The sequence below is a fragment of the Prosopis cineraria genome, unplaced genomic scaffold (genome assembly GCF_029017545.1).
Source record: "Prosopis cineraria cultivar Desert tree isolate PC_DT_omini unplaced genomic scaffold, ASM2901754v1 PC5, whole genome shotgun sequence".
Lineage (NCBI taxonomy): Eukaryota > Viridiplantae > Streptophyta > Magnoliopsida > Fabales > Fabaceae > Prosopis > Prosopis cineraria.
The window spans coordinates 5,745,148-5,798,682 of NW_026555336.1; the positions used below are offsets into that span (position 1 = coordinate 5,745,148).

Consider the following 53,535-nt stretch of genomic DNA (forward strand, 5'->3'; position numbering starts at 1 on the left):
AAATTAATCTTTTTCTCAATATTAATGTTCTTCTTTCATGATCTCCAATTGGTTTTTGGGACAATATTTTGTTTCAGTACTTCCTTTTTTTTTCCTTTTTCTTTAATTTTTTTTTTCAAGTCCACATGTCCTCAATGCCTTTGAATCCTTCATGACGATACCCTTTCACTTTGATATGATATTAATGTTATTTACTAATTGCACTAAGTTGTATTTCCTATATACATTTTATTGTATTCATCAATTTTAATGAATAGCAAAATTAAAAAGTCAAATATTTTTTACAAATCTAAAGATAAAATAAATTTCTAAAATATAATATAGATACAAGGGAAGAAATGTAGGGAGTTTTAACACAATTCTCATAGTAAAATAAAGAAGCGAGAAAGGCGGCTGTTAATGAGACAGAGACATGTTTTACAAGTCAACTCAATTCCTGTGGTTTAAAAAAGTTAACATAGGATTGGGTCATTTGTCAATGGTTTTGGTAGCGGCCGGCTGTGGAATGATGCTTCCACCAAGGTGTTACCGCCACGTCATCATTCATCCGATCATCGTATCTGTAGAATCATTTGCAAGTCAAATTATTAGTACGGGCGGGTTTTTAGCTTTTATTGACCTACAATATGCTTTTTTTACTTTTCTTGTACGGTTGTATGTTTTTTATCCTTTTTATAAATTATTTTTATTAATCTGATCTATAAAAAATATAAAAATAAAATTATATAAAATTTTAAATATATCTTCATATAATAAATTTAAAAAAAATGATATTATGTTATTTTTTATTTTATTAAAAATAATTTTAAAAATATTTTTTTAATATTATTTAAAATATTATATCGTGACTTATGAATAAAATTAAATAAATATTTTAAAATATAATTTATAAATACAATTAAAGAGAGTATTATTTAATCCTCACCATCACAATATAAATTTTTCGTTGTAAACTTTACTTGATTTAAAATATGTGACATTTAATAGGTGCTATATTCTTTTTAATAATGCTCTTATTCCATTGAGTAACTAATGATATTATTTTGAATAAATTAAATATTATATTTATTATATTCAAAGGTTTAAATTTGAAGATGCAAAATTTTTTAAATTATAAAATTTTAATAATTTTTTAAAAAATGTAAATTAGTTGATGATGAATTAAATAATATAAAGAGACTATTTATTTTAGTCCTATTTAAAAGGTATCTTTATTATTTTTATGTCCATCTTTACTTTTTTTTTTAGTCTAGAAAAGTCATTAAATGTTAAAATGTTTTATTGGAAGAATGTCAACAAAGGACCATTGATGAAATTTAATTTAATAAAAATACCAATACATTTTTAGTCATGTTGTAAATATATAAATTAAAGTTGTAAATGACAAATATAGAATTGTGAATATAAGAAGAATAATTATTGTTGAATAATAGATATGTGATTATGATGTTTGAAAAATAAACATATTAATGAATGGCTATTTCATTGTTTCATGTTGGCATAAAAAATAGCTTCTTTTGCTTCTATTTTTGAAAATGAACTATTTTGTTATTTCTACATAAAAGGACATTTTGCAAAAAATATTAAAAGTACAATACAATATGATGGGAGAGTGTGAGGATAAAAATGATAAAAAAATAGATGACACTAGAAGATTCAACCTTTCATATATTTTTGTCAAAAAGTTTGTAGGGTATTTTGATGCAAGTTGTAGATCATGTAACCGACAATAAAACCTTAAATGGTTGTCACTTTTAATGTTTTTTTTATTTAAATTAATGAAAGTTGTTATTTTTTGAATTAGAGTGTTAATTCATTTTTGCTAATTTAGTCAATTTATAGAGGGTATTGATAAATTACAATAACTTGTTGCATTTTTGTGAATCTATGGACAAAAGTTATTAATATAAGAACAAAAATTATGAATGAAAAATTATAAATAACACCTGATACATATAAGGTCCTGTATATGCAAAGTTACAATGACTATTGAATTATCACGAATTTAAAAACAAAAATTGTTAGTATACGAACAAAAATTGTGAATGAAAAATTATAAATTGTTAACACTTGGTGCTTATCAGAACATGTAGATGAAGAGTTACGAATGATTATTGAATTATTGTGAATTTAAAAATAAAAGTTATTAACATAGGAATAAAAGTTGTGAATGAAAAATAACAAATTTTTAACACTTGATGCATATCAGAACCTACAAATCAAGACTTGTTAATAGTTATTAAATTATTGTGAATGTAGAAATAAAAATTATTAATATATGAACAAAAGTTATAAATAAAAATTTGTAATTTTTTTAATTTGAATAAAGGGTAAAAGTATCATTTCTTATAATTCATTAATGACAAAAATATCCTTTGGGACTTTAAGGGGATGATGCCATTTTGTACAATCAATTTGTCATTTACTTAATTTAAATAGATATTTTTTATCATTTTTTCTATTTATAAACTACAACTTATACATATTTAAACCTATAAACATTGATAAATGAAAAAAATGAGCAAATATGCTAGAAATATGTATAAAATATGTATGCATGCATGCATGTTTTAGAATTATAAATTATAAATTATGAAATAATTATATATATTTTAGATTAAAATGATGAAATATTGAAGGATATTACCTTTTTTATTTTATATTATTTTCATTGAAATTAAAAAATTATTTTTATTATTATCTCTAATTATTTTTTTATTTTAGGTATATATAATAGATTATTTAAAATATATTAATTTATTTATGATTGATTGCACTACTATTTAGACTGCAATCAACATTTAATCATAAAAGTGTGAACTAATATCTTGATTCGTTCAATTAACATTGATTCAAGCATTACTATGTTCAATTAGAACAGTTTTTCTAAAAAAAAAAATTTGCATTCATTTAGAACTCAAGATCTCGGCATAACCCTTGATGAATGAAATAAAATAATAAAATAAATATAAAAATTATTATTATTATTATTATTTGGCCGAACAAATATAAAAATAATTACATTAAATGCAGAGTCATGCATTTCCAGGATTTCTAAAACGGCGTATAATTATTAAATGCAGAAAATTCACATGCAGACAATAAATAATTTAAGGAGGGACGTGACAATACATGATTTAAGGGGCGACCTAATGAGAGTGAGTGAGTGACGACCTGTTCACTTTTTCCTTATTTTTTTTCCTTCTTTGCCCCCATATGAATGGAACAGTTATGCTCATTAATTAAATGCTGAAAATTCATCTGCAGACAATAAAATTGTATATCTGGCCAGAAATTGAAGTCAAGTTGCTATTCTAGTATTTATTTTTTTTTAAATGATTATAGAAACAGAGTGAGCTTCACTTGGAATTACAATCTATTATCTAAGTAAATGATATTCCCTATGAATCACACTATATGACATTTTTTAAAATCTTAATTATTTCAAAATATATGATACTAAGTGACTTTTATAATTGTTTTTCTAACTATAACACCACTCCATTTATTAGTCTTTTTTAAAAAAAATGATATGTTAAAATTATAATTATCATTATCAAAGCATTTGTGTAAGGTATGAGGATAAAATTAAAAAAATGTAAAATTTTTTAAGAAATTAAAGTTTTAACTAACTTTTTTAAAAATCCTAAATTAGTTACTATTATCCTATATTTTGATTCGGAGAGAATATAACTTACAGTAAATTTTATATTACATATTTATATAAAAAATATTGAAGGTAAAAAATATATTAAAAAAAGTATGAAATAGGAAAAATCTAATGATAGCCTAGAAAAGAAAGATTAGATGAAAAAACTGATGAAGAAATTTTTTTTGTCCGTCTTTACATATACCAATAGTAATAGTTTTTGTTTTTTAGGGTATCTTCATAGCTTATAGCTATAAGACTAATCTTTTAAGAAATTTAAATTTTATTTAAAGGACTGTTATTTCTTAAATGATGTTCTTCATATATACATTTAGGAATTGAATCATGAAAAAATGTTTAAGGGGAAAATAATTATTATTATTAGGCAATAATATTAAAATAGTTCATACAACCTTTTTTTTTTTTAATGACTGTCTTTTCTCATGGTCCATCTAATCCAAATTTGAATTAATAAAATCAGCTAGTTTGCCTTCAATATAAAGTGCCGAGTTTTGTTCGCGCTTCGCACCTCTTAATTACTGTCTTATTCTTTTTCTATAGAACTATACGATATTCAATGATATTTTATTAGATTTTTAACATTAACGAAGGTTTAATTTAAAGACAATTATTTTAATATAATGTTTTGTTTTACAAATTAAATTCAAACTTCGACTTTGCTTCAAGAGAATTAATGAAATCTTTCCCACAATGGACCGGAGTCACAATAGATTAGCATCTTTATTCATTTTATATGATTAAGCAACACACATCTCACATTCACACGTGCAAAATAACATAATCATGTTGGATTCTCCGAGTCTCAAGGTTCGGTCTAATTGAACAATGTTCAACCAGCTATGCATAATGCGGCCCTAATTTAATTTTAAATGTGTGTTTAACTCTTTTATATAGTTCAAATATATGATTAATACCATAGCCACACGCTTCCATGTGTAAAAGCCTTTTGAAATATCACTCACACACACACATTTATATATGCACACACGTTTGACGGGGAAAATAGTTCCAGCGTTGGAAAAATTTCACTCCAAGATATACATTTTGTCCCCAAAAAAGTATGACAAATTTCTTTTTCAATTGTTGCGTTCATTATATCAAGTATGACAATAATAATATAATAATAAGCCAATAGACAGGGACGCTTCTCCATTAAAAAAAGTAATTTATTTTTAATCAAGCCTTACTCTCAATAAAATAATTAATTGTCTTCATATTAACGTTATATTTTCATATTTATTATTATTCAATAGAGTATTTTACTTTAAAATAAATATAAAGTAATTTATTTATTATGATCATTTAAACAAATACATTAATTATATATTAAAATATTAAAAATATCTTACATTTTTTAATATTAAACTTCTCAAAAAAAATTTATATTTTTTAATAAAAAGAATATATTAATGGTTGTTTTTATCCGAAGTGCCTTTTTGACCGAGAACTCAAGTTTGAGTGATTAAGTGAAGTTTAATCTTCATCATCAATTTTCAACGAACCCATTGGAATATAGATTGAGAGAAAGAGAAGGGTTTTAGCCTAAATCCCTAAGAGGTGCGAAATTAATTAAGTGAAGTTAAATTAAATATATTAAATATGATAAAGAATGGAATTAGTTGAAGATTGGGTAAGAATAATTGAGAAGCCCCACCTTGATTCCCCTACGCGTTTTCTGTCGACCTTAGGTTGACTAATAAATCCCTCCCACCAACATTCCCACGTGAATATTACACGCAAAACGATACCCCACGCAAATGCAACTCTTTCTATAATTTAGGGGTAATAACAATTTGATAACTATGCTACATGTTGAGAAATGTCTCGAATTCTAAATTTTTTTTTGCAATATTTTTTTAATTTTTAAAAACAGTGCAACTTAGCCACTGTATTAATAAAAATAAATTTTAACTGTTAATTAATCAAAAAATGACAGACAAAGACCTCAAGAATTACAAAAAATGACTGAAATTTTTTTTATCCTTTTCTATAACTTATTGGATCATTTTTTATAATTTTTGAGTGCTTTTGTATAATTTTTTTATTTTTTTATCATTTTCTAACAATTAATGGTAACTTTTGTTAATAATGGGGGCCATGTTGTACAGGGACAGATCTAGAAATAGCTTTATGTGGGGGGCCAAAACACAAAATTATATAATAGTAGGGGGCAAAATTTAGTTTTAACATGTTTTACTAGTAACAATAAACTCATTTCTTAAAAAAGAAGTGCATGTTTGGATTACACTCTAACCTCAGTTAGAATAGGTGTAACTGAGGTTAGGATGCAAAATGAAAAAAAAAATGTTTGGATTAACAAAACTTTTCAACCTCAGTTAGCTTAGAAACGTGCGTTATCTAAAAAGCCAACTGATCTGGCTTTTCCTTGCTCAGCGTTCATGTTTGCTCGTTGGAAGCAATAAATGCATTTTAAATTTTATTGCTTTCTCTCTCTTCTCTTTCTTGCTTCCCGTGCATGCTGCTTTACCTGTGACCTCCATCTGCTTCACCCGTGACCTCCATCTGCTTCAAAACTGCTCCAAAACACACTTCCAGATCTGCTTCCTTCGGCCAGTCATCTGCTTCTTCAGCCTTTCCACCATGCCCCTACTCCGGTCTCCAGCTCTCTCATTTTTCTGTCAATCTCCAGCATACCACCGTGCCCCTGCTCTGATCTCCATCTCGCTTCTGTGAGTCATTTTTCTGTCCATCTCCAGCTTTTCACCGTGCCCCTGCTCCGGTCTCCAGCTCTCTCATTTTTCTGTCAATCTCCAGCATACCATCGTGCCCCTACTTCGATCTCCACCTCGCTTCTGTGAGTCATTTTTCTGTCCATCTTCGGCTTTCCACCGTGCCCTTGCTCTGGTCTCCAGCTCTCTCATTTTTCTGTCAATCTCCAGCATGCCACCGTGCCCCTGCTCCGGTCTCCAGCTCTCTCATTTTTCTGTCAATCTTCAGCATACCACCGTGCCCCTGCTTCGATCTCCATCTCTCTTCTGTTAGTCATTTTTCTATCGCTCTCTAGCTTTCCACCGTGCCCCTGCTCCAAAGTGCTTCTTCTTGCTGGTGCCTCTCGATCTCCACCGTATCCACCAGATCTGCACTTCCTATTGGTGGATCTACTCCCCATCACTTGTCCTTGCCAAGTAAGGTCATTCTTTTCCCCTCCTTCGTTGCCTTATTTCCTGTTGTGCTCTGCTATTCCTTTTTTGAAGACTTTTCTTCCTTCACCCGTCGTGCGCTACTGCTCCAGAAAGTGATATGTGCTTGTTATTCTCTCATGTCCATCCCCTATTTGTTTATTTTAGAGCAGAGGAAGATATAATGCGTGTAACATGAGTATAGATGCCCATAAGATGCGTTTTTGGAACTTGGTTATTTATAATGCTATTAGACCAATCATCTTTTTTGCATTTTTGGAACTCACTTGTTATTTGTTCCTCGAATAGTTTGTGAAGCCATAGATTGCTTTGCTTGTAATGTCTCATCTGAAATTATTGTTGAAGTGTTTCCAAGGCTTTCATACTCTGACTTGAAGGATATTTATGTTGTTTGTGGTTTTCATATTGACAATATTCTAAGCTTTTTGGTATGTTATAATTGGCTTATCCTGTTACTGGAAAGAATAGGTGGTGGGTGTCTACTGATTCTAAATTGCATGCATGAACATTAGTGGCATACAATTGCCTCTAAATGAGTAAACGTGTCTGCTATCTGTAATGTTGATTACTTGATTTATTAGACCTATATTTATTAACCTGAATAGTGAATGGAGTGGATGGCAGGTAACCATTGCCAAGGGGCTATGCGTGTTAAAAGTTCCATTTAATCATGCATTTGATGGTCTTAATTTTTTTTTTCTTTTTGGGAGTAAGGTTACGATAGAGTAAAGTATTTTTTTTCTCAATTAATCTCAATCAATCTTCTACAGCTCAAGAGAGAGGATTTATAAATTAAAAAATTAAAGTTGCGAGTGACATGCATATTATGCATTGTACTATTATTATCGTGGCAATTTTACAATATTAACCACCTAATGTAAATGCTGAAGGTCATATGATTCATAGGTCAAATGCTAAAGCATACATCAGCTTTCTCTTGTTGCACTTTAGCTTGCTCTAATTCCTACTTGTGCTTCAATTCTTTTTGTGCGAGTTGCATTATTTTAAATTTTTGTTCTTCATTATATAAACTCCATGAATTTGTAAAATGCCAAGCTAAAAATAGGAGATATATATTGATTTTGCATATATGTAGAGATATATATTGATTTTGCATGTTTGTGATGGCTGGCTAGTCTATACAATAATGAACAACGATAAAGGAAAAGCTGTGTGGAATTCAACTTTAACAGAAATTTTCATTAAAGAATGCTTGGAACAAGTGTACAAGAAATAAAGGAAAGGAACTGCTTTCAACAAAAATGGGTGGCAAGCAAAAATTGAGGGGTTTTAGGCAAAAACAGGAAAAAGGTATGAGCGAAAGCAATTGAAAAATAAGCTAGATAACATGAGGAAAGAATGGAAAGTATGGCATAAGTTGTTTTCAAGTGAAACCAACTTAGGGTGGGACAGTGACAAGAATACTGTTGATGCTCCAGATGAGTGGTGGGAGCGAAAAATCTTGGTATGGATTAGTTGTTAAGTGTTTTTAAGATTAGAATTTAATTTGAGAATTTTAATTGTTGGTTATTTGAATTGTTGCAGGAAAATCCTCTTTATAGAAAATTTAGATATAAAGGTCTAAGATTTGCAAGAGAATTAACCTTGATATTCAAGGATGTCCTGGCAACTGGGGAAACACTTTTTGTACCATCTGCTACCTAGACCCAAATAGAGGATGATGATGATAAGGATGTGTACTGCCCTACTATTGACCTTCGAGAAGGCTCCAGTGATAGTGAAGAGAAGCTAAATTTATCTAACACCGTAGCACCTACGGGGGTCACCGATGAGTTGTTAGGCTTAAATGTGACCACAAATACCGGTGGAACTAGTGGTGATGGAAGTCAAGGCAAGAGAAAGAGGGTGGTAGGCGTTGGTGGGAGAAAAAAGCAAAAAGTCCCTGCGTCAATGAAAATAGCAGATGCGATGAGTGAAATGGCCAAGGATAATAGAGCTAGAACAGAGACAGTGAACAAGATTTTAGCAAATGATATAGGAGTTTCTGAGGTTGTGGCTCACCTAAATGGACTCCCAGAAGTTTTTGGTGATAAAGATTTGCATTAGAGATGTGTCAATCTTGTCTTGTACAAGCCTATGGGAGATGCTTACTGGCAACTTAAAGATCACCCTGATCACTTGGTCAATTAGTTAAAGCACCAAGTTTACCATCTACCAGATTGGATTTCAAAAAATACATCTGGATGAATTTTTATCTAGGCTTATGATGACTTGACTTGTGTTTGACTTGTAGTTGCTTTATTTTGACTTGTGTTTGACTTGTAGTTGCTTTATTTTGACTTGTAATTTGCAAATGATGACTTGGTTTGTAGTGAATATTTAAATCTTATCTAATGCTTATCTTATGCTTTATCTTTTACGTTATTGAATGATATTTATATACTATGTACTTTATATTATATACAAATAATATTTACATACTATTTTACCTCAGGTTTAAAAATCATGGAAGATTCGAATGAATATATGTTAGGTTGGAATGAAGGTTGGGATGTAGATGTGGCTCATCAACTACTTCCCTTATTACAGCAAGATATAATGGAGCAAGAAGAAATATGTCAATTAGTTAGTGAATATGTGATGCCATATGTGTGTAAAGAGCCACAAAGAACTAGCATGCAAACAGGACAAATGTGGGTCAATGAGATTTTGCAAGGTCATCTTGATCGTTGTTATGAAATGTTTCGAATGGAAAAACATTTGTTTAGGCAACTGTGTGCGACACTAGTTGATCTTGGTTTAAAAAAGTCTAAAAAAATGGGAGTTGAAGAAATGGTTGGAATGTTTTTAAATACAGTTGGACATGGAGTTGGTAATAGGATGATACAGGAACGATTTCAGCATTCAGGGGAAACTGTTCATAGAAATTTTCATAAAGTATTAGCTGCCTGCCTTAACCTTTCCAAGGCAAACATAAAGCCACTCGATCCTTTATTTCAACGATGTCATTCAAAAATTCAAAATGATCCACGATATTGGCCATTCTTTAAGGATGCTATAGGAGCAATCATGGTATTGAAAACCGGATCGGACCGGCCGGGTCAACCCGGAAACCGGTGAACCGGTCCCCTATCCGGTCTGGGTTTGCTCTTAACCCGGTGAGGGAGTAAACCGGTGTAACCCGGTCAACCCGGGTTCAACCCGGTATAACCCGGATAACCTGGTGGGTTGACTGGGTTAACCGGGTTAATATTTTTTCAGACTTTTACCCCAAAACGATGTCGTTTTTTATTTTTTTTCATTTTTAATTTTTCAGAGCTCTGAGTTCGGAAAAAAGATAATAAAAAAAAGTGAAATTGAAGTTAAAAAATGAAAAATTAGAGATAGAGCATGCTAAGTCCAAAAATATAGTATTTTATTATTGTTAGACTTTTGAGTGATTGGATTTAGTTGAATATTTTTATAATTAATGTCTTTTTATTTAAATTGTATTATTTTAATCATGATCGGTTTGCCACCGGTTCAACCCCCGGTTCAACCCCGATTGAACCACTAACCCGTGACCCAGTGCCATGACCGGTTTAACGACCGGTCCAGTTTTACGTACCTTGGGAGCAATTGATGGCACTCATGTGCTATGCGTGGTTAGTGTTGCTGATCAAATCAAATTTATTGGAAGAAAGGGATATACAACACAGAATGTTATGGCTGCATGTGATTGGGACATGTGTTTTACTTTTGTCATCGTGGGATGGGAAAGCACGGCTCATGATGCTCGAGTATTTGATAATGCCATATCAACTCCTTCAATGCATTTTCCGCATCCACCTCCAGGTATATTTTATTAAAGTCACTATAATTATTATTGCATTAATTTAATGTTGGTCAAATTTACATCACTTCCTTTCATTTAATAGGTAAATATTATTTGGTTGATTCTGGTTATCCAATACTAAATGGGTATCTTGGTCCATATCGTTGCGAACGTTATCACTTTCCAGACTTTAGGCGAGTTGCAGGATTTGCAAACAATAATGAGGTCTTCAATTATTATCATTCAAGTCTAAGATGCACTATAGAAAGAACTTTTAGAATGTGGAAGAATAGGTTTGCAATTATACGAAAAATGCCTAAATTTAAATATAAAACACAAGTTCAAATTGTTTGTGCAACAATGGCAATACATAATTTTATTAGGAGAAATTCAATTACTAACGAGCAGTTCATACAAGCTGAAGATGAAAGTGTAGAAGTCCAGGAGGAAGATATCGATATTGGTGAAGCATCCTCATCAAATCTACTTGGATCATCAAGACAAATGCAGCGTGTTTGTGATACAATTAGAGATCAACTTGTAAATCATATCAATTAAATATTAATTTATTTTAGGTTTTCATAGTTGAATATTTAAGATATTTTCCTTATTAGCTGTAATTTTAAGTTTAATATTTTTTATTTATTAGTTAGTCAAAAAAATATAAACATGCTTATTTAATATTTAATATTTAAGATAAAAAATTTATGCTTCTTTTTGTCATTAAATATCTCAACTGGCTTTTAAATTGAACCATCCAAACGAATTTCAGTTTATCTGACTGACTTTTTAAAAAAATGGTATCCAAACATAAATCGCATTACATCAACTGACTTTTTTTCTAACCTCAGTTTGCTAACCTCAGTTGAATCCTAACCTCAGTTGTAAATTTTTTAATCCAAACACACTCGAAGTTGTGCTGTTGGCCCTGCAAATCTGTCACTGGTGTTGCACCATTTCCAAAAGCTGAAGGAACATTATACCAAAAAAAAATTAGAGTTTTAAATATTCTTAAACTTATATTTTATGAGCCAAATTTTATGTATATATGTGTCAAAAAAAAACCTTGCGTTATCTAGGATTGATGAAGAACTAGTGTATAAATACTAACATGAGAATTTGGGCAAGTGAGATGAACCAAAATAAAATGAGTTAATGTGCATATATGGGCACGTGAGTAAAATGTGATGTTGGGCTCTTTCAATGAAAATATTTTTGCAAGATTAAAAAATATTTATTTAAAATAACTGGTCAAATTCAATACTGAAACCTTTAAAATTTTGCAATGAACAATGGTGATTAATGATTCATGTAGTAACCTTTAAAAATTTGTAGTGATTAATGATGGCTTGTTCAATGCTCTAACTTACTCCCTTCATTTCTATTTATAGGAGGAAAAAACTGTATCATACAGTATAAAAAAATCGATTAACTATATTAATTATATTTGTAAATAAAAGAATTAAACTACAATACTCTCCCATTAATTGTGTTAATCAATTATTCATTAATTATCTTTTATGATTATGAATGATAAAATTATGAGAGGTAATTTAAAAAGTTTACAATAAATGTTTATTGAAAAATGTGATTTTTCTTACATAAAACAAAAGCTAAAAATAATAATTTCTCCTATAAACGAAAACAGAGGGAGTGTTTTTAAAATCTGCAATGTTTATTGATGTGTTTCTTAATGTAGCTTTAATGCTCCAGCTTTTTAAAAATTTGCAGTGTTTAATGGTGCATCCACATTCAATGTTCTAATACTTAGAAACTCTAAAAATTTTGCAATTGTGTTAAATGGCGCTCAATATTCATACGCCAATATGCATATATTATCTATCTAAGGCATGCTTGTTGAGTATTTACAACACACTTTTCTTGAGTTTCTGAGCATTCATCTCCTGTCTCTCGAGTTTTTCTTTTGTGTATTTTTGTTGTTCTATCACCATGTTTTCTTCAAGTAGAATTCATTTAATTACGGGTAGTTACCACATCCAACCTTTGAGGGAGAAGAGCACAACTTGAATCAAATTATCTTATTTGATTTTTGAACTAAACTACAAACTAGGTTTGTACTCTCTCTCTCTCCCTCCCTCTCTCACCAGTGAAATGAAAGGAGGCCAAATTTAGAGTTGGTAATATTGCACAACCTGCAGCAGGTTGGTGGGTTAGCAAGCCAACCTGCAAGTAAAATTTTTTTTTATTTTAAAAATTATAAGTGTACCTCTTTTTATTATTTTTTTATAGTAAAAAAATCATATACTTTTCCTAAAAATTAATTATTCAAATAACAATAAATTTTTTGTTAATTAAGACATGCTTATATTAACACTTGAATATAAATTAATTTAATTTTGTGATCCTTTTGTTCTCTAATCTTTTATATAATTGATCAGTATTTTACATATATGAATTAACAGAAATGTTTTTGACTATCCCCTTTTCTCTTCATTTTGTTTTGGTATTTTTTCTACAAAATTGATGCCCCAATTTAAAATACCAATTCTTTTTTTAAAGAAAAAATGATAATTTAAACTTTGACTATTAGATTACTACTCATAATACATTTAGTCTGTACCATCTAAATATTCTAATATCTTTATATCTATTTTTTTTCCTTTTATGTTCAAATTAAGAGGATAATATAATATATTGTTAGCACTTTATAAATATATTTAATTTTGTAAATAAAAAGTGAAACTAAACTTTTTTCATAAATATGTTTAATTTTTATTTGTTAGCTTGGGCATCATTATTTTGCAAATAAGATAATTTAAATAAGCTATTATATAAATGCAGCAGAGTATAATAAAATATTTTATTAATTGTATTGATCACATTCAAATTATATTATATCACTACTTAAATACATGAGTAGTGTGTTTTATTGTTTTCTGTCATAATTTAAACTTGAATTAAATAAATATAAAATTATCAAATATTTAAATAACAATTTCATGCATATTTGCTTTGAATGTTTTATTTTAAACTTAATCTTATTTATTTATTTATTTATCTATTTTTTTAAAAATATAAGCGAGCTAACCCACCAACCTATAAATTAGCCCACTGTAAGTTCAAGTAATGCAATGCGGGTCAAAACCACCCCACATATAATTAAATTTATTTTTTTAATTCAACCCACAATTTTTTTGTGGGTTGGTGGGTTGCGCCACGGGCCCAACCTATAATATTGGCTCTAGCCAAATTTAAATAAAAGTTTTTACATGCCATCGATAATTTATTAATTCTTTTATTTTTTTAATATTCAGAATAAAATTGTATTAAATACTTGCATTGTGTAAAAAATATCAGAAGAATCATTTGAAATTATTTAATATTTGAAGAAATTACAAATCATTTAAAGTTAAGTCAAATATTTTTTATACATATGATAAAAATTCTAGAAAACTATAAACTTAACCTACTAAAACTAACATTAACCAATACTATTTACAAAGTAAATAATAAAAATATATTTATTTAAATACTTACTCAATTTTTGTAATAATAATTTATTCAAGAAAAATGGTTTTTAGACAATATACTAAGAAAAACTAACATATAAAATATAAATATTAAGTTTCACTCTTTTTAATATTAATCTTGCATAAATAATAAAAATATTTTTATAAACCAATCTAGTATAACAATACTCCCCCTGGTCTTGTATATTAGACACCATTTAAAGGCATTATTTAATCCACTTTATATGTATGATGAGATTATTATTTTTAAGTTAAAATCTCCAAACTACTCTTTAAGAGTAAAAGAGAGACATGAAAAAAATAATATTATATAATTTATTTATTTATTTATTTTTAATTGACTATTATGTTTAAAATTTTACTTACTTTTATTTTTATACTTTTATTATACGGGTATTGATGAAGTTGATAAAAATAATTTATAAATAAGACCGAAGGGAATATAATATAATAATATACTTTATTTTGAATTAATAAATATTAAAAAATTTTAATTATATACTCCTCCAATTCTCTTTAAAATTCATTTCTACCAACCTCATCAATACCAATGCAAACAAGAGGAATAAACATGTATAGAATTTCAAATATGTCTTTATATAATAAATTCAAAAAATATGTCAAATTGCTTTTTTTCTCTTATGAAGAATAATTTTAAAAATATTTTTTAAATATTATTTAAAAAGTCACACTATAAATTATAAATGGAATCAAATAAGTATTTTAAAATGTGATTTATAAATAGAATTAAGATGGATATGTGTGTCTGCACGTATTGTGTGGGAAAGTATATTTTTTTTGCTGGTTAACCGTGGGTGAGGATGTAACCAAAACCAGACACTTATATTTCTATGAGGAGAGTAGGATCCCCTCTCAACGTGGGTCTGCCCATATCTCTCAATCTCTGTCCATACTGGTTCGAAATTAAAAAAATAATAATAAAATAGTAATCAGAAATTATTAAGTTCGTCGCTATGCCCTGCCAGTTAATGCATCCTCTGGATTCCGGGGACCAACAGTTGTGCGTGTGTTAAAAGTGTGTATGTATCAAAGCCTCATATTGATTAAATAAAGAACTCTCATAGTGTATAAATATTAAGGAATGAAGTGGGCTAGTAAAATGAGTTTGAAAAAAAATGGGCTCGAGCACATGAGACAGGTCAACTCAAGATAATCATAGTTGAAATCAGCCAATTCACCCCCTGCGCATAAGTTTAAGAGGCAATAGATTCTTTTTATAGAATTATTTTTACAAAATAAATGAATAATTAATTATTTTTGCTTACTGAAAAATCTCAAGTTTTGGTTGTCTGGAGTTTAAATTCAAACCATGAACCTTTTTTTGCCATTAACCAGATTAATTTTTTAAACGTATTTGTCTCCCCAACATTTTCAGATAAAGGCTTAATTGTGATTTACATCTGCATAACCCCCCAAACTGGTGTTTAAACCTGATTTATGAGAGTACAACCAAAGCTTTAATCCAGTGATTATGAGCTAACGTTCATGTCTCCATCTTCGGGCTATATATAGCCATAAGTACAAACAGAGCAAGTCACTAATCTCTTGAGTTTTCGGAGCAATTTTCTCCTGCCTCTCTGTGTTGTTTGTCTGACTGTGTTTTAGTTTCTACTATTCTGTTTTCTTGCTTCGCAAGAAGTATTTGTTTAATTCTAAAAAATTGCCAGTCCATCGTCTCAATATGTCAGAATAATTCTTAAGGATAGTGTTCTTTTGAACACAACTCAAGCAATTCATAATTAATCGTTCACATTTATTGCGGTACCGCCAACACCAACGTTCGTCAAAAAATATCCAAAGGATTCCAATTTCTTTTTTTTTTTGCCAACTCAAAAAGTTTCCTATAATGTCAGTGTGAGATCAAATTGTGTGTGTATATATTAAAATAACAATTATATCTAATTTTCAAGCTCCATTATCTGTTATTTATAAATAAAAAAAATATATGGAGCATGCAAACTTCTCGCTCGGGTCCTAATTATAAGATCTAGTTAGTTGAAATATTTGTTCTGCTCTAAATATAGGACTCCAATATTTGTAATATCTCCCTCATTTGATGTTTTTTTGGGTGAAATTATTCTCTCTCTCTCTTTCTCATAGATGTTTTCCTGTGATAGCAATCTTGTTTGAGTTACAGTCTCCCACTAAATATGAGCGCCTTTTAATAAAAATTTAAACTTTAGTTTTTAAAATTATGATCAAGTATCCTCTTTAACTACACAATTTTTCTCACTCTCCTTTTGTCTCACACACTAAATACTATCATTAAAAGAGAGTTATTTTTAGGGAAAGTGACATGCCTTTTACACTATGCTCCCTCCCATCCTCATCATGTGGGACAAAGTTTTAAAATTATATTTGGTCTTAAATATAGGGTAGAAATGTGGTAATTAATTTTTTTTCTCAATATTAATATTCTTTACTAATTGCACTAAGTTGTAATTCCTATATACATTTTATTGCATTCATTAATTTTGGTGAATGGAAAAATTAGAAAGTCAAATATTTTTTTCACAAGTCTAAAGATAATGTTAACTACCATTGTTTAAGAACCATGGAGTGACTAACTTTACCTTATAACTAGAATCGGAAATGATAAATAAACAACTTAACAAATTGTCTTAACACTCACAAATTAATTAACTAGGCCATAGAGATAAGTACATACGATGGCCAAGTCTTGTAACTTGTCAAATTAAAGTTAATTACTTGTTTTAATTTAATTATTTATACATGTTAAATAATCAACATAATTTATATATTAGTTTAATTTGAGGGCTGATTTATATTTCAAAATCTAGATGACTAATGTGTTAGCTTAAAAAAACCTGAAAAACTATAACTATATTGATAAAAATTAATAATAATTGAGTCAAAACTTAAAGTTTCAAAAATTTTACTCCCTCAGTTAAAAAATATATAATATTTTTTGAGGAGTTAGATGTTAAAAATTGTAAGGTATTTTTAATTTTTTGAGGTGCAATTATTACCTTTTTCTAAAAGTGTCCCTATTGATGATGACTTTATATTTATTGTAGAGTATTTAATAGGGATAAATATAAAAAGATAAAATTAATTAAAATGTATGTAACTATTTTATTAAGGTTGAAATTTAATTAAAAATATCTTACATTTTTAAACGAAGAGAATATTAGTTTTTCTTGAAGCTTCGGGTAGAAAAAGAGGGGCATGTGCGTGGCAGCTGTGAGATCAATCGTTCTCTAATTGAAAGTAGCAATAATATCAACAAAATCAAGTCCAAACACATGCTCCCTCTTATTTTTGTTATATTATAATATTTTTATTGGATTAAATTATATTTGACCCTTGTATTTTCCATCAGAGTGTGGGTGCCCTAATCCAATAAATGTGGCATTTTTTTAAAAATAATTTTTTATATGAGTAAAAATTTTCCTCCATTATCATCTAAAAAATGATTTAGACAAAAAAAAATATTTCACTTATTAGTACAGAATGATCAACAATTTTTGAAGGAAAACATATGGGAAAAATACAATTTTAACCCCTAAAATATGAAAATAATAATGAGATCTCACAAAATATCACGATTCTTCTCTGTTAATGGATCACTAGTGTAAAAGAATTTTTGCTTCTCTGAAAAATAATGTATGAAAAAATACTTCACTTATTATCATATGGTGTCCAATGCTCCTCGAAAGAAAGTATAGGAGTAAAAACACACTTTAACCTTATTTTTATTTTAAAAAAGCACATGAATTATACAATAAAATATAAAAAATGTTGTATTTTTTTAACAGGTGAGGTAATAAATATCTTATCAAGTGTTTTATATTAAGGACAATTAATCTTTTCTAGAAAGTGTCATAAGACTAGAGGGAGTAATGTATGAAACTGTTAACAATGTGGTGTGTTTGTGTATTCAAGAGTTATAAACAAAATACTCCCTCCGTTCTTATATACTCTCTCTGTTTAAAAATATAAAGTATTTTTTAAAGAGTTGGATGTCAAAAAATGTAAGATATTTTTAGTTTTTGGAGGTGTAATCAGTGCTTTTTTTCAAAAGTATCCGTATTGATGAATGGCTTTATATTTGTTATAGAGTGTTTTATAGGAGTAAATATAAAAAGATAAAATTAATTTAAAAGTAGGTAATTACTTTATTAGAGGTAAAATTTAGTTAAAGATGCCTTACATTTCTGAACGGAGGGAGTATAAGATGTTTTTAATTGAATTCTATACCAATAAAAGTTTGTTATTTAATTAAAATCATATTAATTTCTTAATTTTATACTTAATAATATTAATTAATATTATGATGATGATGGATAGAATACATAATTACTATTTTTTTCAAGACAAGAACACAATAATCTGATTATCCAAAAACATTATAATTTTTTTTTTTGTAGAAAAGTTACTCATTTCTCACTGTAAAATAAAGAAGTAAGAAAGGTCAAAGGAGTTGTTAATGAGACAGGGAGACTTGTACAAGTCAACGCAGTTTTTGTGGTTTAAAAAAGTTAACATAGGATCGGGTCATCCCTCAATGGTTTTGGTGGCGGCCAGCTGTCGAATGATGCTTCACCAAGGTGTTACCGCCACGTCATCATTCATCCGTTCATCGTACGTGTAGAATCATTAGCAAATGGCAAGTCAAATTATTAGTACGGACGGGTTTTTAGCTTTTAAAGACCTGCATGCTTTTTACTTTCCTGTATCGTTCACTCCCTCCCCATCACAAAATAAATTGTTATATTTTCTATAAAATTTGCTTGTGTTATATATTTTTTGACTAATATTTTTATCTTATTATATTCAAAGGCTCAAATATTTAAGCAAAAAAAAGAGAGAGCTAAAATGTAAAGATACAAACTTTTTTAAAAAATTAAAATTTAAATTAATTTTTTTAAAAATATAAATTAATTAACAATGAATTAAATAGTATAAAGATAATATTTATTTTAATTTTTTAAAAAAGTATCTCTATTATTTTTATGTTTATATTGTTACTTTTTTATCTTTATTAGATATCAAAAAATTATTAAATGTTAAAGTATTTTATTAAAAGAATCTCAATAGAAGATCATAGATGGAATTTAATTTCATAAAAAGACCAATACATTATGAATTTAAGAATTTAAAATTTATTTGCAGGATTTCTAAATTAAACTGAAATACTTTTGGAAGGGAAATGATTTAATTATTCTTGATTTCAAAACAAAAATAGCTTCTGGAAAAAAATCATCCCTTACTCGACCAAACCCGACTTCACGCATTGCCGATGAACTTTCCAAGTCACTTTGTCATCCCATACTCGACCAAACCCAACTTCACGCCATGTCGATGAACTTCGCAGGTCATCTCCGTCATCAATCGAAGTCAGTTTCCCTTGTCTTATCAAACGAACCCTCCCCCACTCCTCTATGTGGTCAATCGAAGGCGCCTCTCCATTTTTGGCGGATCATCCAAAAAATATATAAAAAATGTGTTGAAAATTCAACAATTAATTACAGTTAAAAATTTAACCAGCCACAAGTTTTCTAAAATAAGTTTTTCAAAGTTACCTTCTCACTTTTTCTAGTACTTATTATAAGCGTATACTAGTATAGTATAGTGATTAGTTGTCCGAAATCTACATTTAGAATGATCAGTTCGGACAACTAATCACTATACTATACTAGTATACACTTATATGTAATTACTTACTAACTTGAGTTTAAATAATTAATAAGTCTTATTATGAATTTAACAAGTAATTATATGTATTTAACATGTCATGTTAAGATGCAACAAGACCCATTAGGGATATAACAAATAATGTCATGAATCTTACATGCAAGGTTGAATGCCATATGAAACATATCTTGAACTAGTATATGAAATTCAAAACATTACTTATTAAATTCCTAAATTTTAAACATGAATTTAACGAGTAATGATATGAATTTAGCATGTCAGTTACTCATCACATGGGTATGTTTACAAGTTATAAACTAGGGTTAAGAAATATACATGCAAAGTAATGATTTTAACAGGTAATATATCCTATTAAAAAAGTAATTATATGCAACTTAAAAGTAACATTACACCTCATTAATTATTAATTGCCTGTAATTACTTGTTAAAATCGTTACTTTGTATGTAAATTCTTTGACCCCAGTTGAGGAGGCGTAATGTGACTTGTTAGTTGCCTATAATTACATGTTAAAATCATTACTTTGCATATAAATTTCCTGACCTCAGTTGATGAGGCTAATGTTTCTTGTTAGTTGCTTACAATTATTAAAATTGTTACTTTGCATGTAAATTCCTTGACCTCGACCCCACTTGATGAGGCACAATGTTACTTGTTAGTTGCCAAAAATTTCTTGTTAAATTAAAATGTTACTTTGCATGTAAATTCCCTAGCCTACGACTATGATGATAACTTGTAAACATACCCATGTGACGAGTAACTTGTTAACTCAATTGTTGTACTTGTTAATGTAATATAATTACTTGTTAAAATCGTTGCTTTATATGATAAAGGGAAAAGATAGTTACTTGTTCAACATTAACCTGTAATAAATCCCTTCTGAAATTTACATTCATCTCTGATCACATGTTACGTTCCAACTCAAAATGAAAGAGTCTTCGATGGTGGAGGCTGGAGGAGGTGTTTCTCTCTGATGGTTGACGATGTGGAGGGGAGTGGGTAGGCCTTCGAATTCATGTCTCATATGAAAGGGTAAGCAAATATCATGTTATCACGGAGGTCTCGTGGAGCTTTTGCAAAGGCGCAACGCTGTCGTTCAAGTGATTATCATGAGGGTCAAGGAGGCACGAGTAGCGTAACAAAGACAGAGAATCAAGAGGGCCTCGCCGGAGATTCAAGAGAAGGAAGCGAGATGCCGACAACTCGACGATTAGGGGAGAGACCACTTAATGCTTGAGTCTGGAGATGGTCTTTTCTTTCACCTTCGTACAGGTCGTGGATGGTGAAATTGACAAAGATAGACTTTGAGCAGGTCGTGGGAAATCTTAAGAAATGGCTCCTCTCCACCATAACACGCAATCAATCGCTATTTTCTTAATATTTAAACTAAAGGTATTTAGGTCATTTAATCATCAAAATTAATATCATTTCAATCCTTGTGGACTCAAATAAGAGTTCGGATTTCATAGGACATTCTTTGTGATTATGTCACATCTATAGTCCTGTATTGAAATTATCTCTACTTTTTTTTTTAAAGTATTTTTTCATCTCAAATTATAAAATAGTTTTACATAAAATATCATATATCAAAAAAATTTATTAAATATACTTAACAATTTTATTTTTTAAAATAAAAATATAAACTTCCAAAAACACCATTTTTTAATATATTAAAAAGAGAGAGAAAAAAATTAAATAGAGATAAAGGGTGACATTGGAACAAGCCTATATTTAATAAAGCCTTAATATCTTCGATGTGTTTTATATCTTGGGATGCTGAATTTCTTCTACAAGTACTTTATAATTTTGAATAGAAGGAGTATTTATATTTAATAGAGGCAAAATTGAAACTTTATTAATTTTAAAATAGAGTTAATGAAATTTATGATTTTTCTTAATTTCAATGAAATATAATATAAGTAACTTATAAATAAGATTAGAGGGAATAATTATTATTAATATAAAATTCTAAACTTATACAAGTCATTACTAACCATTTCACTCAAATCAATAAGGCGTATTACCTACAGTCTTATTTATAAGTTCCTTTCAACATATTTAATTAGAACTAAAAAAATTAAACTCTATTAACTCTATCTTAAAATTTATTGAGTTTCCATCTCTACCTCCAATTAGGACAAACAAAATTATTTTTAATAATTTTTTTAACATTTAATAAAGACAAAAAGGTAAAAATGAATATAAAAAATGATGAAGTGCCATATAAATATAATCAAAATTATTTTTTTCTGTCAGCCTTAAAAATAAATCGAGGAGCAATTAAATTATTGATTTTGTCCCAAGAAGAAGGATATTTTCCAATTTAATCTTGTTTAACAACATATGTGAGTCACTAACTTACTACTCTCTTCAGTTAAAAATATAAAATATTTTTAATCAAATCTTATCTTCCAATAAAGTAATTACCTATTTTTAAACTAATCCTATCTTTTCATATTTATTCCTATTAAACACCTTACAATAAATATAAAGTCATTATCAAAAGAAATACTTTTAAAAAAAGGCAATAATTACACCGTAAAAGATTAAAAATATCTTATATTTTTAAATATTTAATTTCTTAAAAAATATTTTAACGGAAGGAGTATTATTTATTTATGCCTCTTCAAAAGAAAAGTCTAGTCTCATGAATAGCATCGCATTCCATGCTCATCAAGCCAAATTTATTAAAATTTTAAAATTTATTACATTTTTATATTAGTAAATATAATAATAAAAATATTTAAAAGTTAATTTAAATAACTAATAAAGATCAATTTAAACTGATATGAAAGGTCAGGATTGCCCTGGGCTGATAAGCACAGGATACAACCGCCTCATGAATGAAGTCAAGGGTCACGCTGGAATAGTCGAAGAGTCCTTTTTTTTTTTTTTTTTTGGGAAGGAGAGGGGCTATGAAAATTGAAATGTGTCACTATTCAAAACTAGACAAAGTCTGATCGCCATTAATTCATAAATTGTGTGCTCCTAAATTCTCATTTTTGGCACGTGTCATGACCATCATTATTGTCTTCGTCTTCTCCATTTATATTTTTCTCTGTTCGTGTTCTGGGCCAACATTATATTCCGCAGTTGATACGTCAACTCATTTCCCTATTCAAACATGTTAATCAAGAAGATTCGAGACACCAAATTAAAATCAATTTTACATGTATTTGTCAGCAAACAACTTACTAAGCATATTAAAAACTAAAAACATTGAGTTTCAATTAATAATAATAAAAATTTTCAAACTCTTATATTACAGTTTATTTAAATATAAAATATGCACAAATCTTAATAGAATAAGTATTTGATTATTATTAAAAAGTAAGTCAATTATCAGTTTAAGCTGAAAATAAAATTAATTGATAAACTTAAAATTATGGGTGCAAAATACAAGTTTTTTGAGTGTTGACTATTATTTTCTTTTGAGCTTTGTTACTCTATTTATAATGATAGAGTGATAGCAGCCTTTTCCTTAAAGCTTAGAATGTTCTTCCAAAGAATCAGGGATCTCGCAGAACTCACGGCATGGTTTTTACCCACTGTCTTCCTTTTGATAACTAGCTCATCTCATTACGATATTTGGACATGATAATGCTATTCTCATAAGATTTGGAATGTCTTTATATACCAACGATCCAGAGGTTGCAACTGGCGAGATTTCAATATGCTAAGCCTATCGTGGCTTTCCATTGAGCTTGAGATTGATTTCTTTATTCAAATTGTTAATTAGGTTTGACTTTTCGGTCACTTAGCCCATATGACTTTGTGGCTTACCTATCCTTTTATTGAAGGTACAATCGAGCACTTTCAAGGGCGAAAGCACGATAGGTAGGGTGATAGTGGGCCAAATTTAAATAAAAATTATTTTTATGTATTGGTAATTTATTCTTTAAATTTCTTAATTTTTAGAATAAAAAATAATTAATTTTTTTACAAAATTAAAAAATATAAGATAAGAATCATTTAAAATTATATCATATTTTTAAAAAATTAAAAATAATTAAAATTAAGTCATACATTCCCTCCGATCTTTGTTATATGATATTTTTAACTGTTTTATGCATATTAAGAAAAGTTATTTTTTTTTAATATCATAAAAAGTGAGATGCACTTTTATTTTTACCCTTGACTTTAAATAATAACACAACTATATTAAACACCTTTATGCTAATTAAGAAAGGATAAAATTAAAAAAAGTAATTTAATTATTGCAAAGTATCCTATATTTTAGACTAAAAATTATGTTTAAAAGGTATTTTATAAATAGGGCTGGAGCCTGGAGGAAGTATTTAATTTATGCATGTAATACAAACAATAAAAAGATTACATGCTTGATATATTGAAACCAATACTAATCAATAATATATGCACATTAAATAATAAAATGAATTCATACAAGTAATTACTTAATTTTTATAATAATAATTTATTCAAGAATTTTTTTTTTGAAAAATCTAGTAAAAAACTAACATACACCTTATCAATATTAAATTTCACTCCTTTACCAAAAAAAATAAATTTCGCTCTTTTTAATTAGGAAAGATAACAATAAAATCCCTCCAAATTATAAAAATACTCCTTGAAATGTCATAATTCTAATAAAGTCCTTAGGGACTTTTGTGTTAATAAATTTTAAAGCAAAAAACTATTTTTTCTTACTAAAAATAATAAGTCTCAATCACAACTTTTGTTCAAGGAATCACAACTTTTATTTTATAAATTTCAAGAGTTGAATAAGAAATTATAATTTATCAAGTATAATTTTTATTATTGAGAAACAAGTCTCAATCACTATTTTTGCTTAAAGAATAACAATTTTTGTTCATGTAATTGTAAAAATTAAATAAAAAATCATAATTTGTCAGGTATAATTTTTATTATTGAAAAAAAATTTTGAAAATACCAAATTCCATTCATAACTTTTGTTTAAGGAATTACAATTTTATTCAAAAATTACAAAAATTAAATAAAAAATTATAACTTATCAATAAAGGTAAATTATTTTTTTAATTTAAAATTTATTGATAAAAAGATCCCTAAAAATTTCAATGAAATTATGATATTTTAAGGAACTGGATTGTCATTTATATAATTTGGAGAGATCTTATTATTATTTTTTTAATAAAAAATAATATTAATCTTGCATAGATAATGAAAATATTTTTATAAATCAATATAACATACATTTTATATCTATTTATTTGATAACTAAATAAGAAATTAGAATTATACATGTATGGAAATGGCTGAGTCCGTTTGCAACTTTGCTTGCAAATGCAATTGTGAGAATGAGAGGGAGTATTTTTTTGTTTTTTGGGCCCATTCAATTGCAGAAACACTAACCCCAGTACCCCACAATCTCAACACATACATGAAACGGTAATAGCCGCCTCAATATGCAGGTGGGTCTACTCTTAAATATATCTTTTTTAGTAAAAATTTAAATTTTAGTTGATCATATTATGACAAAGTAGCTCCTTTTACTATACTTAATTCTCGTTGGTGAAACTTCCTAATTTTTGTATAAACCAGTTAGTTGTTTGCCTTACACTTGCCTCCATTGCTTTCTCTAATAAGGAAAAAAACACGCCAATCAATATTCATAATATAACAGCACATTTTTTGTCCCAAAAAAGAAGAAGATAAACACACATTTTATTTAATCTGTTCAAATATAACTTAACTAAAAAAAATTAATTTGGACACATCTTCAAAGGAGACTTATGTGGCTCATGTCAGTGTGAGTAATAAAAATGCATAAAAATAGTTAGAGTAAAAAGCATCATGGAGCCCATTTATGAGGAGGAGGACAGTAAGGATTTAATATATAATGATGATGACGATTTTTATCTTATCTAAATGGAAATAGATAATCCTTCTATTTAAAATTATAAGATACTTTTAAATCAAATTTCACATATTACTAAATTTTATTAAATACATTTAATAACTTTATTATTTTTAAAATAAAAATATAAACTTATAAAAACACTTATTTGGACCTTAAATGAAGCGTCGAGTCCCAAATAACAAAGATAAAGAAAAATGAAACGACGGGTCCAATACTCAAATAAATTCAAGGCTTGGTCTATTTTGAAATAAGGTTTCTTGCCAAGCATGTACTAAGAGGCATAGCCCTTTAAGACTCAGAGCAACTGAACATGGAAGACTATTAAGTGGACATGAGATTGTTATCTAATGTGCCACAAATCTCATAGGGCGATGCCTAGTGATCACATACATTTTATGTTATGATTCTTGATTCTTTAGGCACAACTGTCTTAGGCATGTGATTTTAAAAAGGGCTCGACTGAGCAACCGAAGGATATAATCTACATAAGAAGAGACTTATAGCTTACTTGTTATTTTAATTTACTTTGACTTCAGCAATTAGGTTTAGATTTTTTTTTTTAAGTTTCACATTTGTAATCACCACAACTTTGTACTCTATTTTTAGTAATCAAAACACCACAATATCATTATCTTTGTATCTTTATATTCAAATAAATTGAGGAAAAGGAGTTCAACTACCTTTTATCTATCTTTGAGATGTCACATCCCTAGCTCGTTTGGTACTTTTGTTGTTTAAATGCAATGATTAACTTGTGACGAATAATACCTTTCATTTAATATATTGAAAAGAAAGAGAGATAAAAATTAAATAGAAAGAAATGGCAATATTAAAATAAATTTATTTAATGAAACTAAATAGTTTTAAAATATCTTATATATTGAGATACCAAATCTTTACTAAAAGTATCTTATAATTTAAGATGGAGGAAATATAATTTTATTACCTTGTTAGTGGCTTATTTATTTTCCGTTACATTAAAAGCCTTTGCCACAAGATTTGAGAAATCTCTTGCAAGATGACACTATAGGCATTGGCCAGATTCACATTTATAATAATAGATTTTAGTTGAATGGGTTTCGTGTTAATTTATATTATTTCTATAATTTTTCACATAAACACTAGAAACATGAGCACATAAATAAAAATTAATCAAATTGATAAGGATTTAATTCAATGGCTTGCAAGATTGTGAATTTAAATTTCATTGTCAGCGTAAAAATTTTATTGATGAATAATTTGTAATTATTTATGTAATCATTTTGTTCCTTAAATCCAACTCTCGTGTATGAAAAAAGAAACGCAACTGCACAAAATTTTCTTTAGTTGTCAACGGAAATATATTCTGCATAATTTTTACATTAGCTAATGTGTGGTTTTCCCGAAAACTATAATGATCGTCTTTTGGAAAGATCACAGTGCGAAACTATTAATCTAACTTTCTGGCGAGTAAAAAAGGAAAAATAAAAATTCCGTTGCCGGGACTCGAACCCGGGTCTCTCGGGTGAGAGCCGAGTATCCTAACCATCTAGACTACAACGGAGTTGTTGAACTCTGTAGATGATTTTAATTAATTATAAAACAGATTATAAACAGATTATTAAGGATCAAACAAGTCGGATCTTCAACGCCCTAAGAACAATCCGCCCGACCCGGACGCATCGCCCTAAAAAGTGGTTTCTAGGGTTTCTCCTTGTACTCCCCTCGTTGCAGCTCCCTTGCCTGTGTGCTAGAGTGCCTCCGAGCAACCAAACATGGTACTTTCTCTTCCATTGATTTGCATGCCATACGGTATTTTCTTTTATTTCCTGTGATTCTGGAGTGTAAGAGTTTTTGTTGTGACTATTTATGAAGTTCTTGTTTTACTTTACGGTTTTACCCGTTCGACTCCGCGAGAAACATCATTAGATGTCATTTGTACGTATATCAGATGTAATTATACGAGTAAGCCACTCCCAAGAAGCTAATTGAGCTGGGCGTGATTCTGGTACAATAAGTAGTTTATGGATTAATATGCGGAATATATCGTGTAAAATCTGTGATTTACTTGTATCGCTCCGAAAGCTTATAGCCTTGTGAAGCTAATTAAGTTATTCACCGTTTTCTGACTTTACAAGAAACATTTTGCTTGTCTATGCGTCTCTGTGTGCATCAAGGTTTAACTTCGTATTTTCCCTTTGTTGTAGACTAAGAGAACGAAGAAGGCAGGCATTGTTGGAAAGTATGGTAAGTGTTAATAGCAATGATGTTAGCGAGGTCTGATTTGCTAGGAGTAATTTTATATTTTGCCCATTGTTCCTACTTATAGATTGGTCTTTTTGTGTCTAAAATGACTCGATTAAACTGCTAGTTACGCGTGAGAGTTCTGCCAAAATGATTTTATAACATAAGGAAACTGCTTTTGTGACTCTGGGGAAGGTCTGAACATGGAAAGTTCAGACCTGAAAAAAGTGCCTTGCCTTTGGCTTCCTAACCCTTCCAATTAGTAGAAAGGAAAAAGGATAATCACTTCATTACCCGTTGAAAGATGTGACAAGTAACCTCTTGAAAAGCTATTATTGGTGAGTGGCCAGCTATTTAAAATCATTTATCCGAGGCATTTGATATCTGCTGTCTGGTAAAATAGGTTTCGGACTGCTATTTTAACAGGTGGTTGCAAGATTTTAACTAGATAAGGATTTCAAGCAGAAGTAATGTACCTGAGTGGCTGAGTCCATGACCAATTGGAATTTTTTGCCCTGTTTATGAATTGTTTTGTATTTACTTAGTGCAATTGCAATTAGGCTAAACAGATTTGGAGTTATATACTGGTCATGTGATAAGCTATTGAATGACATGTCATATCTAGTTTCGTGGGATTTTTAACTAGAGCCGTTTTGTATATTTTCTTGTATCAGGTACCAGGTATGGTGCTAGTCTGCGGAAGCAGATTAAGAAGATGGAAGTTAGTCAACATAGTAAATATTTCTGTGAATTTTGTGGGAAGGTAGGTTTTTCCTGTTATATCAATGATGGATTGACCTGGTCTTTTTTTTTTTTTAATTTAACACAACCCTTGGCATGGGTTTGTTAGCAGCTAAGATATTTTCAATTCAATTGAAGCGGATGAACTGTTTATTGTGAACCTATTTGTTGCAGTATGCTGTGAAGAGGAAGGCTGTAGGAATATGGGGCTGTAAGGATTGTGGTAAAGTAAAGGCAGGTGGTGCTTACACTTTGAAGTAAGTCCTTTTTTGGTTTTGCTGCCCGCCGTTTATTTTTTTCTGTTTTATTTTTAAACCTTCAGCAGCCAGCTGACTGACTTCTTTGCTGTTTTCCAGTACTGCAAGTGCTGTGACTGTGAGGAGTACCATTCGAAGGTTGAGGGAACAAACTGAGAGTTGAGCTCTTGGTGCATGCTAGTTTATGAGCAATTAGACGAGAGGTGGTTCATGTTCAGAGCACTATGTTGTTTCTTGATTATCAACTTTTGCCTGAGATTCTAGCCTGATAATGCCATTTTAATTTAATTGTTGGGAACACTGATTTTAAAATCAATGCTGCATTTTAGTGTTTTGTTTTTGGGCCCCTGCCCTCAGGTGGGAAGCTGCATGCCTGCATCTATTCATTTGTGATTGTCTTCTTAAGAAAAATCTAGCGTGCTCAGTAGTATCCCTGGAAAGGATCTATTTTGCGGTTAGGCTTGTTTGGTTGTTTAGGTGATAAGGTTCCGAAAATCTCACTCTGATTATCGTGTGGTTCGTCTAAGGGCACTCGTTGATTCTTGTTTTTTGTTGTAAAAGCAGTAGTGGGTGGAGGACGAGTGAGCTGCATAGGTTAATCTCGTTTACATCACACAAACTGATCTGCATAGCTAACATTTTGTAGATAACCAATGAGTGTGTAGCATTACTGGTCAGGATTTGGGCAGTTGCCTATGCTGAGGTCTCGAATTCGAGTTTTAAGCATACAGCGGTGTTAGAGAAATGGTGGCTCGATGCAGGTCTGAAGGATTCCAATTATCAGATGCATGTGTGGAGGGGGAAAAAAAATTACTGCTGCGATTTCTACTTGCTAATGCTTTTCTGGTTGTCTGTCAATCGTACTTTACGTTCAGGTCATGAAGATGCCTAAATTATTCTGACACAATCACAATTGAATGTTTTTAGAGTGGGTTTGGATTTCAATTGAGGAAAATTGATTATAAGAAAAATTGATCAACAAAATGTGATAATGTTTGGACAATAATTTTTGAAATTGATTTTAATAAGATTGAAGAGGTGTGGATGATTTTTTAAAATCTATTTTAAATGTCTAAATTACAGTAAAAGACATTTTGTTTTTATAATGTAAATATTGAATAATAAAATGGACAGTAAAACTTTTTGAATTAATTTTCAACTGGGAATTTCTTCTTCCAGAGAGAGTTTTGAATGCCAAATAAAGATTAGGAAAATTGTAGGTGTTTAGGGTGCTCTTTTTCAAAATCATAGTTTTGGACTTCATAATTATTTTCAATATTGGAAGGTCGTCCTAATCAAATTGAACATTCCACATCGATCTAGAGGCTTCGTATTAAAGGAAATTATTGCATGTTTCTACATACACAGCTACATTCCCACAAGTTAATTCATAATGTATCAATATGTCATCAATATGTGTCCAATATTACATTTCTGAGAGACTATTTATATTATATAATAACTCATTTCACACTTCGTAATATTAAAATTAGTTGTTTCTACCAATTGACAGTAAGATTTTATTTCTGGTGAAATAAACCTTCAATTGCTTAAAAATAAATTATCAAATTCAAATTTTAATGAATTATATTTTACAAATAATCAGAGAATGAAACATTAAATATACCCACATGAAAGGAGTGCATGTAAAAGATACGCTATTATATAGTAGATATAGTTCTATTTAACTATGACAACTCTTACCATAAGCTATAATTCTATTAAACTCAAATTAAAAATTTGTCATTCTATCACAAAATGCATAAATGAAGGGGATATTAAACAATATCAAGTCTGCGATGTGAGGTGCATGTGTATTCCCGTTTCTACATGATCGCCATTGTTTGCTCATGTAGAAAAGGCTTGACAATATAGTATAAGAATCTGAATTTATAAAATAACCGAATTCGTTGAGGCCAATGCATCTATTCAATCGCTACATAAATTGCTAAGGGGAAAAAAAGGAATAAAATAATATAAGATATAGCAGGGGATTTGTAATCACAATCTTAAAACAGCATGAAGAGAAGCAAATCGCAAGAATACAAGAGCATCGAAAGAGCATAAAAGAACCTATGCACTTGTTCACTGAACTCCAAGCTGAAATTGAAACAAAGCACTTGCTCGACACTCCTGCAAATTTCTTTACAATATGCTCGCCTAGATTGCACTGATGTGGAAATCTTATGATCTGCTGAACCTTGCAAAGAACATTACAAGATAGTTAAACAAGACAAGGGCAACTCTTTCGTTCCAGCTTTAAATTGTAATCTTCATGGCTTATGAATTTTGAAACCAAAGACTCTCGGAACATAGCCCTGTGATGGTTTTTGTGGCTTCAGTTGTCCATACGTCATCAGGAAGAGATGAGGAAACGTAGTCCCAAAATAAGCTCCATCAATGTCTAGATGGATAGATTAAGGAAAAGGGGAAGGTACATGACATAGATCCACAGTAAAACTCAACCCACAACTACATACAAGAAAAGAAGGCGACATGCGATCATCCCCAAAAGCCACATGAGTTTCAATTAAATCTATTTGACGGAGGAAAAACAAACCACAAACAAGATAAAAAGAAATCTTCTAAGAAAATATTATGAAGGCACATGACAGCAGAAAGAGTTAGTAGTCTTCAGATACTCGAGAAACAATTTTCAAATACAAGAGACACAAACTTAAAAATTAAAAGGATTGTTCAGAGAGAACCTACTTGATATCCCAGAAATATTATGAAGTCCAGGATCCAAATATGTTCAACCATTCATTACTCTATATAACTCAAGCTATATTCTAATATATGACTAGCTTAACTTGTGTGCCTTTAACAATGCATCCATTTAAAAAAATCATCTAAGGAATCAGTAAACGCAGACTCCTCCCTCATACCACATATAAAGAAACAGTTTCTGATATGTATGCATGCTGAAGTGGTATATATGTAATGCAAGCATGATGGGAAATGTCAAAAAAACCTGGAACCTGAATAGGCAAATCCCTACAGACTACGCCCACAATTGGCAGACCAAGGAACAGATATCAAAAGCAAGAAAGAAGTGAGACACATTAAAGGGGAAGAAAAATCAAATTGTGACAGACATGCTCATATATAGCTGCACCAGATGGAACCTTAAAATAACACAAAAACATATATAAGGATACTGCCTTGATACTTAGACCGAGGATAGTAAATATCCTCACATCGAGGGCAATATATTTTCACAGTACTTGACCTAGGAATGTCTGACTGACCAACCGGAAGGCAGGGCTGTCCAGAGCAGTAAACTCTTGGGCATCTACCGAAATCATAGTTCTTGTACTTGTCCAGCTGCAAAATTCCAAATTTCATTATCAGTTCAAATTTTATGGATAGTAATGCATGAAAACAAGGATAAATGAAAGCAAAATCTGACCATAGCAGCCATTCCTTTGCTTGTCAAAATGTATCGGGCATGAATCAGACCATATAGCATCTCCGCTGCTGATTCAATTAATTCATTCTGTTCCTCAGTGAACATGTCACCTATATATCCCAACCAATGAACAATAGCCATTGTTGAATACAATGTACAGAAGGAGCAAATGGTCATCATAGTTACACTACAGCAACATGAGGAATATATGAAAACAAGCTTACCGTGGGAGGATTCAACATCCAGAATTAAATCAAGTGCATAATCATAGTAAGGCACTTGACTGCTTAATCCACAGAGGTTGAAGTCATCTTGGATGTAATCATCATCAACCTCACAGAAGAATTCATTTCCTCTCAGATTGCAGAACCATGAAATCCAAGATGTGTCATCTCCATCAGAACCACTAACATCTGATTCTTCACTGTCTGTTTCAGATTCCTCTGCAACCAATGCATGTAAATTTAGATTAGCTCATTAGCAACAACCTAAGCAACAGGAAAAAAATATGCCTGTCTATCTTTTATATCCTTCTCCATCATCTTTATGTCATTCTGCCAAGCATCTCTTTTGTGCAACAGATCCAACGATTGAATATATCATGTTTTAAAAGCTTAGAATCTGTTAGAGAAGAGAATGGGCTGAAAGGGAAAAAATGACACAACAAATAGAAGATAATAGGAAAGAGGTAATTAGAACGAAACAATTTCCAGGGGTACATAACTAAGTAAATGGGAAGGTGTCAAACTGATGTATTTTCCTCTTGACTATCCATGATTTGCTTCATACGAGAACTAATTAGTTGCACTGATGACAGCAGTTATTTCTCTGACTGACCAATACCACTCTGATGTCTGCATTTTAGTTATATCTAACGTGAGTTTTCACAATCAATCATGAATCCAATAAGAGAAACTTTTCTAATTTTAGTAAGCTAAGCCTTCCCTTTCCCCTTCACTTCACCTAAGGTGACAATTGAAAGAAAATTAGGTAAGCCATTGTTCCCCTAAACAAGATTAGGTGAGAAAACAGACATTGTTTCACTGGCATTTCACGGCCTCATCCTACTAAACAGCGCGATTTACAATGGAAAACAGATCAGGCCCAAAAAGGACAAAAAGGGGGCAAACAAAGTGTAGAGCTTTCCGCAGTTTCCTTCTATATATATACACAGAAGAGGAAAGTAATTTCGGTCCTAACCATCTGAAGCGTTGGTGTTTTTGGAGACGGGAGCAGAACGTGGGTCCCTGTGATCAGGGTGTGGCTTACCGGTCAGCATGGATTGTGCCGACCTATCCTTGCCGTTGATGGTCCTTGATGTCGACGGCGACGATCGCTCAAGCTGTTTGTCAAGGACGTCATTGATTCGCTTCCGATCAACGGAACCCACTTCCGATTTCGGTCCAACTGCTCCTCGATCTCTGTACATGCCTCCGTCCTCCTCGCCCCTGCACTCTAAGATTCAACGAAATGTCAGCCAATCATAGCGGGCCTGAGAATCACGTAAGAGACCCTACAGCCTTGGCCTTCGCAGCTAGGGTTTTTAATGCACTCGTTAGTTTCAGGGGAAGATATTAAGAGAAGAGCCCATCTCTCGATACGTCTTCTGGAAAATTGCAATTAAAACTTAAAAGCTAAAAGCAAAGGGACAATTAATCACAGGTCCCTATACTTTACACATTTTCTTATTTGATCCCTATGTTATAAAAACTTTCAGAACCTGTAACCCAGTAAGCCTTGTGGAAGTTAATCGACCAATTTTTTCACCTTGGATTGAGGTTATTGATTATTTTTCGTAGCATTATCTATTAAAATACCATCAGTCTAACAATTTGTTAATAGGATCAACGGCCTAAAATTTTATCAAGTAATTATAATGCATATTGAAAAATGTTGAGTTGGTAGGATATAATTTTTTTTTAGCTAATTTTTTTAAAACCAAAACTAATTTTTTTTTAACTAAAACATGCGTTTCAATAATTCATTGGATGCTTCATAAATAAGAATCAACGCGTCACTTTTTTATTACTTGTACATGTGTATTCCACTTTCAAGTTCCACTTGCATAGTAGCTTACTAATTAGAATGTTCCTTCCTTTAGAATGTTGGAAATGGAGCATAAAACCTTGTTTGGGGGATCTGGTGGAGCATAGAAAGTGGAGAATTTTTTTTAATTGAGCTTGTTGATTATTCTTTTGAAGCTTTAGATCTTCTTTTGGCTAAGCAACTCAATCTTTAACGAAAGAAGCTCAGTTAGCATATTAATTCCACAATAACCAAAGATGATGCTTTTTTTTTTTTAAGGGGTGGGGTAACCAAAGATGATGCTTTGACTTTTGTATTGGCAAGGGATCTTTCTACAATTTATAAAAATTGTAGGACTAACTTATCAACATCTTCTTTACCTGGAACTAAATCATTTACCCTTTTGTTTCTTTTGTAAAATGGAAACAAACGTTGGCAATTTAACCACCGTGCTACAAAAAAGAGTTTTTTTTTTTTTCCATTACACTACCCTTTTCAAAATATTTTCTTGTATTCTGTAAGATTGAAACTTGGTCTGTCAATTTTTTCTGACATAAAAGTACAGAACTCGGTCTCCATTAGACTGAGCTCTGTACTTACAATTTTTTTAAGAAAATTGTTTGTACTCAATGCCTGATTCTCCTGCTCAATTCCCCTTTCTCTTCCCCCTGCATTTCTTCTTGAGTGATGCATAGACATTGTAAATAATGGTGGAAATAAAATCAAATACCACCAGCTAGCCACAGAAACATGAGAGCCTTGTAGCGTCGTAGCCATGTGTACGTCCTACCCTTCTCACTCGTCACTTTTCTCCTTCCCCTCCTCTATACCCCTTCTTTCCTCCTCTTCTTCTCTGTAAGGATGAGCCTTGTTTTGGAGAGTAAACAAAAGTGCGAGTGTAAACACTTGTGCGTGCGTTCCTCTTGTTTTTGGCAGGGCTTCTCCAAAAGTGTATGAATTGTGCCTTCAAAGTTTACAGTGTGTGTGTGTGAGTGTGATACTATTACAGTGTACTCTTTCCTGCTCCAATGGAGCCTGAGGAACTCGAATGGAAGACGGAGACAACTCTGATGGTAATTGTAGCTCTACAAAGGTACAACTTAAATGGTGCTAGGATGAAGAGGTGAAGACCTTGATGGGCAAAATCATTGCCCTTAAACCCCAAAGTAGAGTCACTACGAAAGCATCGATTGTCCGAGCATGGGCTGTGAAAGGTAAATTCTCTATCCACAGTGCTGGTATTTATAACATTTATATTTTAAGTTTTGAAAGAAGGGACGAGCTTTTACAAGTTATTTGAGAGCATCTATGGATCATAGAAGGCCATGTCCTATGTATTTGTGAACTTCTTCTTGATATGATCATAAAATAAATCTCCTTTGATTCCATGCCATTGTGGATACAAATTCATGGTATACCCACGTTAGGAATAACTTATAGAAATATTATCACTATGGGCTCTAGAATTGGTAAAGTCCTTGCTTATGAAGAACCCAAGAGTTTTCGAGGATTTAATCATAGTTCTCCACGTCAAAGTTGATGTCCCAATAACTAGACCACTGGTTGATGGTTTCTGGGTTACTCGAATCAATAGACCAAATTCCCGAGCATCGATAAAGTTTAAAAAGCTACATTTGCTGTGCTACAACTGTGGCTATCTAAGCCATGACAACAAAGCATGTGAGTTTGAACAAGCTCGGTCGGAAACTGATCCTGATAAGCCCCGATATGGTAACTGGATTAGAGCTACTATAAAATCTCCAGGTAAAAGACTAATGTTACCTTTACTAATTTACTCTTGACTCCAAGTGCAAGAATCATGAGGATGATTAGAAAATTTCCAAGTTGTACAACTCTTAACAATGAAGATCCCAAATTTTCACAATTTAAAACACTCCAATAAACTCTTATCATTCACAAATTAGAGTTAAAAACATATACAAAAGCATGGAATTTTAAAACAAGTTAATGCATTTGCAAAATAGTTGAAAACATGAAAACAGTGCAACAAAAACAGAGATGCGCTACAGCTCATTGCATACGTGCTATGGCTTGTTGCCTCCGTGTCATGTGCTACGGTATAAGCACCTTGAGTTGCAGTGCATTGCACATTCCATCACAGCTCATGGTACGAACTTGCAACGTGACTCATTTCTCTATCTAATATCTAATTAAGTTGATTTATGTGTCTATATAGAGCTTTTTTCTAGCTCTAACTAATGACACTGGTATTATAATCAAATCATTTTTTAATCAAAAATTGAATACTCATTCCAAAATTTACGCCTTTTTCACAATAAACCCAACTTGGGTATCCAAATTATAAATTTAAGTGCCAAGAGCTTACACTAACTCTCAGACCACACTCAAAGGACTAATACAGACTTGTGCAATACATCATAAGAAATCAATCACTTATAAATCACATTTTCAACGTTCAAATCCTTGAATATAAAAAAACATGTAGGGAAGTCAAATTCTCATAAGTTCACATAATAATCATCATAATCAATCATTTACATAACTCTCTACATATATTAGTATTTTGCCCCTATAAACACTTTATCCTCACATCACAAACATCCTAGAATACAAAATATACCCTCAAATCATTTCCAATAATAGTTCAAGTAATCAAAATAAATCACATGTTATCCTATTTGGCAATTAACAAATCAAAATACACATAAATAAACTATTAGGTCTACTAGTAGGATTGACAGAGAATCCTATACCTCTAGTTGTTTTCTCCGATCTTGGTCCAATGAGCTAGCCTTTATAATATTAAATAAAGAGATGTGAGTACAACTATTCAATAACTATGATCAATCTAGTCTATACAATTGTATATCGATCAATTATTGATACAAATGACAACCACAATCATCTTGCAATCAAGTCAAATTTTCAAAGTTTTTCTTAACCGCAAAACTAACAACTATGTAGTCGGACACAATATTTATCTTTTTATAACTCGTACAAACAAATACGCATGCGGGGTGATTAGACACATTATTTACACACTTTATCCATATATTTAGGACCTATTTTGCATTATATATTCCCTAACTGCGTGCATTTTTTGTGTTAAAAGTGATAAAATTGTGTAAGGGGTGAATTTGTGCACTGGGGATATTTTGGTCCAAATTTGCACTTTTTTTTGAAAAATTGGGTTTTTTTCAAATTAAATTTCATATTTGCCTAGATTCATAATGGTATAATTTGTTTTCAAAAATTCATTTTGGTTTGGAAGATATTGCATAAAAGTCATACTTTAAGGTTGTTGACTTGGTTGACATAATATGGGCTAATGTACATGTGTTTACATTATGCTTCTTACCTGGCATTGCTCTTGAATTTAATTTATAAATATTCTTCCATTTAAATAATTAAATCCTTATGTAAAAATATAATTTATTTTATCACACATATGTTATTAGATTAAATCAAATGTTATTTTGTGACTTAGGTGAATAAGTGCACTTGAACTTGTGTTAATTGGGCTAAAGGCAAGAAAGGAAGGCTCTTGGGTTTGAGTTAAGCGTGCAAGGCCTTGTAAGAAGAGAAGAGAGAGCTGCAAAATTCAAATTCAAAATGACAAGTATGTGGCGCCTATCAGTCAAATCTCTTAATTAGGAAACTTTTATCCTCTCCTTAATCCTTGTTTTGACTTTGTGATTTAAAAAATTAGATTTGTAGTCAACAAAATCACCTTGAAACCAGCTCCTATGCCTCCCTTCTAATCTAAATCTAATCCTTTTTGTGTCCAAATCCATTCTAGGCTTGATCCACGTACATAATTTCAAACAATTCACCCACGCATCACTCATTACTCATACAATCATCCATATGGAGCAATTTCGTCCAAGACATATTCCATTCACTCATCCACTCATTTCTCTCATTCTTTCATCTCTTCTCTTCCATCTCACTTCATAAATTTTGTCTATCACCTACATTACACTAAAAACACAAATACACAACATTAGTTTCCATCCATTCAACCATCCAAAGTTTTCATCTCCAATGATATGTGAGTTTTAGTTTGACCATGGCATGAAAAAGAGGTCTTTCATGGAGTTTGAAGGCTAAAAAGCTTGCGAATCTTAGAGGAGGATGAGGCCAAACAGTTAACATCTCTTTGATTTTTAATTACCTTACACTTGTTTTCTTTAATGTCTTGACGTTGTAAATTTAAGAGAGTTTTGTATATTTTAACTTATAAATAAGATAAAAGTAATACTCTTAATTAGGGGTGTAATCAATAAAGTTTTGTGACATGTTTCAAAATTTAAGAGATTTTTGTATATTTTAACTTAATTATAATTATAAAATTAATATCATATTATTTTATATAAAAACATTCAAAGACATGTTGGCCAAAACAAAAAACCAACACCCACTTATGAGGATAGGGGAGGGGCAACCCATAATGAAGGGGAGAAAAACTATTAGAGTTGAAAATAAAGGTTGAGCTTAGGATACTGTCATTTAAATCTGTTTTTATAAGTGGTTGAGCTTGAAAAATTGCATTTTTTGGAGAAACTGAGTTTTGAAGCCTAGGCTTTATAAGCCCTGAAAAATGGGCTAGAATTGGGTGGCCCTTTTAAAGCTGTTTTATTTTTACCTCAAAAAAATATTTTAAAATTTTTAAATTAAATTTAAATTTTAGAATATATATTCATACTTTAATATAAGGATTTATATTATTTATTTTTAATTTTGGAATATTATAACTTGTATATTTAAAAAATATAAAATATTATAATTAAAAATTTTAATTTTTAAAAATTAAAAAAATAAAAATAAGCTTATGAGCTTAGTTTTGAGCTTTCTGAATAAGGGTTTAATTTTAAAAAATAATTAATTTTGTGATAACTGAATTTATGGGCTTAAGCCCTTTAAGGCTGAGCCTATATTAGCCAAAGTTGCTCATTTTTTATCTCTGAAAATTATGAAGTGCAATCACCGATTAGGGTGGAAAAGTGGTAGATAATTGGCATAACCTATCATGCTTGTCACATCAATTTTTTTTTTTAAATATAAGTGTTGAATTTAGCTTGACAGAAATCAAATTCTATTTTTTTATGTTTAAAAATTTTTGAAACTCAATTTGATGTAAGTTAAGTTTCAAATTTATAGTATTTAGAAAAATATTTTGAAAATATAGCATATTGATAAATTTTTTTGTTTTTGCGTGTTAAATTGCAAACAAATGTTAGTTTAAAAATTAAGCCTGTAATTTTTGGCACCACATTACGATGAGCGGGGTAACGATCATCAATCTAAAACGTCTGTGTTGATTTTAAACGATCTAGATTTAATTGATTTTTACATTTTAAATATTTTTTAATAGGTACATAATTTGAAATAAAAATAATTTCATGACTATCACTTTTTTAAAAAAATAAATTTTTTGTATAAAAAAAGGAGCTTTTACATGTATAATCTATTTTATAAAATCAAACTCAATAAACAACCTAACATTTGTTATATTTTACATTATAACTATTTTAATATTTAGTTGAGTTTTATATGATAAAACTACCATCTTTGCAAATAATATGACCTTCTTTTAAATGAAAATTGTCTTTCAAATATTCAAAAATAAAAGAGAGTTTCATTTGACCCTATTTCGACAAAAAAAAATGATGAAACTAAGCATCTCAATATCTACATGATTAAATAATGTTGATAAGTTTTCACTAATATGATTTATTAATGATATACAATTAATATCATTGATATATTATCGTAGATCAGAAACATAAAAAATAAAATAATTTGTCAAAAATAGACCAAACATAGTTCGTAAAAAATTATAAACATCTGAGCTTACAATTGACAATCAAATACCTAAATAAATAAATCTCATCTTCCATCATAAGAAATGATGAGATTAAGCATCCTATATCTAAAAAATTAAATGATATTGACAAGTTTTCACTAATGTCATTTATCAACATGTATATCATTAATATACTATTGTTTTCATGGATCAGAAATACAAAAAAAAAAAAAATCCTTTGCCCAAAACAAATCAAAGAAAGTTCATAAATTTTTTTTGAACATCTTAACTTATTATAGGAAATCAAATACCCCTCGGCAATGAAAGTTCTAGATTTACATTCATTTTCGTGCAAGGAAGGCTACCAATGAGATTCATTTATAGAGGCATAAAATTGAACTACTCATGTTAGATATCTCTTACAAAAGAGTGCACTTGTTAGGATAATAAAAAAGTAATATGTGAATATCACATTGATTTCTGCACCCACTAAAAAAGGAAAGAAATTATTGTGAAAAAAAAATATATATGATGGACGTATGTGCATAAATTTAATTTAATTAGTTAAAAGTTAAAATCATTTAATAAGTTATAGGAGATATATTTATTGATCAATTAATGCAAAGCGTTTTAATAATATATTTGTCTTGTGAATAAAAATAAACGATAACCTTTAATTAATTTTATGATGAATCAAATTTCATAATATTCAAAAACCTCATTTATAATTTATAGGAACTATATCTTTCATGACCATTGGGCTAATTTACTCTAAAAAGATATAGTTTAAATTTTTTTAAATATAAATTATCCAAATCTAATTTGAACAATCCGCATGTTATCACAATGATAAGCATGTAGTACTTATTAACATGATTGAGCATTAAATATCAACCTAATTTTTTTTTTAACAAAATACAAAGTAATGTATATTTATAAACAAATTTTTATTTTTATTTTGAGTAAAATATATTGACCACCCCTTCTATTATGACTTAATTATAGTACATATTTTCTTTTTATTTTGAAAATGCATATAAATCTGCCTTAAAATTAAAATATATGTTATATAAATTTTTATTATATATTTGAAATTCTACTCCTATCTATCCAACTGTTAGTTAACATTTAAATTTACTTTTAAATTTTTAATTGGCCCAAAAAAATATTTTTTGAATAGAACTATAAAATATAATAAATACATTTTCAAATTTTATTATGTTATAAATTTTTATTATTTTAATTTTTAACAAATATATTGAAACTTATTTATTTATGTTTTTTAAAATTGCTAAGAACATATTTTTATTCATCACACAACATAAAATGATATAAGTTCAAAAGATTCTACAACTAATTTAAATTTAAAATTTGAAAATATATTTTTACAATGAAATTATGTAACAATCAAAATAGGATAAGGGGTAGATTGGTAAAAAAAATTTGTTGTGACATAAATTGTAATTTAATATTAAGTTTTTAGAATAATTCTAATTGAATTAATGGATTGAACTAAATTATATGTTTCTAAATAGAGAGAAGTTATGTTAAAAAGAAGTCTTTGTACTATTGGATCATCCCATAATTAATTTAACAGTTGAACTAACAATGCATTTATAATTTTGGTTCTTTAGAAAAGACTTTTTTTAAAGAAAAAAATGAATGAAACTAAATATGTATTGCACAAATACTAATGTTTTTAAGGGATTTTTTTTTTTTGTGAACAAAAACTTAGATGAGTTAAATATGAAACGCACTACCCACCAAGACCAAAACATGTCCTTAGCTTCAAAGAACATCAGGGCACTTATAAATTACCTACAAACAAAATCCCTACATTGACAATGAGATTTGAACTTATAACCTTATAAGTTATAAATTAAATTCTTACCAAATGTTTGTTCGTTTCCAAGAATTGAATTTGGGAAACCGTGTGTATTCCACATTTCTTAGTTGTACTTTAACTCAACAGCAATAAGTTATCATGATAGAACTAATAATTAAACACACTTGTTAAAAGATAATATTACATTCGTAAAGTGTGATACAAAACAAAACTACCATCTTTATGGCACTTTTGCTCATACCTCGGAATCGAAACACTCTTTGTTCTTAGACTCTTAGTCGTCCTGTACATAATGAAGCCGTCAATAAAAGGCAACAGAGGAACCTACTTGCTCCACAATCAACCATCGAGTTTTAATGACAGAAATATGGTTCCAAGCAGGCACCTCCTACTTCTATCAGTATCACAATACTTATAAAAGGAAGTTTCATCCCTCCAGGAGGAAGAAGATGACGATGATGATGAAGCAGTGCTAATATTAACCATCAAACTTGGGAGAAAATATCATTACTTGGGCCTCTCCTTGACTCATCTGGTTTCTTAACGGGTAGTGTCCGGTATGTAGTTGAGGATGGAAGATGACCATGCTGAGATTTTCATTTATCATTGTTGTTATGATGCATTTTATTCTGCACAGCTTTAACGGCCGTGACTCTCGCTGCATTTGCTGCTTTGTTAGCTACTGCAACAACTTTATTCACCCCTTCATCCAGCTTTGCCAAACTGCGAGCTTTCTCGGCAGCGCATCGTGCATCCTGTTCAGATTGAAACATTTGATTGTAGCCTGTCTTAATAATTATCAGTGCAACACTATAAAGCCAAAGAAATCAACTTCTTTAGCCTGAAAAGATCAGGGAAAGAAAGGCCTGTCTTTGATTTCATTATTTAAATGGCTTTCATGACATCAATCTGTATGATACAAGAAGGACAGGTTTCTGTGTTTTTCATAAACCCTTCCTAAATTATTTCATTCTAGATGTGGAAAGGACTAATACCTGGACTGCTTTCGAAGCCTTGGCACAATTTGCAGCACGTGGAGATTCATCCATATGACTTTCCTGCGTTTTATGCTCACAAAGAATCCCATTTTGCCAATAACCAGACTGTGTTTCCCCAGTTCTGAAAGCATACATTCCAAATCCTTGTCTTCTTCCTTCATGCCACGCTCCTTCATACCGATGCCCATTCTGGAATTGATAGACTCCAAAACCATGCATTTGTCAGAAAAATACTCCCCAGCATATATGTCTCCGTTTCTGTAATAGCATACAGAGAGTTAACATAATAACAAAAATTTTCTTTGGCACAATTGAAGAAAACTACGTAATAGCATGTAAACCACCAGTGCCTTGCATAACTAAACGTTCCAAATTTAATCACAGTGGTTCATCATCAATGCCTTTCATATAATGTGGAAACATCAATATAACAATGACGACAATAATTTTTTGGAATATAAGGGCCACAGATGAACCGTGCAAGAAAGAATAGTTCAATGATGACAGCAATAATCTAATATTCACATTCAGAAAGTTGGCTTTTTGGCCCATAAATTCAAAATGGAAAACATGTCATGGGAAACGTGTCTAAGACACTGGAATTACTATGTATTGGAATTCAGGGTTCCAGCCATTAAGATGTAAGGATTAAAGAAGAAAAATAACAATGGTAGAAAATGTCACTGCTTCTTCAAAAGGAAAACAATCTAGAATGGGATGCATGCAAATCCATCTTTACCTTACAGGCTATGTTCAGACGTAAAAGCATCTAAAAGAAAATCTATATGCAGTTACTTATTTCCTTATTATCAGATTTCTATGATAAATGTATGGTTTCAATAATAATAATTAAATTGTATTACTTCTTCCCAACTATAATTTTACACTTGTCTTTTCATTGAAAACCATATATTGTTACATTTTAATTAGAAAATCTAATGATGAAGATGTATAACACTTAATACAATTCTAATCTAATGTAAGCCAATCAAAGACAAATACTTTTTTTGGCGCAAAAAAAAAAAATTTACCATATGAATTCTCAAAATGTTCCAACCAGAAGATCAAGCTTAGAACATGAGAATTCTCAAAGTTCCTAACTCTCTCAAATCTGGATCTTCTACAAAAGGTGCACTGAGAGATCTATTTGATTATTAAAATACATGGACCACAAAACAAGCACTTCAAGACAGGGATTCAAACTACTTTCCCAAACTGTGTCACAGTGCCAAAAAATTAAGTGTGCATACAAAGAACCTAGTTAAACCACAACACCTTCCATGCTAAAACACTAGAACATTAGCTACACCAAAATGATAAATTTGCAAAATGTAAATTATGGATAGTATAGAACACATTTTCACACGAGCTTCTGCAGATCAAAGAGCTGAAACATACCTGAAATGGTAATGGCCGAGTCCATGTTTCAAACCCCATTTAAATTCTCCAATATAATGGCTGCCATCACTGCAGGTATGGACTCCACAACCATGACACTGACCATTGGACCATTCTCCTGCATACACATCGCCGGTATAAAATTTATAGATGCCGATTCCATGCCTTAAGCCGTGCCGATACTGCCCACGGTATCGGCTTCCTCTAGCCCATGTCTCAACACCATACCCATCGTACTTCCCATCAATCCATTCACCTTCATATCTCCCACTCAAGTGATAGTGATAAACCCCCATCCCAGAACATTTCCCCTTGTGGAATTCACCCTCGTACACATCCCCATTACTGTAAACTTGCACCCAGGATCCTGAAATTGTAGTTTCCTCTGATCTGGGTTTCGACCCTATAGACCATAGAATGGGCTGAGGAGAATTTTTTGGAGACAGAGAAGAAGCGAGCTTACTCGGCAAGGATCGGGCGAGAAAGAGGCGAATCGAAGGTAGACGAGGGAGTGCTAGGTTAAGAGAAATGAAGAGCACGGCTGAGAAACCGATCACGGAGAAGAAATCAATCAAGAGAGAGCGACGAGGTCTTGAAACGAAAAAGAAAACATAAGGCAGTGAAAGGACAATAAGGAACCGGAAACGAAGCCGGTGTAGTCGTACGCAACGAAAATGGGTAAGAAACCTGAAATTCAGAAATTTCGAACCGAAGGCAAAAGGCTTTGCAAAAAAACTACGACACGAAAACGATGACCAAGACGACTTCGTCCGCAAGCATGGCCTCTGATCATGGCAAGGAGAAGAAATTACCGAAGAAGATAACAACGAAGAACCCTGATTCATGGTATTCCTCTTGTGGGGAGATGAAACCGGAGATTGTGTAGCTGATGGACCATCAAGGAAGCGCTCATGGTGAGAAATATTCCCGGCATAGTTTTGTCGGGTTGGTGGTGGTGGAAGAGGATTTGGTGGGAAGTGTGGAAAAGAAGATAAGGATTGAAGTTGGATTGAGAAATCAGATTGGGATTGGGAGTGGTGTTGGGTGGCAGTAGCTTGTGGGTCAAATTGGGTTTGAAGTTGGAGATTGGGAGAGAAAACAAGTGGTGGAGACGAGGTTGAATCGGAAGAAAAGAGGCCTAAGCTTTCTTTTCCGATTTTCACTGAAGATTTCTGGTGATGCATCAACTTGCAAGAAGGGAACGGAGCTTTTTGCTGTTGCTTCAGAGTTATGTAGCAGCGCCTTAAAGTATAAATAAAGGTTCGTGCTTTGAAGTATCTGGATTATGGATGCTGGTGGATGAGGCGAGGCGAGGCGAGTAGAGAGGATTTGCTGCCGATTCCGGGCTCCGTTTTGGCTGTGTGAAGTTTTGTGGAGGGACGCGATGAATGGATTTATTAATAAACAGGAAAAAGCGAAAAGAAGTCGGCTTGCCCTGCTTCTGCTTTTCCTTTGATGTACGGGTCCTACCACATATTCCTTTTCACGAGATTATGATTACTGTGTCTCAAATTTCAAATCCGGTCTTCGCCGTAAGTTGGAAGGATATTTTGTTTTTCCAAGTCATCAATTGGATTTGGGCCGTGTTTTCAATATTGGACCGGATGACAAATTGGAAAGTTCGGTAGGTTATGATTCTCGTGATTTATACTGTAACTATAACATGAAATTTTGAGTCAAAACTGTCTAATTAAATCAGTAAATTGTTAAACTATATTAACCACTTTAATAAAATAATTTATTCATAATCAATATGATTACTGTTTAATTATAATTTTAACGATTGACTTTTGAATTAATGCTTTGACCAGTTAAGTGATTGATTTGGTTTTCAAGACTGATTATAACAACTCATAAAAAAGATGACATTAATAATTTTAAATAAAGTTAGATTCAAAATAAGTTAACGAGTCAAATTGAGCTACTTTTATATCTTAGTAACAATCTAGCTAGTTCAATCATTCAAATCAATTCAAACCTTAAAACATTGAATTTGGAAGAATGACACTTTAAAAGTGGGGTTCAAGCTCATAAAAGAACCACCCCTCTACCAATATCCTTGGAGCTACATAGGTTAGAGCTTAGATTTTGGTATCTTGTAGTTAAGATTTTCATAATTTATTTTTTCAATATTAAAAAGCTGTTATTCAAATTTTGAATTTTTTTAAATAATTTTTTAATATTGACTATTTTTGGATAATAATATTCACAAATTATAGTTTGGATTTTGATAAGTTGTTATAGGATTTCAGAGCATTAACAAGAAATTGTAGTTTCGTAAATTATTTTCATAGATTTTGACAAATTATATTTTAAATACTAAGAAGTTGCAGTTTCAAAATTTGACAAATTATTTTTAAACGGTCTTTAAATATTGACTATTTATTTCTAAAGTATCTTATCTTATCTCATATCTTATACATATTCCTTATATTCTCATCTTATATCTTATATTCTTATATATGTTGTAAAGTTTGTCACTTGTTTCTGTTAATCTCCAGTTGAATGAACAGAAAAAAAAATTAATTTTTTTTGGATGTTTCAAGATTACGTGGGACTTGCAATGAAAAAATAAGTGTGGGGCTCATGATAAAAAATGATAATGAATATGAGATACTACATGTTAAAAATGATAGGTACAAGACATTATTGGTTGTTTGTATTTTGCATATTTATAAGGTAATAAATTGCAAAGGTGAAAAAAGATAACAAATTATAGAATAAAATACAAATGATATCTTCAAATAAAAAATTATTTTTTTTTTTTATTATACATGAGGTAAACAATTATAAATTATCTATCTATTATATTGTGAAGTTAATTGAGTTTTACTGTTCATCAACAGTCCCATTGAACTTTTTTATAGAAAATATACATTTTAGTTTTTTATTTTTTATTGTTGGGAGAAAATTTGAGAAATTATAAGAATGTGGGGTCGTGATTAAAAAATGTAGTTGTAGGACCCGTGTTTAAAAATTGATAGCAGTGAGATTAAAAGTAAAATAAATAAATAAATAATAAATATGAAGTTATAATAAAAATTGTGAGCATTGCTATGGAAGAATGATATCATATAAATTATAAAAATATATACAATTTAATGAATAATTTTTATTGTTTCAACTCTTAACTCTCATGGAATGACAAATTCTACATTAAATACTTTTGCAATTGTATTTTTAAGAATATAAAATTTAATAAATTATAAAATTAAATAAATTTATATGGGATGAAAAATGACATTTTTTAAAAAAAATTGCATGTTAAAGAATCACACGTGGCTTATAGTAGAAATGATAAGTGAGAGACCCATCACATGTTGATTGTATTTATATATATAATGATATATGAAAAAATAAAATATAAAGCTAAATGACAATTTATAAAATAATTTTTTCTTGTTATTTAAATCTTAATTTATGAGTGAACAACACATCTTAAAATAATATATTATTTTTTATAATTTTAACGTTCTCAAAGTAACAATTTATATATATATTTAATATGTATGGGTATGTTATTTTTGTTTTCAATATGTGCATTTATATAAAAATTAAAATAAGACAAGGTGTTAATTAAATTTTAATTTTTGGTAGATAACATGTAAATTTTAAATTTTAATTTGTAAGACATAATTTCGTATTTTTTTTTTTTTGTAAGTTCTACTATCCCTTTGACCCTAATTCGATTGGCAATTAAGCACGCCTCTTTGGAAAATGAATAGTAACTTTTAAAAGAAAATTTACTTTTTATGTTCACATCTTAAATTTCTCTTAATTTAATTTCTGATTTTATTATAAAAATAATACTACTGCCAATCCTATGCGTGTAGAACTTTTTATAAGTAGTTGATGTTCTATTTAACAAGTCTTTTTTTTTTTTTGCATAAATAATCAATATTTAATTATTTTTTAAATTTTAATCTTTACTTTTTTATACGTACAAGAAATTTTATATATAAAAGAGAAATTATCTTTTAAATATGATGCATTTGATGAAGGTAAATTAATTTTTATTTTTAATTTAGACAAAAATTTAATTGCATTTCCTTAACTACAGAGAAGTAGTCAAAGGTTCTTTATATATATAAGATGAGGGAGTACTACAATATTAGTTATGCCATTTATTAATTTAAAGTAATTATTTAATATATACATAATTTTTATTTATTTTTATCTCTTTCTATAATTGTAATTTATAAATATCATTATGACATAAATTATAATATAGAGTTTAGTCTAGTACATATTTTACTTTTCTTAATGATGCTTGGGCCAACAGATTTTTTAAAAAAAGTTAAATATATTTTAATTGAATTAATATGCAATTTAAATCATAAACTATAAATTTATAGGTAATTTAAACTTTAAAATTATATTCAAATACTTTAAAATTTAAATAATTAAATTTAAAGTAATTTTACTCTCACTATTAAATTAAAATAAATGTTTGTTATTTAAAAAAAAAAGACCATGATGTGCAATTTTTCCGCAAGCGAAAATAGAGGAGAGAGTGAAATTGAAATTCGAGGGAAATTGAGCAAACGATCACTGTTGAAGTTAGCTACGTGGCATAGTTAGAAATTGCCACATTTCAATAATGTCTCAATGACGGTTAAGTTCAGCATGTGGCTTGGCTTCGTGACTATGGAACTAGATATCTTTGCTTTCTTTGGTATGGCAAGGCATTTTCAATAGAATTATGATTTTAATGAGTTATTTGATTATTTTTAAAATTATATAATTTTTTATTTACTCTTATTTAATAAAATATTTTAATTAAAAATTTTATCAATTAGACTATGGCATTTTGTAAAAAATATTGTAAATTATATTTTAAAAATTTTAAAATATCTTATATTTTTAAGATGATATTTTTTTAAAAAAAATTCATAATATTGAAATGAGGGAGTAGTAAATGACTTGGGTCTTGGAGTCACATGCTCGTTCTAAATTGATGGAAATGCCACTCTACTTTTTTTTTTTACTTTGCAAAATAAATAAATAAAGTCACACCTGTTGGCATTTTGTATTGGATGTTTTAATTAGAAAATTTTATTAAGGAAAAATAACAATAAAATCTTATCAAAACATAAAAAATGACAATTAAATTCTTCAAAATATTATAATTCCTTTAAAGTCTCTAGATATCTTTCTGATATGAATAATTTTAGGTTAAATGATTAAATTACTCCTTATTTAAAATAAAAAATAATGGGTTCATGTGATGAGTTATGATTTTTTATTCAATTTTTACAATTTATAGAATAAAAGTTGTGATTATTTAAATAAAAGTTATAACTAGTTATTTAGTAAAAGTTGTGATTAGTTATTTTCATAACCCAGACTTCAATAATAAAAAAAAATTCATATTCGAAGTTATAATTTTTAGTTTAATTTTTTTTAAAAATTAAAGTTGTGATTGTTTAAACAAATGTTGTCTTTGGGATTGGTTATTTTCAAAACTTATTTATCAATCATAAAAGAAATTTCATTTGAAAAGTTGTGATTTGTTATTTAACTTTTGTGATCTGCAAAACAAAAGTTTTGATTATTTAAACAAAATTATGATTAAAAAAATAGAGCTAGACTTGTTATTTTTATTTTAAATAAGAGGTAATTTTTTATTTAACTTAAAATTATTAATGTCGGAAAAGTATTTAAAAACTTTAGAGTAATTATGTAATTTTGAGAGACCTAAATGTCAATGTATGTGTTTCAGTAGAATTTTGTTATCATTTTTTTCTTTTATTAATTACATCCCATAATAGAAGGCATTTAAAAAAAAAGAATCCTAATAAATTATATCTTAAAAATTTTAAAATGTGTTATATTTTTCAACATGACATTTCAGGGGTAAAAAAATGTCTAAAAGCAGAGAGCAAATGCATTCGGGTCACATGCGCATTCTAAATTTACGGAAACGCCACTCTACCTTTTGTACTTCGCAAAATAAACAAAGTCACACTTGTTTTCGTTTTTTTCTTTTTTTTTTTTTTTTTTACCAGCATAAAGTCACACTTGCTGGCAAAACAAAACAACAAAGTCACATCAAAGTCATGAAATTTCAATTTAATCATTTAGTAAAATTTTTTAGCCTAGTTATTTGAAGAATTACGGTCAAAAATTGAGGCAACACAATACACATGAGAAATTGCAGTCAACTTTGAAATATAATTCTTGGTGAGAAAGCAAATCCCACATCTTTCATTCTGATCCAAACTACACAGTACTCTTAATTTTTTTTTAAATAAAGGATATAACTTGTAACTTATCTGTAATTATCATGATCAGTGTACGCAAGGGAGATAATGAGATGAGAGCAGAAACTTGTGAAAGAAGGGACTCAATATCCTTTGGACCTGTCCCGTGTCGAGTTGAAGAGACTTGATAAAGACTCACACTAATTCAAAATTCCGAATGCAGTTGGCCAGTTGTTTTGAATTGTAAGCTCTATCTAGGGCTGTACAAAAATTTCGTAATCTTATTCGGTCCGGTTCGATTTATGAAAATTTGGTCCTGTTCAGTCCCGTAAAATGTTGGTCCTATAGAACCAAAAAGACAGGATTGATTTTTCAGATAAGACCAGATTAGAGACCAAGCATCTGGACTAAGTGGTCCAGTTTGATCCTATATAATTATTTTAATATAATTAAAATTAATTTATAAATTATAATTAATAAGCTTTAGAAAAAAAAAGTCTTAATCCTACCTTGCACTTTGCACTTTGATTGAAAAAAAAACTTAACACTATTACTCAACAGCACTTAGCGTCTCAACCACTCACTCGACTTTGCTCTCATTCTCAATTTCTTCAGTGCGCCAAAGCCCTAGCCCCTGCCTTGCACTTTGCACTCTGATTTTGATCTATTCGAACTTTGAAGGAACATGTCTGTGGGCTGATTTTTATTACTTCTGTTCTTGCTAATTTTTTTCCTCTAATTTATTTTCAGTCTTTCTTCTGATTTTTTTATTGAAGTTATGTATTTAAATCATTTGGAGTTTGGACTGTAACTAAAATATTATTTTCTTGGTGTATGAAATTATTATGAATTTATTATGATTATAAGTGTTTTTATTATCTTAATTGAGTTTGTTAAGTTGAAATGGATTATTGGTCATCGTAGAGAAAAAAAAAGAAAAAAAAGGCCAAGTGAGTATTGGACTAATAGGACCAGTCTCCCAATCCTATGGACCAAGTCCAGTCTTGTTAATCTCCAGGTTTTCACAGGATCAGATCGGACTACAAGTTGCCTAACCCAGTCTTTTTCATGAAAAGTACCAGACTCTAAGTTAGGCTAAAGTTCAGTTTCGTCCAGTTTTTTTGTGTAGCCCTAGCTCTATCATATAGCAAAATGATGAAAGGTTGGAGAGTGATATAAAAATAAAAAAGATGACAATATAGTCTCTCTAAAATATATAAATGATAATTTAATTCTTTAAAATATCATAATTTTATTAAATTTTAAAGAATTTTTTGTCATTAATAAATTTATATAAATAATTAAATTATTTTTATTGAAAATAAAATTATTTATAAATTTTATTTAAATAATCACAACTTTTATTTTTATATTCACAATAATTTAACAGAAGTTATAATTTTTTATTGCATTATTGTAAATATAAAAAAAAGTTATGATTATTTAAATAAAATTTGTGAATCGTTTTGTTTTTGATAAAAGTAATTTAATCATTTATATAAATTTATTAATAAAAGAAAAGTTTATAAAGATTTTAATTAAATTATGAAATTTTAAAAAATTAAATTATCGTTCATATAATTTAAAAAAATTATTATTTTTATTTTTATAAAATATTATGACAAAATAAAAAGAAAGGGTGAAGCCTCCACGTCTGAGTGAGAGTGTACGAGGGTGGCCTTCCCTTTGTTCTCATCTGTGCGTGAGACTGTGTGGATGCATTTCTCTTTCAAGGTGTGGCCTGTGGGGTCTTATGTCATTTTCAATCTCCCTTCCTAGCCGCCATTTCTGATCAAATCACCTGAACTCTGCTTTCATTCTTAAAAACATATAGATTTTCTTCTTTTTTGTGTGGTAATAATAGGCTATGAAAAGACTGTGCAAGAAAACAAAAAATTAGGTCACACCATAGCTGAGCAAGATTCTAAACGATGGATCATCCAAAATGATATTGTTAAAAGAGCCGCGTGATGCTTGGCAGGGTGGCGTGAAGAAGTTTCGGGGCTTAAAGATCAAATTATTTAAGAGGTTTAATGGCTCACATATTATTATTTATCTATCTTTATATTATTAATTTTTAATTTATTTTATAACATGATTGCTTTTAAACAAAATTTAAGCAATTTTAATTTTAAAAAATTTCATTCAATAGTAACAATTATTATTAATATTATTAATAATATTCTATAAGCAAAATATGCAAATGAAATGACCAAGGACCCTTGGGTCTAATAGTACCAAGTTGTGCTTTTGTGGCACTAGGTTCTAGGTTCAAACCCATGCCTCTTCAGGCATCATGCTTGCCTTCAGAAGTCATAAAAGAATATGAAATTTAAACAAAGTCTAATATTTTAATATAATATCATGGGCGTTACTCTTCTAATTAGATAATGATTAATTGATGTTGAGAATGAGAGTGATAGGTTTAGTGAAATGCAGGGCAATAAATTTATAATTGGAAGATGTAGTTAACAAATGCTTATTGAGAAAATAATAATGAGTTAATGACTGGCTATATAGGATATATGCAAGTAATAAATTATTTATAAAAATATGTAATTTAATATTAATATTTAATAAATAAAATAATGATCGATTATGTAAGATATAAGTAAAGATTTTGGAGACTTAAGGCAATGACCTTATTTGCCTAGTAGTATACAAGGCCTTGATATCTGATGAGTGAGTCAATCAGTAGACTTATTAATCTCTCTAAAAGCATAATTAAAAGTAACGTTTTACTTTTGCATAGATAAGTGTTTGTTCTTCAAAATAAATAAACAGATAGATTTATTTGGATGCATGTCTCCACCACGGGCGAGCTTAACTATGATACTCACTAGGAGAAAGGAATGGGATTGGTATAATTGTGGACCAGAATTGGAAGAAGAATTTGTTGAATTGAAAGTTAGAAAAGATTGGAGACAGAGACAAGATCTTATCATTAAGAATGGTTATTTTACATGACATTATCAATATCATAAGTGTT

At 29.8% G+C, this 53,535-nt stretch overlaps 2 protein-coding genes, 1 non-coding gene and 1 pseudogene across 4 annotated transcripts; 1 reads left to right on the top strand and 3 right to left on the bottom strand.

Annotated features, from left to right (window-relative positions):
• Positions 1-27,125: 27,125 nt before the first annotated feature.
• On the bottom strand, positions 27,126-27,198 carry TRNAE-CUC (transfer RNA glutamic acid (anticodon CUC)). The gene has a single exon. It is a non-coding gene; the product is annotated as a tRNA-Glu (tRNA).
• A 97-nt stretch (positions 27,199-27,295) lies between these two features.
• LOC129311438 (60S ribosomal protein L37a) lies at positions 27,296-29,210 on the top strand. The gene is made up of 5 exons (XM_054953769.1): positions 27,296-27,412; positions 27,842-27,881; positions 28,553-28,641; positions 28,794-28,876; positions 28,976-29,210. Exons 1-5 carry the CDS (start codon positions 27,410-27,412, stop codon positions 29,037-29,039), a joined length of 279 nt encoding a protein of 92 aa, XP_054809744.1. The 5' UTR covers positions 27,296-27,409; the 3' UTR covers positions 29,040-29,210.
• A 1,538-nt stretch (positions 29,211-30,748) lies between these two features.
• On the bottom strand, positions 30,749-33,894 carry LOC129311947 (casein kinase II subunit beta-1-like). Of its 2 annotated transcripts, none has more exons than XM_054954462.1 (5): positions 33,558-33,894; positions 32,513-32,731; positions 32,289-32,398; positions 32,038-32,203; positions 30,749-31,280 (listed from the first exon to the last, which is right to left on the bottom strand). In XM_054954462.1, exons 1-5 carry the CDS (start codon positions 33,715-33,717, stop codon positions 31,150-31,152), a joined length of 786 nt encoding a protein of 261 aa, XP_054810437.1. In that variant the 5' UTR covers positions 33,718-33,894; the 3' UTR covers positions 30,749-31,149. The 2 variants fall into 2 exon arrangements, with proteins under 2 accessions (XP_054810437.1, XP_054810436.1); XM_054954461.1 differs by having other exon boundaries at positions 33,489-33,894.
• Positions 33,895-42,111: 8,217 nt separating this feature from the next.
• LOC129312142 (uncharacterized) lies at positions 42,112-45,734 on the bottom strand (annotated as a pseudogene).
• Between the last annotated feature and the right edge of the window lie 7,801 nt (positions 45,735-53,535).

Bases quoted from the DNA above. Each gene is read 5' to 3' on its own strand.
- LOC129311438 (XM_054953769.1), top strand. The intron at 27,882-28,552 runs GTAAGTGTTAAT...TTCTTGTATCAG, and splicing joins AGGCATTGTTGGAAAGTATG to GTACCAGGTATGGTGCTAGT. The intron at 28,877-28,975 runs GTAAGTCCTTTT...GCTGTTTTCCAG, and splicing joins GGTGGTGCTTACACTTTGAA to TACTGCAAGTGCTGTGACTG.
- LOC129311947 (XM_054954461.1), bottom strand. From the start codon at position 33,717: ATGTACAGAGATCGAGGAGCAGTTGGACCGAAATCGGAAGTGGGTTCC. The intron at 32,399-32,512 runs GTAAGCTTGTTT...TGGGATATATAG, and splicing joins GGATGTTGAATCCTCCCACG to GTGACATGTTCACTGAGGAA. The intron at 32,204-32,288 runs GTCAGATTTTGC...GGAATTTTGCAG, and splicing joins GCAAAGGAATGGCTGCTATG to CTGGACAAGTACAAGAACTA.